This window comes from Vipera ursinii, assembly GCF_947247035.1.
Source record: "Vipera ursinii genome assembly, chromosome: 6".
Taxonomy (NCBI): Eukaryota; Metazoa; Chordata; class Lepidosauria; order Squamata; family Viperidae; genus Vipera; species Vipera ursinii.
The window spans coordinates 37,506,825-37,578,913 of record NC_139515.1 but is presented as its reverse complement, the minus strand read 5'-3'; the positions used below and the strand labels follow the sequence as shown (position 1 = coordinate 37,578,913).

Below are 72,089 nucleotides of genomic sequence, written 5' to 3'. Positions count from 1 at the left end.
AGACAAGCTTATGTGCTTTTTTCTAATGGACTTAAAGTAGTTGCCCTCAGACTGGGTGCAAACACCTCGTCATAATCCTCAGTAGTTTGGGCAAAACCTTGTGCAACCAAACGTGCCTTATGGGTTACAGTCCCGTCTACACCCTTCTTTATCTTATATATCCATTTGCAACCTATAGCTTGCTCACCAGGTGGCAGTTTAGCTTTCTCATAGACCTTAAGATCCTACAAAGACTTCAACTCCCTGTTCATTGCAGCTTTCCATGATGCCTGTTCCTTTTCAGGATACATCCTGATCTCATCATAGTTAGAAGGCTCTACACTAACTTGACATACTATACTAGCTTCATAGCGATCAGGTGGATGTCTGATGCACGTTGAACGCCAAGGAATTACAAGGTTTTGAATTTCTGACTCCTTTCCTTCCTCTGATTCCTTTTTTATCTCCCCTATCTCCTCTTCATCTTTTATATTTACAGGAGATGTATTATCATTACTAGTTACGTTATCATGGGAGTCCTCCAACACTAGAGGATCAGTATTAACAGTTTCTTGCTCTAACCTATCCCAACCAACGTGCTCAAGGAATTTTGCATTAGAACTGTTATATACATTAGTTGTGCCCTGTTCCCAGAAACGATAGGATCTGTGATTAGCTTCGTAACCTATGAAGTATAATTGCCTAGCCCTATGTTGGCCTTTACTCCTGAGTTGTGCAGGAATGTGGACCCAAGCTGGGGTGCCAAATGTGTGCAGATAATCAAGGTTTGGTCTTCTACCATGCCATATTGTATATGGTATTTTACCAGTAGAAGTATTAACAACTATATTCAGAACATGGTTTGCACATTTTGCTGCCTCCCCCCACAGTCTATCTGTTAAGCCAGAATCTCTTAACATGGTTCTCATCATGGCTTGTAACGTTTGCCCACGTCTCTCAACAAATGCATTATGTTGAGGCCTATAAGGGGCTGAATGTTTATGCTCAATGCCAGCTGATTCTAGCATATCAACAAAGCGCTTATTTGTAAATTCAGTACCATTGTCAGTAATTATGCACTGAACCTTTCTCTTTGTTTTTCTCTCCACGAATTTCAGCCAGTTTGCAAATTGTTGGAAAGTATCTGCCTTTGACTTAAGCAGATAACAAAATCCATAACGAGAGTAGTGGTCCAATATACTTAAAATAGAACATGACCCTCCTAAACTTGGTTTCATAGGTCCAATTAAATCAGCAAACACAACTTCCAAAGGTACAGTTGTTTTGAAGCTGTTTATCCTGTTTGCAGGAGTTGCCTTGCTCTTTTCCTGATTACAGGCATTGCAATTCAAATACTTACTACATGGCTTCAGTTTAATTCCTTCTACTAACTCAACTGTTTTACGTAGTGAGTTAAAGTTCACATGCCCTAACCGCCTATGCAATAAATGTATACACTCATCATGTGGCTTCTTGTTCTCACCTATCGAGTTAGCTTTTACTGTACTAACCTGGTTACTTGTGAGAACGAATAAACCATTTTTCAAATTAGCAGTTACACAGGTTCCATTCCTCTCAATAGTGCATTGCTTCCCTCTGAATGTTACCACAAACCCAACCTTAACCAATTCCCTTACAGATAACAGGTTGAATCTTAGTTTAGGTATATATAACATAGGTAACTGTTCATCAATGCATGGACAATAGGAATTACCTTCACCAGAGGCCTTCATCCTCCAACCGTTGGCTAGTGAAACATATTGGTTGCTGTTTTTCATATTAATAAACCTCTTTTTCTCTTTAGTAATGCATTGTGAAGCCCCACTATCAACAACCCACAATTCATTATTTCTGGATGTTGGTTCACCAGAAATAGCCAAACCAATGCCCTTCTTTGCCTTCCCACTGCTATTTACATTCTGTTTTCTTCCCTTTCTACAGAATTTGGCTATATGCCCTTTAGCCCCACAAGAATAACATTTCTTGATGTTGAAAGCAGTAGTAAATGGCTGCTCCTCTTGTAGCTGTGTCTCTCTCAGCTGGTCTCTGTCACGCCTCCTTCTGGACTCTTCCAGCAGTCTCCCAGTAATGTTAGTCAATGTCTGTTCCTCTCTGGTCAGGACTTCCAAAGAAGAAACATACCCATCATAACTCTCATCCAAAGATGACAGAATAATGTAGACCTGATGCAACTCTGAAAAAATCAGCTCCTTTTCATGAAGCTCTTGAAAAGTTGCCTTCATGTAATTTAAATGCATCAGCATATCTCCATTCTTCTGCAAACGAGCCCTAAACAGCTTACGTGTAAGGTGTATATGTGCACCCACACTGTCTCGAACATAAAGCCTTCGCAAAATGCCCCAACACCTAGCAGCAGACTCCTCACCACGAATATGGACAAGCTGCTGGTCATTCAGTGTTAGTCCAATAATGCAAAGAGCTTTCTCATTGTTTCTTTTAAAGTCGTCTATCTTCCTTGCATCCTCTTCGTCATCTGGATCCCAAGCAGTAGTATCTGGTGGGTTATCTACAACAGTCCATAGTCCTTCCTTGCGCAAAAGCAAGCAGCATTTCGTGGACCAGGAAACATAGTTTGTCCCATCCAACCGGGTTATCCAGGAGATGCCTGACAACAGTTCCTGTGCCATTTTACACCAAATAGCTAACACAAACTCAGCTAGGAAAACTGTGTGTACTAACTCTCAGTACAGGCCTGGGCCCATAACCAGTGTTAATGAATTTGATGTGCAGAGGTCTCCTTGTGCTACCAAAGAGTTGCACAGACAAGGAAGGGTACTGAGAGCAGTAAAAGTCACACAAGAATACACTGAGTTATAAAAACAAAAAGTATTTTACTTTGAGGTGGTGTAAGAACAAAAATGCACAGTCAAAAATAAACAGTCCAGGTCATAAACAATAGCAACAGTCCAAGTTACAAAGTCTTCTTACAGTTCAGATTTACAACAGTAGTAAACCAACAGCAGAGCAAAAACAGTAACAGTAGAGAGCAGTGAATTCAGAGAGAGAGAGAAGCTACGTTCCTAGCTTCCTCTTATGGCCATGAGAACACTTACACACCCATTGGCCAATTAACAACTTAAAGACATAGCATTATGGTTAATATATTTTCAACCCAACATTGTAGGCTAACACCATATGCCTAACAATACTACAAAGAGATAAAACAACGTCTCAATGAGCATGCCATACAGCAGTTAAATGTGCCCCCAATTTCTGTAGACAGTAGCAGATTGTCATAGTTACACATCACTTTATTTTACAATATAGTCTGTAAGATATGCTGGGGTTTTATGTGGTCTGGATGAGCGCCTAGGGGTTCCAGTCACTTTGTGGTCTACAAGCTTACCCAGTGGGCTGGGTAGACATATGTCCCCCTGAGCTCCTGTGTCTAGGGGAGTTGCATTGCTCTGGCTGGCCTCCTCCAGTGGGCCCTCCCCAGGGTCTGACTGTTTAGCAGAGTGTGCACAACGGTCGCTGAAATTTGGCTGGTTTGCCTGGTCAGGGGTTCCATGTTGCACTTCTGAGCTGCCATGCTCCTCTTCTGGATCAAGTTCCACTGAGGAAGGAAAACCCTGATGGTACTGGTGTGAGCTGGACTGGATGAAAACTTGAGGACTTCAGGAGGGACTTGTACCATAGTCCTCACTTAATGACTGCTCTGGGAATCTTTTTCTAAGTTGACCAATATGCCTTCTGACCAGTCGCCCTCCCTCCAACCCCACTTTGTAAGATAGGGGTCTGGATTCTTTGACCACCTGACCAGGAACCCACAAGTTTCCAGGCCCATAGTTCCTGGCCCAAATCCAATCACCCGTTTGCAGCCTCCTCGGGGGTTTCATATGTCACTCTGTCTGGATGCAACCTGTCCAGTTTAGTAATCAATCACCATCCCCATCGAAGCTCAGCAGGACTTTTTCCTGTAGCTGTGCAGGATGTAGTGTGTTGACAGAGCAAGAAATCTGCCAGTCTATGATGCCAGTCACCTGTGATGATGCGCTTGAGTGCCTTCTTCATTGTCTTCACCATGCGTTCGGCTTGTCCATTCGTAGAGGGGTGAAACATTGCAGATGTAGCATGTCTGATGAGGTTAGCTCTGAAAAAAGCCTGAAACTCAGCAGCAGTGAATTGAGCCCATCAGAAAACAAAACATCAGGCAACCCATGTGTTGCAAAGAGTTTTCTCAGCACCTGGATGGTCCTAGCAGTAGTCATATTAGGGACTGGAACTATTTCCAGCCATTTTGAGTGGCTATCCACTACTACCATAAAAAGCTGTCCTTGAAAAGGCTCAGAGTAGTCAATATGAACCCTGGACCAGGGGGTATGGGTTTCCTCCCACCTATGAACTGGGGCCTGAGGCATTTCAGGTCTAGACCTCTGACAGGTATAGCAACCATGAGCTTGATCCTCTACAGCCTTATCCAGGCCAGGCTACCACAGGTAGCTTCTAGCCAACGCTTTCATTTGTACAATGCCTGGATGGTCTTCATGTAAGGAATGTAAGACTCTGTCCCTCAAAGTTGTGGGAATAATAACTCTGTTGCCCCATAAAATGGAACCCTTATGTGCAGACAATTCATGTCTCCTGACAAAATAACTTTGGAACTCAGGGCCTGGACTTTTTCCAACCAGCCCATGTGTACCCATGACAATACTCTGCTCAGAAGTTTATCTGTAGCAGTCTCAGCAGCAATATCCCCAGCATGGAGGGGAATCTCAGGTAAATCCTGAATAGACAATATTTTAGCAGCGGGGGCTGGATCAGGATCCATTAGAGGCAGTGGTAATCTAATGAGGCCATCTGCATGGCCATTTCTTTTCCAGGTTTGTGAACTGCACAGGGCTAGTTTAATCTTTTTTAAATTGGTTTTAACTTTTGTATTGTGGTTTTTTAACTCCCTGTAAACCGCCCTGAGTCCTCAGGGAAAGGGCGGTATATAAATGTAATAAAATAAAAATAAATAAAATAAATAAACTAACTTAAATCTGTAAGCAGCCAAAAATATAGACCATCTCAGCATTCTTGGAGACAGTATGTGGGGAGTTTGCTTATCAGTAGTGAATAAGCCCAAAGGGGGTTTGTGATCAGTGAAGACAGTGAAATCCCTGCCAAATAAATAATAGTGAAATTTTTTGACTTGTGCCACAATGGCTAAGGCTTCTTTATCGATCTGTGCATAATTACGTTCAGCAGCAGATAAGGTTCTAGAATAGAATGCAATAGGAACTTGTTCCCCATTCTTCTCAATGTGGCTTAAGACTGCCCCCACCCCATAGGGAGATGCATCACATGCAAGACAAACAGGTTTAGACTCAATGTAATGAGTGACAGTGGACTTATCTGAAAGGAGGGCCTTCAGATTCTGGAAACTTTTTTCATGTAATTCAGTCCACTTCCAAGGGGCTTTTTTATCAAGTAACCTGTGGAAGGGCTCAGCTATTGCAGCCTTATGAGGTAGAAATGTGTGATAAAAATTCAGAAGGCCCAAAAATGTTTGCAGTTCTGCCTTTGATTGTGGCCTAGGACCCATTTTGATGGCCTTAACTTTTGACTCAGCGGGGTGAATTCCACTAGCATCAATACAGAAACCTAAGAATTCCATTGAAGAAACCCCAATACTACATTTGTTTTTCTTTAACTTGAGGCCCGCATCACGTAGCCTTTGTAGCACAGCCCTGAGCCTGTTGGCCAATACTTCTGGGGATTCCCCGGCAATGAGAACATCATCAAAATAAGGACAGACACCCTGAATTCCTTTAAGTGTACGCTCCATAATTCCTTGGAATATGCCCGGTGCAACGTTAACCCCAAACTGCAAACGTTTGACTTTGAATGCTCCTCTATGAGTCACTATTGTTTGAGCTGCGGCTGTGGCCTCATCTACCGGCAGCTGCTGATACGCCTGCGCTAAATTGAGTTTAGCAAAAATGGTGCCCCCTTGCAAAGAGGCTAGAATATGGCTGACTATCGGGACTGGGTATGCATGTTGCTTTAAAGCTTTATTTATCGTGCATTTGTAGTCTGCGCAAATGTGAATCTCTCCGTTGGGCTTTAGTGGGGTGACAATAGGAGTTTCCCACTCCCCCTCCCATCAACAGGCTGCAATACACCTTGCTCTACTAACTTATCGATTTCAGTATCGATTTTATGTTTTAAGGCGAAGGAACTCTGCGAGTTTTGACTCTTATTGGAACAACGTTACGATCTAACTTAAAAGAGATGGGTGGCCCCGTATAAGTTCCTAGTTTTGACTCGAACACATCCGCAAAATCCTCACAAACAGCCTTGAGATCTGCCATCTGTGTCCAGTTAATGCCCATTATTTGAATGCCCAAAGCCTCAAACCAATCAAGTCCTATAAGACTTGTTCTATGGCCCTCTACTACTATGACATCCAGGTGCCCCAAAAACCCTTTAAATTTCACCAATACCGTGTGTTCACCCTTAACTTTAACCCGAGCATTCTGGAAATCTGTTAATATAATGTCTGATGGTCTTAATGTAGCCCACTGGTTGCTGCATCTGCAAACAAGTTTGAATGTGTCCTGTGAAATAATTGAGACCACCAAGCCGGAGTCCAATTCCATTTTGCATGGAATTCCTTGTAGCTCTACTGAGAGCTTAAGTTTAGGCTTAAGGGGACGACAAGCCCCGGTGCGACAAACGCTTCTCCAGCTCCTGAAGAACCCCATACTGACTGGACCCAGGGCCCCAGTACCTTTCCTAGTCAGTTCCTCTGACTGGTGCTTGGGTGGCCTGACTCTCTGGTGAGCCCTGCATACAACCGTGATGTGCCTGGTCCTCCCGCAAGCCCTGCACATGGCCGAACAGAATCTGCAGTTTGTGTGGGAGTGGTTGCCTCCACACCCCTTACATCTCAGTAATAGAACTGCCTTGTAATTATTCTCTCTTTGTTGATTTCGGTGGTTTTGCTCTCTTGGCTGTCTCTGGAGTTTGTTGATTTCGGGTTCCTCTTCAGACGATTCTCTGGTGCCAATGGTGACCTCGTGGTGGATGGAAACTTCTGTCTTTGGGGTTTTGGTGGGCAGTACAGTTTGTACTGCACCTCCGGCTGCTTCGTCAGCCATGATCTCGTCTTGTGCTTCAGCAAACGTGAGGTTTGGTCTGGCAAATAGTCTCTGCTGCAAAGTTCTGTCTCTTAGTCCGCAGACGAGTCAGTCTCTCAAACGCTCCTCCAAATTCAAAAATTTGCAGAGACATGAGGCCTGTCTTAGGTCCACGATAAACTCAGATGCTGTCTCACTGGGAAGCTGCACTCATTGGTCAAATTTAAACCGCCAGGCCATCTCCGACATTTTTGGCTGGAAATGCCTTGTCATCTTCTTCTTCAGGTCAGCAAAAGATACTGCTCCAATGGGCTTTGGCACAAAGAGGTTCTCAGCTAAATCGAAAGTCGCTGGCCCACATACACACAGCAATGTCTCATCTTTTAGGCCTTCCTCTGCTATCTGGTTAGCTCGTAGGTAATTCTCTACCTGTGAGAGGTAAGACGGCCAATCTTCTGAATGTTTGATGTCGAATTCTCTGAGTTTGCCGACTTTTGGCATTTCCCCTTAATTCCTGCTCTGCTGTTGGATCCTGCTTCAAGTCTCAGGGAACGCTTCCTCTAAGCATGTGGCCGCTAGTATAGTTTACTAGCGGGCTAGAGGGGGGGAAGATGCCTCTTCCCTCCAGCGAGTAATGCTGTCCCCTCGTGACTTCAGCCCTCAGGTGGAGAAGCAGGATCCCACCTTCATCGCCACTATTATGTCATGGGCTCTGATGAGCAGGAATGAGAACACGCAGAGGAGTACAGATGAACACATACTTTATTTAAGCAGAAACTGTAGTGAGAGATTGGATTCACCCTGCCTCAATATATATAGCCAGACCCTATGGTATTAACCAATCAGATTGAAGCTATACTTGCTGCCCAAAGTTGACCAATAGCAGGACTGGCGCTGTCCTGTCTGAGATGCTGGAGAACCGTTGGTTCTCCAGCAGAGCACATGGTGATATTCCAAAAGCCCAGTACATAACACAAACTACAGCTAACGGGTAGTATCACTTCCATCTACTTAAAAATCTACTGACATAAAGAGATGCAAAGGCTTTCTAGATATAGCTATTCACAATATAATGTCATAACAATGAAGGTTTTTCCATATCACCACAGCCCAAACATTCTCTAGCAACATTTTTATTCTTCCATTCTCTGTGATGTTGTCCTCAACCCATTCATAAGGCAGCTTTCAATTGTACCAGTGTTGAAATTGTGTTTTCCTCTTTCATGGGCAACAAACTCATGGTTTCCTGAGCTTGTAACATGTAACCTTAGGACCACATCTGGCCCTATAATTTCTTACAGGTCTTGATCTCATTTAAAAACCCTTTGCAGGCAATCTATTTGTAGCTGTTCTATTTAGTGTGACTTTCCAAGCCGCCTCTGTAAGAAGAGTGTAGTGTATGCTGGGCTGGCATACATGTGTAGCAGCCGCATCAGGAAGCGCGGAGCTGGACAGCTCTGTGCAAGAACTATGTTTGGCAGGAAAGCCAGATTTAAAGGGATTGGCCACCTGGCCGGCAGGAAACCAGGGTTCAAACCTATTGGTCAGGCATTCACCTGGGCAGGTATAAAGCATGCCCAGGTAACCGTTGCCCAGCAGTTCAGACCACGCTACCACCAATAAAGATTATACACACACCTATGCCTGTGTCTCATCAATCCACGAACCTGACTTAACAATGGTAACAAAGGTGGGATCCTGTTTCGATTAGCGGTAAGATACCCGCAGTCAGCCGCATTGCCAGATAACTCGCCTGAAGTCGAAGCAGGACTGGTCGGATCAGACGCAATGGCTCAGGTCGGTCAGGCTCCCGTTTTTAACATTACTCAGCCAGAAGACTGGGAAGCATTCGTGGGGCAGCTGGAATTCTTCATGAAGGTTAACCGCATTACTGAGGACAGCATGAAAGTTGCTGCACTGCTCAGTACTTGTGGAAAGGACATTTACAACCTGGCAGTGCGGTTGTGCTCGCCGACAGCCATCGGTGCTGTGAGTTACGGCGACCTCATTGCCAAACTGAACCCGCACATGTTGGAAGTAGCATGGAGGTATCAGTTCGTAAAAAGAAACCAGCAGCAAGGTGAATTGGCATCCGCTTTCATAGCTGCAGTCCGGCAGGCAGCTCATCTATGCAACTTTGAAAATCTAGAGAATAGGCTGCGTGATCGAATCATTTTTGCACTCAGGGACCGGAGGTTGCGGCAGAAATTGTTCATCAAACTGAGCCTGACCCTCAAGATAGTCCAGGAAGAAGTACTGGCCTGGGAGCTAGCAGAGAAACCAGAGATGGGCGAAGCCAGCCACAGCAGCCCAAGCACCACCATTCATCAGACGAGTGGACCCAGAGGAAGCAGCGAGGATGGACTTGTGGCAGAGGTAGATCCACTACACCAGAAGGCAAACCAACCATTGGGGCAGCGTGATAGCCGGAAGGGTCAATGGTCGGCAGCCACCGCCACCTGCCAGGAAAAGAAATGCTCCAGATGTAAGTGTGGGGGGTCTAAACAAAGGTGTGCAGGGTGCGGAGGAAATCATAACCTAGCCACTTGCAAATTTAGGTCAGCCAAATGCAGAGCGTGTGGCAAGACAGGACACATCGCATCCATCTGCCGGAGCCGAAACCGCGACAATCTGCACGAGGTGGACGCCAAAATTCACCTGCCGACAGGTACTGGGGCTCCGAATCGTATCGCACCCATCAGCTGCACCAAGAGCAGATAGGCAGTTTGTAACACGGGGGCTCGCCAATAACTCACCCCCAAAATCAAGCTAGATGTGCATCTTCAAGGGGTTCCCTGTAAAATGGAGCTGGACTCCGGCTCATCAGTCTCTGTCATTTCTTTTGAGACTTATAAGTTAATTTGCAACCAGAGTGGCCAGCGGGTTCCCTTGAGGTCATCTAGCATCACCCTAACTGATTTTCAGAACACCCCAATACAAGTTCGGGGGGAGACTACCTTTTCTGTGTGGTACAGGGAGTTCCAGGGGCCCTTGGATGTCCTAGTGGTCAAGGGACAAAGGACCAGCCTGTTAGGGTTAAACTGGTTTCAAGCACTGGGAATCCGCATTATCGGAATCCACCAGACCCAGGTTCTCAGCATCGAGTCCGTGTGCAAGGCATTTGCAGATGTGTTCGATGAAACTCTGGGAAAATACACGTGACCACCAATCGCATTCAAATTAAACCCCAACATCCAGCCCATCCAAATCAAACCCCGGAGAGTACTGTTCACATTAAAACACAAAATTGAGCGGGAACTCGACAAGCTAGTTGCGCAGGGAGTTTTGCAGCCGGTCGAGGGAGCTGAGTGGGAAACCCCCATTGTGACCCCACTCAAAGCAAATGGCGAGGTGAGGATCTGCACTGATTATAAATGCACAATCAATAAAGCGTTAAACCCGCACGCGTACCTAGTGCCCACAGTCAGCAGCATCTTCGCATCGCTCCAGGGAGGCGCTATCTTCACCAAACTGGACATCGCTCAGGCTTATCTGCAACTCCCGGTCAACCCAGAGACCACCGATATAGTAACCCACAAGGGGGTGTTCCGGGTAGACCAGTTGCAGTTCGGAGTTAGCGTAGCTCCAGGCATCTTTCAGGAGGTGATGGAGCGAACACTGAAGGGTATACCGGGGGTATGCCCGTACTTCGATGATGTTCTCATTTCAGGGGACTCTGAGGAGATTCTGGCAGAATGACTGCAGGCTGTGTTAGGGAGATTTTGTGATGCTGGCCTCAAGCTCAAAAGAGAAAAGTGCAGCATTGGGGTGCCAGAAATGGAATTTTTGGGGTTTAGAATTGATGCTCAGGGGGTTCACCCCACAGCATCTAAGGTGCAAGCAATCAAGGAGGCTCCCACGTCTAAAAATAAGGTGGAGCTGCAAGCTTTTCTGGGGTTACTCAATTTCTATCATGCCTTTTTACCCCACAAAGCATCCATTACTGAACCTTTGCACAGACTACTGGACAAGCACAGCACATGGAACTGGACCAATATACATGACACCAGTTTACAGGCCCTAAAAGATCTGCTAACAAGCAATGCCACAATCACTCATTTCATAGAAAACAAACCAAATTTGCATTGCATGTGATGCATCCCCTTATGGGGTGGGGGCAGTGTTAAGCCACTTAGAGAGGGATGGCAAACAAGTCCCTATTGCATATTACTCCAGGACATTGTCTGGGGCCGAGCGTAACCATGCCCAAATAGACAAGGAAGCCCTGGCAATAGTTGCTGGAGTAAAGAAATTCCATGACTATTTGTATGGTAGGAATTTCACCATTTTCACAGACCATAAACCATTACTAGGCCTGTTTACAACAAACAAACAGACCCCGCAAATTCTGTCACCCAGAATGCTCCGATGGTCCATTTTTCTATCGGCTTACTCGTGCAAATTAGTGCACAAGCCGGGCAAGGAAATGGGCCATCCTGATGGTCTAAACAGACTTCTTTTAAACCACACAGAACCAGATCCTGCACCAGCAGCCCAAATATTAGCCATCCAAGATCTGCCAGAATGTCCCCTCAGTGCCAGGGACATTGCAGCCAAAACACCAACAGACAAGATCTTGAGTAGGGTCCAGACGTGGGTAAACACTGGGTGGCAAGACAAATCCCCAGGGCTGGAATTCACAGCATTCTTCACCAGGAGGCACGAGTTGTCCACACTCAAGGGTTGCCTGTTGTGCGGATGCCGGGTTATCATACCAGAGGAACTGAGAGATAGGGTCATTTACTCACTACACGAGGGTCACCCAGGGGTAGTACGAATGAAGGCACTGGCAAGGAGCTATCAGTGGTGGCCGAGCCTTGACAAAGACATTGAGGGACAGGTAGCTGGTTGCTACACCTGCCAAAGATCTCGGCCAGAACCGCCTCATGCCCCAGTCCACAAGTGGGAGGAAACCCACACACCCTGGTCCCAAGTCCACATTGACTATGCAGGTCCTGTTAATGGCCAATCATTCTTGGTAGTGGTGGACAGCCACTCCAAATGGTTGGAGGTGGTACCTGTGAGTAGCATGACCACAACAGGGACTGTCCAGGTGCTCAGGGGACTCTTTGCCACACATGGCCTCCCTGATGTATTGGTCTCTGATAATGGTTCACAATTTACTTCCTCGGAATTCCAGGCGTTCCTGAAGACCAATGGAATTAGACATGTCACATCTGCTCCATTTCACCCTTCGACTAATGGCTTGGCTGAATGCATGGTGTGCACCACTGAAGCGCATCATCCAAGGGGACTGGAAACAACGGTTGGCCAAGTTCTTACTACACCAACACACCACACCCTGCACCTCTACCGGAAAAAGCCCAGCAGAACTTCGGTGGGGCAGGCATCTTATAACCACTCTTGACAGATTACACCCAGACAGAGTGGCAGCGGATGCTGAATACCCAAAGGCCCTCAGAGAATTCTTTAAGGGGGACTCCATACGGGCAAGGGACTATGGTTCTGGTCATGTATGGGTGCAGGGGGAAGTGGTTGAGAGAACAGGCCCATTGTCATACATTGTAATGGTGGAGGGGGGCCTCCAATGGAGGAAACATGTTGACCAGCTCAGGTGACGGGCCCCTGAAAAAGTTGAAAAGGCCCCAGCCAGTAACAACCAGGAGGAGCTTCTCAGACCTGAACTCACTCAAAATGACAAAGGGGGCACTGAGGAAAGGGGAGTGGCTGCCAAATCTTGGTCGTGGGGACAATTCCTACCCCATCAACATCAGGACAATCATAATGGGGCCATGACACCTTCCACAGTACCAGGGAGCCCTCATAACTCCAGGTCCAACAAGGTCAGTTGCAATGTCACACCTGAAACATAATCACCGGTACCTGGGGCTCACCACAACCTCTGGCCTAACAACTCAAGTTGCAACACCTCTCCGGAAGGGGGGGAACCCCTGAGGCGATCTGGCCGGTCCCATAGGCCTCCTGCTTACCTCTCAGACTATGTGCAGACTTGAGAGGGGGCACAGGGGTTGGGGGGCAATTTGTACATAGTTATGTGGGGAAAGAATTTGGAAATTATGAACTCATGGGGCGTTGTCTATTCTTATGGGGGAATGGGTATAGTGTATGCTGGGCTGGCATACACGTGTAGCAGCTGCATCAGGAAGCGCGGAGCTGGACAGCTCTGTGCAAGAACTACGTTCGGCAGGAAAGCCAGATTTAAAGGGATTGGCCACCTGGCCGGCAGGAAACCAGGGTTCAAACCTATTGGTCAGGCATTCACCTGGGCAGGTATAAAGCATGCCCAGGTAACTGTTGCCTGGCAGTTCAGACCACGCTACCACCAATAAAGATTATACACACACCTACACCTGTGTCTCATCGATCCGCGAACCCGACTTAACAAAGAGGAAGAATGAGAGAAGTAGACAGTATCAGAAAATGAGTCAAGGGAGGGAGGGAAGAATTTGGAAATTATGAACTCATGGGGCGTTGTCTATTCTTATGGGGGAATGGGTATAGTGTATGCTGGGCTGGCATACACGTGTAGCAGCTGCATCAGGAAGCGCGGAGCTGGACAGCTCTGTGCAAGAACTACGTTCGGCAGGAAAGCCGGATTTAAAGGGATTGGCCACCTGGCCGGCAGGAAACCAGGGTTCAAACCTATTGGTCAGGCATTCACCTGGGCAGCTATAAAGCATGCCCAGGTAACTGTTGCCTTGCAGTTCAGACCACGCTACCACCAATAAAGATTATACACACACCTACACCTGTGTCTCATCGATCCGTGAACCCGACTTAACAAAGAGGAAGAATGAGAGAAGTAGACAGTATCAGAAAATGAGTCAAGGGAGGGAGGAAGAATATCAAAAATACCTTACCCTAGATAATGTCTTCCACTTCTTTCACCCCCACTGACTGCTGGCATTTGCTGCTTTCTCCAACAGAACATTCCTGTGGGAAAACAGCTCTTGACCGAAAACATTGGCACTTCCTGGTATAAAACATAATCCTGTTGTGATATTGCTCACAAAACAGAGATTGCCAGTGAAGGAATCTAGGGAAAGTTTGTTTAGGCATTAGCTGACTCATACAGTAGGCCTGATCAGTTCTGAAAACAGTGATTTGGTAGAATTCACTGAGCAATCTAATAATATGGCTCTTTTTTACCACTGAATATATTGCAATGAAAATAGTAAACAACCTTCTGCTCATTTGATATTTGTATTATAACAAAGATCCTGAATGTACACAGATGCTGCCACCATTGGCCTCCTAATTTTTTAATGATTTTTTAAAACAATAATGAAAAGCTTGTGCAAAAGCCAACTATCTCAATATTTATTTTCCTATATGTGTTCATAATATTTTGGCTATTTTGATTACTTGTTTCTCTTTTTAGTTTTTAGCATTTCTAGTATTGCACAAAATTGCAGATTGGTAATGCTTCTTAAAGAGTGCTGATCTATGTGCTATGCTAAAGTGACAAGAACAGAGATGCCGGCACGGGCTCAATTAAATACTTTTTTGGAAATTAAGCTCCAGATTTAATCAAAAAGCAAACATATCAAGAGGAGACAAAAACGATCTAGAGGATAGAAACAATCTTTGGAAGACAAGACTGCAACATTGGGCATTTCTGGAATTTCATTAACAAAAAAAAATCCCAATTCTGCTGCTAATACTTCACATTATGCATCTGGATATGAGATTCAGCATTTAAAATATCTCTTATCTTTTTTTTCTAATATTGCTTCAGCATTCTAGAAAATTTAAGGTGTGACCCACTATCATTAGTGAGGAACCACTGGCATAGGAAATGGCCAACCAGACAATAATTTCTCAAAGACCCCCTCATATGTAAAGTTAAGAGTCTAACAATGTCAGAATCAGTTGTTAGAAGTAGGCAGCAAAAAGGAGTTTGAACACTGGATCCCATGAGCTGCACAACTCTGCCTTAGGGTTCTCCAATTACTTTCAGAAATCAGTGATATGACTATTTTTAGTGTTGTCTTTATGGCTCCCATGCTTTTGCTCTGGCCATATTTTTATATAAAACTGAAGGGGCATTGGTGTTATGGGCTATGTAAAGCTACAGAGAAGAGATTCTTAAGTTGTGGGTTATGATTCTCGGTAATTATGACCAAATAACATAAAATTCTGGGAACTTGCAAACATAAAGCAGGATATGGAATGGTTGGTTCCTAGCCCCCTATGTAAACAGCCAACTTTAAGCTTCTATATTATCAGTAAAAAGACCTGCTTCCTCACTGGATCATAGGAAAATTATTAGAAACAATATAAAAACCCATCTTTATGTAGATATGGATAAACTGAGTCTAAACCAGAAATAGTTCAGTTGTTGGAGTTTTTGTACCTCCACCCTTTATCATCCTGATAATCCTTGATAAAGAAAACATTTTACTTGGCAAGAAACATGTTTGTTTTAGGCAGCAGCCTGACAGAATCACTGCCTGAACCTATTAGCCAACAATAGTTTACATATCCAAGCAAAGTTCAGGACATTGTCTGACACAACTCTACCTTGGAGTACAGAAGGTTCATGGTATGCACACCCAAAAGAGCAATGTTGACAAAATTCATTCCCACTCTAGCTGGATTAGTTGATAGTAACTTTAAAAACAATTGTTCTATATTGCTACTATAAAGAACAACTATCAGTCCAAAATAAATGCAGAATGAGAAATGAGAATGTGTATTTCAAAAAGAAAATTCAAATCTCAAGAATTATGCAAAACTAAGCATTAAATATCCTTAAAATACAAGTTTAAATTTGATGGGCTTTCAGGTCTTCCAAATGGGTGCTCACTGTCACTGTAGCTGAGACCTTTCTCCTTGCTGCTGGTCATCATCTTCTCTTTCCTTTCACTTTTCCCAGGAGTAGAGCATGCTCCAGAGAGGTAAGTCTTCATATATTGTGTCAAAGTGGATAATTTGATTACTGATCTTTATTCCTCAGATGAGAACTTTGAGTTGATTTGTTTGACGATACATTTTGTTTGTTTTCTTGGATGTCCATGGTATTCTCAGGAGTCTTCTCCAACACCAATTAAATGCTCAACAAATAATGTATTTGTATTTGTATTTGTATCTATTAAATTTGTATACCGCCCTTCTCCCGAGGGACTCAGGGCGGTGAACAGGGCACATATAAATAGAAAATACAAAAATAATCGCCCAGATAAAACAGTAACAACATAAAAACCCAATTAAAAACCCTAACTTCCCCCATCAGGCCAGGCCAGCTTGTTCAAATAAATGGGTCTTCAGACCGCGTCGGAAGGAGCGAAGGTCCGGTGCCATCTGGAGCTCAACCGGCAGCTGGTTCCATAAAGCCGGAGCGCCCACAGAGAAGGCCCTCCCCCTGGGGGCCACCAGCCGACATTCTCTGACCGGAGGCACCCTGAAGAGGCCCTCTCTGTGGGAGCGCACAGGGCGGAGGGAAGTAGACGCCGGCAGCAGGTGGTCCCTGAGGTACTCCGGACCCATGCCATGTAGGGACTTAAAGACCATTACCAGAACCTTGAATCTCACCCGGAAGACAACTGGTAACCAATGCAGCTCGTGGAGCAAAGGTGTAACATGGGAGTACTGGGAAACTCCCAAGACAACTCTCGCGGCTGCATTCTGTACCAGTTGGAGCCTCCGAGTGGTCTTCAAGGGAAGCCCCATGTAAAGAGCATTGCAGTAGTCCAGACGAGAGGTCACGAGCGCATGAGTGACCGTACACAGGGCATCCCGGTCCAGATAGGGCCGCAACTGGTGCACCAGGTGAACCTGTGCGAAAGCCCCCCTAGTCACGGCTACTATATGGTCTTCCAGAGTAAGCCATGAATCTAGGAGGACTCCCAAGTTGCGAGCCCTATCCACGGGGGGTAAAAGCTCACCCCCCATAGAAAGAGGTGGGATATTTTGAATATCCCGAGATGCCGGAATGCACAGCCACTCAGTCTTGTCAGGGTTGAGCTGAAGTCTGTTCCTCCCCATCCAGACCCGAACCGTCTCCAGGCAATGGGACATCACGTCGAGGGCATCACTTGGGTGGTTTGGGGTCAAAATGAAAAGCTGGGTATCATCGGCGTACTTATGATACCCAACTCCAAAACCACGAATGATCTCACCCAGCGGTTTCATGTAGATGTTGAACAGGAGAGGCAAGAGGACCGACCCCTGAGGAACTCCACAAACGAGAGCCCTCGGGGTTGACCTCTGCCCTCCTGCCAACACCGACTGCGAGCGTCCCAGGAGATAGGAGGAGAACCACCGAAGAACTGTGCCTCCCACTTCCAATCCCCTGAGACGCCGCAGCAGGATACCATGGTCGATGGTATTGAAAGCCGCCGAGAGGTCTAATAGGACTAGGACAGAGGAATGTCCCCTGTCCCGGGCCCTCCAGAGATCATTCACCAGAGCGACCAATGCTGTCTCCGTGCTGTACCCGGGCCTGAAACCCGATTGGGATGGGTCCAGATAATCCGCTTCATCCAGAACCAGGGGGAGCTGATGCGCCACCACACTCTCAACAACCTTCGCAAGAAAGCGAAGGTTGGAGACCGGACGAAAGTTATTCAACACAGCTGGGTCCAAGGCAGGCTTCTTGAGGAGAGGTCTCATCACCGCCTCCTTCAAGACAGCGGGGAAATTACCCTCACTCAAGGAAGCAGATATAACCGCCTGGAACCAGCCTCATGTCCCCTCCCGAGCTGCATAGACCAGCCAAGAAGGGCACGGGTCCAATAAACATGTGGTGGAGCTCAACCTCCCCATAATCCTGTCCACTTCCTCAGGGGTCACAGAATCAAACTCCTCCCAGATAACATCGACAAGACCGTCCATGTCCTGATCATCGGACTCTGCCCAGTTGGAGTCCAGACCGGTCCGAATCTGAGCGATTTTATCCAACAGATATTGACCAAACTCCTCGGCACGACCCTGCAAGGGTTCCTCCCTCACCTCCTGATTAAGGAGGGAGTGAGTCACTCTAAACAGGGCGGCCGGGCGATTATCTGTGGACGTGATGAGGGCAGAGAAGTAATTACACCTCGCCGCCCTCATTGCTGCGAGATAAGACCTAATGTAGGTTCTTAGTCGCAACCGGTCGGATTCGGATCGGCTGGACATCCAACAGCTCTCTAGGCCCCGTTTCCGACGCTTCATCTCCCAGAGCTCCGCGGAGAACCATGGAGCTCGTTGGGATCTGCACCGGGTCAGGGGCTGCAAGGGTACAACTCGGTCAAGTGCCTCAGTGGCCGCCCTTTCCCAGGCTTCCACTAGGGCATCCGCCGTGTTGTGAGCAATGGAGGCAGGTGGGGACCCCAGCGCTGCCTGGAACCTGTCAGGGTCCATTAGGCACCTGGGGCGGTACCATCTAGTTGGCTCCATACCCCCACGGCAGGGGGTGGCAAGACGGAAGACCAGCCGCAGGAGGTAATGATCGGTCCATGACAGGGGCATAATAAATGGAGAGCCCCCACCAAGATCATCAAACCACCATCCAGATAAGAAAACCAGGTCAAGGGTGTGGCCTCCCTCATGAGTTGGTTCAGAAATTACTTGCGTCAGGTCCATGGCCGTCATGGAAGCCATGAACTCCCGAGCTACCTCAGATGAACCTCCTAGGGATGGTAGATTGAAGTCACCCAAGACTATAAATTTGGGGAACTCAATCACCAACCCAGAGAGGAGATCGAGTAGCTCAGGCAGGGCTGCCACTGTGCGACTAGGTGAAAAGTACACCAGCAGCAAACCCAACTGCGCCCCCGGACCAAATCTCAAAAAGAGAGACTCACACCTGACTATCTGGGGAACGGTGGTCTCCCGCGGACATAAGGTCTCCCTGATAGCTACCACCACTCCCCCGCCCCTACCTTGAGCCCGAGGCCGGTGTAGCACCCGGAAACCTGGTGGGCAAAGATCGACCAAAGGAACACCACCCTCCAGGCCCAACCAAGTCTCCGTGATGCAAGCCAGGTCCGCATGCTCACCCTCAACTAAATCCCGAACAAGGGGAGCTTTATTAACCACGGACCTGGCATTCAAGTACACCAGCCGGAGCTCAGGAGGCTGCACATCCTTGCTCCTGGGACCTCGGGGAAGAGATGTAATTAATAAAAGACAATATATGTAGCTCAGGTGTCACTGCACGGTTTTTTTGTTCGTCAGAAAGTTCTTTTCTAACTGTACATTTCCCCTGCTCTCTGCACCTGTTGTGATAACTTATCTGGTAACCATAGTGAATCCCATATGACTAGTTATGTTATGGTTTCAGTCTGTTTAGTGCGCATGTCTAGAAAAGGTTCTCACAGTGTTTATCTTTATTGTTCTATTCACTTTGCTGTTACTGTCTGTTAAGTTAGGATGTAGTCAGCTAGCTCTCTTTATAATATATATTTAGTTTTTATATTTTTGTAAGTAAAGGGTATTTAGTAAGATTATGCGTCATGTTTTTATTGCCTTCCTGCATGCATATCATGCATTCTCTGAAGCACGGTCCTTCGCCCTCTACAAAGGTGATTTTTACCTTGACATTTTGGTAGCAGAGGATGGTTTGATTTATGTTTTAGAGATGCATGTTTCTGCGGCTGATATCAGTTAGTTAGTGCTAGCGAGGCAGCGGTGATTAACTGCTGAAACATGTCAGGAAGGAAGCCACGGCTGAAAAGGAGTCTGTCTGTGGGGCATCTCCCTTCAACTTTAAGAACTCCGATCGCTTCAGCCACACGCCTTGGAGAAGACGCACCTGCTCCTGTCGACGATGCAAGGTCAGTCACTCCTTTTTCTACTTTTCCAAGCTCCCTGGCAGCTGTTTTTGAAAATGTTCACACTCCAGGGGCTCAAGATGAATGTCAAAGGCTTGGAGCGAAACTTAAAATTCAGCCGAAGAAAATTCCTTCTGCTCCTGCAAGCCCCAAGCAAACTATGCGAGATAGGGCTATGCAAGGCTACTGTGAACAAATTGGGGTTTTTGAAAGGCGTTTGCAGCAGGCAAAGGAATATGTGTCAATGGTTCAGCAATATGAGAGGAATTATGAGCATGAACCAGCCATATTGCCACACCCACAAGGAGAAGCCATATTGCCTCCTTCTTCCCCAAAGCCAAAGTCACGCCCATCATTGAGTGTCATGCAAGATGAATGGGAACCGGAGGCTCCTATGTCACATGATTATGGGCTGTCCCAAAGGCCATACAGAGCCACAGTGATGCCTGAAGCAAATGTTATAGCACCATCTACTGGTGAAGTTGCATTAAGACATGAATTGGAGCTCTCACTCTTGCAACTGTCCATGGAGGAGTTTTTGCTCAGAGATACAAGATTTCTGCCGTTATCTGAGGCTCCAGTCCCTGATGGTGCTAGGATTCCTGTTACTATTGCTTCTCCTGTTAATATTGCTTCTCTGCGAGCCCCTCTACCTGGCAGAACACAGCCATATTTAACCCACATGAAATTGCCACCGGGTTCTTATATGCGAAGGCCAGTGTCATCTGCAGGTTATGCTAATGCACCAGCCCCAGCGCCAGCGCCTCCTGCTGGCCAGGGTAGAATAGCAGCTCAAAGACAGTCACAGCCAGCACCAAGACTGTTGAACTGTGAAGTCCTTGGTGCTCTCTGAGCTTGGAGGTTTATCTGCAGACATTTCCTTACCTCACTAGCTTACAGCATCAGTGCTAGTAGGTATAGGATTTATTCCCTGTTTATATACTGAGGCTTAACCTGACAGTGTTATTGGGGGTGCGGTTTTCTCTTTAATAATTGATTAAAATATTACACTAGATTGTTTACAACAATCTTATGGAACAGAGTAATCCAGTAGAGCACAATTGTTTTCAGACCATTTTTTAAAAATATACATCAGACACTACATGAGAAAAGTAATCAAGTATTTTCTAATTGTATCATTTTTGATACAACTGAAGGACAAATTAATTTTAAAATTACTACTAAGAGAGAGAGATACTTTATTCTGGTTTTATATTATAAAATAATATAAATATAAATATATTATAAAATAATATAAAAGTATTATAAAATAAAGCATCTATACAAACATGAATGAGTGAAAGTCACATGAAGTTTTATATGCAGTCATCTGGAGCTAAGCATTTTTAAATCTTTAGAAATCAGTGATAGATAAAAAGTATCAATATAAAATAAAAAATATGTGTAATCTAAATAACTCTCCCTATAAAGCATATTAATGTAAGGTCCTGCCTCAGCTATCTTCTCATGAAAGCATGACTCTTGAAACAAGCATGAGAAAAAATGATTGCAGAGAAACAAGACAGAATGTGAAGTTCCTGCATGAAATGTTAAGCTAATTTCTCATTGTTCAAACCCCACCGTAAAGCCCTAGTACGTCAGGAGCCAATCCGTTGGCATTAAAGTGTTTTGAGAACTACAAGATGAGAAGATAATAAAAAGTCATTCTCTGGCACTGCAACCTTGGTAACAGGCAGGAACTGGCTGGAAAGGAGTTCATCCTGATGGCTCTGATGGCCCATTTCCCACTTCCTAATACCCAGACAGATACATCAAAGTGAAAGCAATAGCTTCTTCAACATGCAAGTAACCATCCCCCCTCCCCCCTGAATGGTAGCATTCCAACAGGGACCTGACAATCTATAAAAGTACAAAATAAAGAATCAGTTATTCTTGACTATTAAAACTAACATAGTAAGATACCCCAAAATATAGCATATAAATTATAATTTTTAATAATACAATACCTGATGGTAAAAAACCCCAAGATTCTGATACTATACTGGATTGTGAAAGTTATGTGCTTGCTAGAGATATTATATAACAGGGATCTCCAACCTGTGGGCCGCGGCCCAGTACCAGTCCATGGTCTGTTGGCCACTGGGCTGCGGGAATGGCTGGCAAGCGAGTGCATATGTGCACGCACTCCCCCCACTCGTGCTAGCACAGCCACGAAGGGGCTAGCCACCATGTGAACACTAGTGGCCCCATTTGCCCATGCGTGCAGACTCTAGCGGCTCCGTTTGCCCATGCGCATGGGTGCTAGCAGCTCTGTTTGCACATGCACATGCATGTGGGCACTAGCACCACTGCAATGCATGCAGCTACATTTTTACATGTACACCAGCACTAGCACTGTGATGTGCATGGCTGTTTATGTACAGTATGTGCATGCATGCAAATTTGCCTGATCCTCCCTTTCCCTCCGGGCCACCAAACTGGAAAGGTTGGAGACCTCTGTTATATAAGGTAGATGCCATATAAGCTCTGTAAATACTCTTGCACACAATTAAGCAGGTGTCCTTTTTTTTAATACCTGCTATGTAGAAGTATCTAGGAAGGATTTATTATTTCTATCAGACAGTAGAGAGCAAAGATCAAAATAATCTGGGTGCTCTGGATAGTTGGCTATTGGATATGTTAAACCGCAGTGCATAAATGACCCTGTAAAAGAGACAGTACAGTAAAACAAATGCCTATAAAATCAAATGATTGTCCCTCTATTCAGCCTTCTGGTTCATAAGTGATATCGGTAAGCTGAATGGATAAACATGGTGAGAGCTCAAATGCTTACGCAGCAAACCTGCTATCAACAAATTTAAAATGATAGGTTAGATTTCAAATTAAATAAATGACTAAAATCAGTAAATCTGCTCTGAGCCTGATTCATTTGGATCCAAATTAATATTTCCATGGAAGAAAAACAGTTTTGTGATTATAGTAATAAGAAATGGTCAAGAAAAACAGAACTCTTTCTATCTTCTCCCAGTACCACATAGTCACCTTAGCATTTTAGACTTTTAAGCTATAATTCCATGTCTACTAACTTAAGAGTCAGCTCCAATTGTGCTAAAGGTATTCTTAGTGTTTTTAAAATGAAAATTTATCAAACAGTGACATTTGCTTCTGGGAAATGTATTTAAGTATGGAATAATAGTTAGGAATAAGTCTCAATGAAGAATATATTGAATCAAATTTTTAAAAATGAAACATCAGAAGGCTATTGTTCATTGCTTACATTGTTTCCAGGGTAGCAAAAGCAATGGATCTGGAGCAGAAGGAACAGCTGCAGATCAAGCATTTTGTGTGAATGTGTGTGCATTATAGAAACATATTCATCACATACTGTTAGCATACTAACAGACAATTTTGGACTGTCTATCTACTTAACCAAGCAAAGAAAAATTATCTGATTTCTATATGTAGAATGAATTACAAATTACAATGTCCCCTGAGCTAAGTACCAATATATACAAGATTGAGATAGAACCAGTGCTTTTTTTCTTTAAAAAAAGGTGCTGGAACTCAGAGATGCTGTCACTGGGAGCGATGCTGGTGTCTTGCTACAGTGTTGCTGCCTGTCCTTTTGCACCCCCGCCCCTGCGGCTTGGAGCCACATGCCGCAGGGATTCCCCTCCCCACAGCTGCTGTGGGGATTCCCCTCCCCCCAGTTGCCATGCCACAGCCCGTGCTGAGCCCCCACCCAGAGCTGCTCCGAACCATGACCCAGAGCTGTATTCCTCGTGGCAGTGGTCTCCAGTGCCAAACAGCCTCTTTCCAACCACATCCAGAAAAATTTGTAACAAACATTGGAATTCTCAAGGCCATGTTTGGTATTTCCCAGCAATTTGTTACCGGAACGAAAAAGCAATCCCTGCTGCGTTACTGATCCCAGAGAAGCATTTGCATGTATGCAGGTATCCTTAGGGTGCCATAGTTATGGATGAGAAATATTGGTTGCAAAGTTGGCATTTCTGGATGTAATACAGATATTTTGGACTTATTTTTGTTTCTTTGCATGTTTAATATTTTTAAAAAGGCATATGCTACTGACTACACTTATCCACATATGTAACATCTTTTGCTAGGATACATGACCACTGCTTGTCCAGAATGTGAAAAGTGAAAGATTGTGACTAAACAAAATTTTAATGTACAGATAATACCACCAGAAATTATTTTAGCCTTTTTAATAAATGTTGTTATTGATGTTAAGCTCACCATGGAAAACATCATATATTGTTATGTATATACTAGGTTAATTATTTAAAGACTGAAGTGCAACATAACTAGATTCTAAATAATCTATTTTTCAAAACACACAACAGTCCAAACAGTAAAAGTAAAGTCCAAATTAAGAATATTTCATTCTTAAGAATTGTTTAATTTAAAGTGGTTTAATTGTAATAGATGGTTATAGATTCAAAATAGTTTTCAAAAGTGTACAAAAGATACTATTTTTTTCTAGCATCAGCTAAATTAGACATATTACATTGAGAAAAATGTTTCTCATTTCTTTTCTGTTACCTTTATTGATTTCATTGCAGAGATGTTAACATAGGAAATAGATTATTTTGTTATCTAATTTTACCTTCCAAAAGACAGAAGCAGGTGAAAAACGTGAGGTTCTTTCCTGTTGGCTTTTTTGAATTAGCTATTTTAGATTCTAAAAGTTTAGCTCCTAAAGAAGTAACCCTGTAAATAATTTTAATGTCCTCCTCTAGTGCAGGATAGGCAACCTTGGCTCTTTTATGACTCAAGGAGTTCAACTCCCAGAATTCCTGAGCCAGCGTGGCTCAGCTTGAAAACCTCTCTCTTTCCCCCCAGCATGACTGGCTCAGGATTTCTGGGAGTTGAAGTCCACGAGTCATAAAAAAGAGCCAAGATTGCCTACTCCTAAAGCCAATAGAGGGAGCGCTTTTTTTTTTGCAAAAAAAATGGTGCCAGAACGCTGTTCTGAGTGTTCTATGAGGAAAAAAAGCCCTGGATAGAACCAAACATTTGGGCAGACCATAACCCAATCAAGTTGATCTGGAAAGAGATAAAGAAGAAATCACAATGGACTTTGAATCAATCTTTGTTAAAAGAGAAACAATGTATAAAACTAGCAATAAAGGAAATGGGGGTTTTCTTTAAAGAAAACAAAAAGGAAGAGACATCAATTCAGAATGTATGGGGCACAGCAAAACATATTTTAGAGGGTTAGCTATAAAATATATGGCCAAAAGGAATAAAGAAACAAAACCAATTTATAACATTAAGAGAAGAACTCAAGAAATTGGAACTAGAATTACAAATATATCTGCAAAAGAAAATTGTGAAGAGACAAATGGAGACAATAAAACATACATTAAATCTAATAGAGTCAGAAGAACGGGCCCAACAAATAAAAAGGGCATTTTTATTTTTTCAAAAATGCAAACAACCTGGGAAGATGGTTGGCGCATAAATTGAAAAAAGAAAGACAGAAGAAGTTGATAAATAAACTACAAGATGAGAAGGGTGACTTACAATTTCAAACTGATGCAATAAAAAAGGTGAAAGAATTCTATGAAAAACTATATGATATAGAAGGAATTTCTCAGGGAAAAAATGATAGAATACAAAATGCAAACCTACCAAAAGTACAAAAAATATATTAAATGAAAAAATTACAGTGATGGAAGTAACAGAAACTATAAAAAACCAGAAAAATAGTAAAACCCCTGGACCGGATGGACTATCCGCAGAGGCATATAAGTGTCTATAAGATACTTTAAGCCTACCAATGAAGGAAGTGTGTAATGAGGTATTATTAGAGGCCAAACTACCAAATACAGTACATGGAGGGAAGCAAATATTACTTTAATACCAAAAGAAGATTCAGAAAAAAAGTTATAAACCAATATCAGTATTAAATGTGGACTACAAAATCTTTGCGTCAATAATAGCAGCGAGACTGAAAATATTTTTGATTGAATTTATCCATCCAGACCAAAATGCATTTTGACCAAAAAGACAAATAAAATGCAATCTGAAGATTATTTTAGATACACTGGAATACTATGAAATGCATCAAGGAAAATAAATGACTTTAATTTTTCTAGATGCTCAAAAAGATTTTGATAATGTAAACTGGCAATTTATGATACAACAATTAAACTACTTTAATAAAAAAGAGCATATTCATCAAGGCGATCCATGCGGGGAAAAGAAATGGTGTCAGCGGTGACAAGATGATCCAGGCGGTGGGGGGGGAACAGCGGTGGTGGCATGGTGATTCGTGCGGGGGAAATGGTGGTGGGGGAAAGGAGATCCATGTGGCAGGTGGGGGGAACAGTGGCAGCACGGAAATCTGTGCAGCAGCTTGGGACAACAATATTCCCTCCCCCTGCTATGGCAGGTGGCTACTCACCGTGGTGTGGGCCATGCCTGGAACCCCTGGATGGCCACCGGGTGGTGGTGAGGAGACAGCCCAGCTTCCCCTTGTCACTACTGACCATCCAGACTCTGTGGCCAAGCGCTCACCCTCCCCCTGTAGCTTGTAATGCCAGGGTCGCAGCTGTAGCGGGGGCATGGCCAGAACTGCTCAGCCCTCTGGCTGCCTTCTCCCAGCCATGCGGTGGACCCAGCAGCGCCGCCTGCCACTTTAAAGCGAGCGGCCATGAGGGAGGTGCCCACCGCAGGACTTCAGCCAAACAAAGGGTGGCCTGCCAGGGAGGGACCATATCTGCACCTGCCCAACCACTCTTCTTCCCAACCACAAGTTCTGCTCACTTTTTTCAGAGCCAGCCTGGCTGCAACAGCTGATTCAGAGCTGCCAAAGTGCCAGCCGCCTTGCCCGGAGCTGCCCCTGGCTTTCCCCAGAGGCAAAGATCCACGCCATGCTGAAGGCTGGTTTCGTTGTTAGGACTTTGGGAAGGTGAGCAAGGGAAGTAGTGGGAGTTTGGACTTTGGAGAAATGGCAAGAGAAGTGTGAATGAAGGGAGCAGAAAGAGCTTGGAGCAAATAGGGGAATGTGTGAATGTACAGAGCAGAAAGAGCTTGGAGGGAGTGGCAGAAAGAGCTTGGAACGAATGGGGAAATGTGTGAATGAACAGAGCAGAAAGTGTTCATTCACACTTCCCATCCTTCCCGCCCCCCCTTGCTCCAAGCTCTTTCTGCTCCCTTCATTTACACTTCCTGGGCACAGAGGGAGAGGGAAGGAAGGAAGGAAGGAAGGAAGGAAGGAAGGAAGGAAGGAAGGAAGGAAGGAAGGAAGGAAGGAAGGCACAATGGGAGGGAGAAAGGAAGGAAGGGAGGAAGAAAGGAAGGGACAATGGGAGGGAGGAAAGAAGGAAGGAAGATACAATGAGAAGGAAGAAGATGGGAATGAGAAAGGATGGCAGGCAAGGAAGGAGGGGAGGGGGAAGGAAGGAAGGAGATGGGAATGAGAAGGAGAGAGGCATGTGACCCCTAGAGATGCTGCAATGGTCATAAGTGAAAAATGGTCATAAGCCACTTTATTCAGTGCCTTTGTAACTTCAAACAGTCACTGTTGTAAGTCAAGGACTACTGTACTTTATCACTTTATTCTTTTTTGGGGGGGTCATCAAATTTTTGACACCTCACTAGGCGACTGGAAAAGCCCTGAGTTAGAGTACGTGGATTGCAGCTGCTTTCTTGCAGGTATGTGGAATGGCGTGGGACCCACAGGTTTTGCAAAGTTAAGTGAGGAACCTGATTACAACTTATTATCAAAGATAAAATAGACAACCAAGAATGCTTTATTGACCATTCTTTGTCCAGATTTTATATCAGTTGTATCTGCTAGTACAGGCATTCTGCTTCAGATTTCTGTTATTTTCAGCATCTGGTAAAATGAATGAGTACTTTTCCAACAACCTGTAAAATCCAAGAGACTGTGATTTCATTGTTTAATTCCCCCCTCATACAGTAGTGGCCAAAATTGTGGAAACCTTTTGAGAAAAGTGTACAGTAGAAATGCCACCTTTGGTTAAGTTTCCACCAATTTTTCTTGTAATTTCTTTATAACTGTAGCCTTGTTTACTTAATAATACTATTTTACATCCCTTTCTGGGCAACCAGTCAACTCTTTGCACCGTTACTTTATTTTTTACATTTTACAAACTCAATGAAAGAACACAATAAAACACAACCAACTTGATAGTGATCACATAGCACACTGACAAATGTCCTCCTCTCAGCTTCCATACATGACAACAATAATTGAATCCTACTGTGATCTGATTGGCTTATTGCCAAAACAAGATGACGAGCCTCCTGCCCACTGTCCCACCCGCCAGAGACCCCCCCTGGATCTCCCCCAACCCTGCCCGGCCCCACCGGCATCCCTCGTCAGGAGTCACATTGAGGTGGCCACACCCACCCATGTTGCCATGACTACCATAGCCATGCCCACCCGGCACCGGGCAATGCATAAGTGGGTTTTGGGTTGCAGTTTGGGCACTTGGTCTCTAAAAGGTTCGCCACCACTGGCCTAAGTATTGCTATCTCGCTTCTCTAATCAGCATTTGCATCAGTGAAAAATTTCATGCAAGCATGGGAAACATGTACATAGAGGGGATATATTGAGGGAAGGAATAAGGTAGTGTACAGGAATGATTGATGTTTTTCTTATAATGTAATGACTTTGTTGTCTGATTTTTATTGGCTAAAAAAGTTTATAAAGCAATGCTACTAACTTTCTAAGGTGTGGCAACCACTGCCAGTGTTCAGATTGTGTTCCCACCCAGGACTTATTTTGATTGAAAATAAAGTGCTGTACCTTTAAGAAGCCTCTGCTTGAGTTTTCATGATTGGATTTTTAAAAATGATTTTTCAAGTTTTGTCAATGGCCAGTGACCTTACATTATTTGGTGCCTGAATAAGGACATGAAGGTTTTTTTCTTCAAGGTGGTTCCTCCATTAGGACCCCCTGTGAATGAGTCCTGATGTGACTCACAACCTTCAGCTATGACATCCAGGAAAACTGGTGCAGGTCAGCTATAATGTCAAGAGCGCTCCCAGACCCTTTGTGTCTGGTAACTTTTGAACTGGCTAGCTGCCAGTAGACCTGAGTTTGTTTAGACCCAAATGTTGAAAGAGGCTTCCATCTTGTCCCAGTAAGGACAAGAGGAGACGAGAATACAGGAGGAATTTGGTAAGTAGAAACAAAGATTCTGGAATGAGGAGGAAGTTGGGGGGAGTGTGTGTGTTGTGTGAAATGTCTGAAATGCAGGGACTCAGTTGCCTGCAATGTGATAGAAATGAATGACTGTTAAGGAAACCCCCTGTAAGGGATTCCCATATAAGAGAGGGCATGGCCAGCCCTAATTCCAAAGGAAAGGTATCGAGAAATCTCTTGGGAATCATTCATTTGCATTGAGCAAATGTACTGGTGTTTAGGGAAGAGGAGGAGCTGTGTTTTCAGTAGGCTGCGTGTTAGCCCATTGGAAAGCATTGAAATTGTGGTAGTAAAAATAATCTTCAAGAAAGCACAGTTGAAAAACTTTGTGCACCACAGTTTGGCCAGCTTATCTTTTTAACAACTTCAGCTAGGGAAGGAAAGAAAAGAAAAAAAATCAAATAACTGTTTGTAAGGGGGTTTTTTCTTCTAATCTGGCTCTTTGGAGGATGTTCAATTATTTCCTGTTAGACAGTGGCACCATTTACTGTCCTTGGAAACTATCACTATTCTTGTACAGGAAGAGAGGAGGCTGCTCTCTGCAGTTTTCCCCTACTCATTCAGGCCGGCAAAGGGCCCCAAATCCAACATTCTTTTTTGGCCCTTATACAATGTCTTTTGAATTTGCTAAATTAAAAAGGGAAGCCTGCTTTGGTCTCAAACCCCAAATTGATGTGTTTCTTAAAAACGTGGGCATCCTGGTTGCTGCTCCTGCTGCATGCTGAGGTGAGAGGACTGTGCCAATGCCAGTAGCAGAGCAGAGCCGCTCCAGGGTTTTGGATCCAGCTGTGGGACTGGCTCTTCTCCACAAACCTCTAGGCTGCTAAATTTATTTATTTTTTAAATTAGTTTTCCAATATTACAATAGTATCTTTAAAAAGCAACATGGTGTCTGGGTTATAATAGTTCCATTTCAGACAAATAAATATTATTACAAATCTCCAAATTGTTGTAACCAATACTTCCTCTCTCTTTTTTCCTTTAATACATATTATCTCTTATCTAAATTAACATACTTCTCATTGCTATCCATCAGTCATTTAATAGTTTTCTTATATTTATCAATACTTTAATATAGTTTATATTTTAACATTCCATCTTTAAAACATCAAACCCCTTATATATTTTTCTAGCTTTAATTTTACATTGATATTAAAATTAAACGTTTAAAATTTCTCATTTTCATATTGCTAAATAACCTCCTTTCCCTTTACACAATTTTCTCCAATAACTAGTAATGTAATACACTTCTTATTTATCTCATTTCCATATCAATATTAGTAGTACAATATTAGAATAGTAGTCATTAGGATACCAATTGCAAGGAGGAGAAAAAGGAGGACAATATAATATTCTTATTTCTCATTTATAGTATTAAAAATTAACCAAAATTTCTTCTGTTTCAACATTTAATACATCCTCTCATGTCACTACATCCAAGTATATTAGTTACATTCTATCATTCTTAACATATATACATCTTAATCCATATCATTTAAAGAACTCAATATTTCAATATTCATACAATATTCATACATCTGTGTTTTATTTTTATTTTTTTTTAATTAGTCAGTATTTTTATGTACTCATCAAAACAATCTCTCGTAATCCAAGTACAATCCTGTCTATTTTGGTATTATCTATTTCAGGCCTCTTAAGAATGTCCATATTTCTTCAATCTTATTCTTGCTTTCTTCCTTTGCCATGTCATTTTTCGCTTCTTTGCCTCAGGGTCATCAGAGCGTTCTTGTGTTGTTATATCATATTGAAGTGGCCCTCCAGTCTCCACTTTTGAAGGACTGAGGAGTCTGTTAACAGCACCAAATCTTCTCATTATTTTCACCTCTTGATATAATTGTCCTGGTCTGAATAATTTTTTTTCCACCTGTTTCCCATTATAATCTTCAAAAGTCTGTATTTGTTGAGTATTTAATTCTTCTGCCAATGTATTTGTTCAATTTCTTCTGTTAAGTTCTGTCCCAATAAAATATTAGTTGTAGTCACAGATTGAGTTTGTTTCTTCGAGATGCTTTCTAATTCTTTTCCAAAAGCTCTTATTTCATCGCTAGCTGTAGAAAGGAACTGATAAGTTTGGTAAGATATTTCCCACATAGAATAGATTTGTTTTTGAAACTCTTCCATAGTGAAGTTTCACATCTGGTTTTCAAGGTTAATCTTATCTTGTTTTTCTTAAATATTTTCTTGATTTTTTAAAAGAGAAAGTCAGATTGCAATTTCAGGTTTAGCCACTGGGTGTCCCCCAAGTACTTTGAAAATTCTTTTCTTTTAGTCCATTTCCTTTTTCAACATTTTTTTAAACACCCCTGGGCTTGCTCACTGCTTATTTGGAAGGGAGGGTTGACTTCCCCCCTCCCTCTCCACAGGGGGGAAGGTACTTAGCAGCTTATTTAGGTGAAAAGAAGAAGATTAAGGTATAAGAGAGGAATCTTACCCCCGTCTCTTCCATGCTGCTTTAATGTTTCCTGATGGTAAGTTTGACTTCGGCTGTCTGCAGCCTAGTAACTGGCCATATTACTATGGCCAGTCTTTCATCCGCTGGTACAAAGGGAATGCAGGCACTAATGGGGGGGTTGCTGCTCCCCTGAGTTTCTGCAAAAGCCCCTTCTATCTGGTCACCCCTCCAAGGCAGCTCTTCGGCCCTTTTAGGAACCCCCCCCCCAGCGATGTGAAACTGGACGTGCTCACGTCCAGTTTCATCTATGTCGGCTGGCTTGGCAAACCAAAAGTCTAGGCTGCTACATTTCTGCTTCAGCTGCTCCACTGACTGGGCAGGTAGCACTCTTTGGGGCCATCCACTCCGAAGCTCCTTGCTCTCACCACTCCAGCTCTCTACCCCACTGGGGTTGAGGGCAGTAGATCATGAACTCAGCTGCCACTGTTCTCCATAACTCCTCTCACCACTTCTCCAACTTGAGCTGGTTGAATGTTCCTGCCCCACCAGTCCATTCGAGGGCTAGGGTCGCCTCTTCACATTCAACTCGCTCCTTAGGACAGGTTGAGGCTGATGGGATTACGAAGGTGCTTTCAGCCCCAGCTGGAGTCCCGCTGGTTGATTCTGACCCAGCTCCTGCTGGCTTCTCCATTTCAGGCATCTTCTCCTGAATCTTCACCACCCCTCTCTGACAGTTCAGGTCACATTGTCCAATACATCTTCTACTAATTGTTATGAGAAGAAACTTTAGTTCACCAAAACAACTCTTCAGCTATCACAGTGATAAGAAGCACCTGTGGATTCAAATGGTTCCCCTCTCCCCCTCTCACAGTGTTGGCATGTTAGAAGCATGCAGCGGTCCTAAAGATATTATGATTTGCAGCTTGACAGTCACGATGCCAAGCAAGCAGGCCACTTTGGATCCCTAAAGACATTACATCTACATTGCTAATCATCAGTTCTGATGGCCAAAGATGAAAAAGACATTGAGAGCTATGTGAAATGCTGTGTGGTTTGTGTGTGCAGCCAAAGTGTATCTGTCTACTAAGTATCTTAAGTTCAAACAAACTTGCAAGAAGTTAGGGCCGAAGTACATAGGTCCTTTCCCCATCATACAAGTCATCACTCTGGTGACAATACCCAAGGATATTGGGTAAAGTGCACCCAGTATTCCAATGCAGCTTACTGAACCCATACTGTGGATCCACAATGAGACTAGTAGGGAAGGCAGCCCCAGCCCCAATAATGATAGAGGGGGAAACGCATTATGAGGTCAAATGAATCCTCAATTTCAGAATCCACAGAGGGAAATTGCAGTGCTTGATCCAATAGGAAGCTTATCTGCTGTCAGAAACCAGATGGGTAAAAGTTAATCACGTAAAAGTGGATCATTTGATAGAGCAATTCCACACTAAGTACACCCAGAAGCCAGGGCCAGTATAAAAGAAAGGTTAATGAGCAATAATGTATATTCCTTTTTGTTTTCCAGGTTCTCACTCCTCTATGGGGACCAGCCTGTCAAGCTACAAAGATTTATTGTTATTAGGACTGCCATATTGCTTCTAGCTTGTCTACAGTTGTGAGGGGGGAAGGAAAAGCTTGGGATCCACAGGTGTTCCTTATCAATGTGATAGCCAAAGCTGCTCAAGAGATGTTTTGGTGAGCCAAAGGTTTCTTCTCATAACAATTGCTGGCAGATTAATTGGACAATGTGACCTGAACTGTCAGAGAGGGAGGGAAAGTTTTATTCTTTTAATTATCTGTTTCCTGCCATATTGCTTGAACTAGCTTTCCTTCTATCTGCTGGCATGTTGTGACTAATAAAGATTACATTAGAGATTGCTATGTCTCAGTGTTGGGCTTTTCAGCTAGGATTTGACAAAAAGTTCTTTTGATTAAACTCAATTGAGTCAAGAGTTTTACTTTCCTGAGGGACCAGCTAGGGCAGGTCCTTACAGCTTGTTTATTTTCGAATATTAATATCTCTATCTATCCTCCATTCTGCATCCTTTAGGTGTCCTATGCCACTGTTTTTACTTCCTATGTGTTACTCAAAACAATATTGTTGTATGCATGTGCCAGTGCTTGTTTTGGTAAAAGTTCACATCCTGTAAGTAGTCTGAGGACAGAAAGTTCTTCTTATTTTCACTTGAAATACATTCTTCATGTAAAGCATTGCTCATTGAATAGATCTTTTGTTTTAACAATATTTTTATAAGAGGTGCTGAAAGCTAACAATGGAGAATGAAGAGAATGTGATCTTCTTTTAGAGAGGCAAGTAGATAATTGATGAGTTGCTGTCAAACAAGAACCAGGAATGAATTCAAAGGGTGGAGAACTAATTGAACATATCAAGTTTACATCTCAAGTTCTGTTAATCAGGAATGATTAAAATCATGGGCCATGATACAGAGGTTCATTGTAGGACACAAACCATAGTGACTAGGTTATTTAATGCTAAATATAAATCACAGTTTATAAGCTCAAACTCTTAATTTTACACAGCATACTAAATCTAAGTCAAAAGGTCAAACATTATACCTTGACCCCTGTATGAACTCAACCACTAAGCATTATTTAGCCACTCTAAGTAATGATGCATAAAGAATTAATGCTATCACATAGCGGGATTACTAAGGTATGTTTAAAGTCAATGGCTCATCAGGGTTCTCCCAGAAGTAGTAGATGCAGAAATGGCGTGCAGGGTTTCAAGCAATTATTTCAAAGAGTATACTTATTTTTTTACCTTCTCTCTTAAGGTTAGACATATGACATATATTTGAATTTGCATTTACTTTAGACATGGTTGGAGTCCAGTTTAGATAGATTCATGACAGATATCTTGCACATCACCAGGTTACTTGCTCTCTTATCCATATCTATGGGTCTTCCAAAGATTTTCCAGCTCCAAACATCTACTTTTTTTACACTTTTTGTCTAGACCAGGGGTAGGCAACCTTGACTCTTTTATGACTAGTGGACTTCAACTCCCAGAATTCCTGAGCCAGCATGAATGTCTCAGGAATTCTGAGAGTTGAAGTCCATGAGTCATAAAAGAACCAAGGTTGCCTACCCCGGTCTGGACTCTCCTGGAAAACAAAACAAAAAAAACAGAAGTAAACAAATACCGCAGGAAAAAAAACTAAAAAAGGAGAGAAGCTAATAAATTTGCTAAGTTTCAGACACCATTGGGCAGGCTTGAGCTAATAAAATGAAGCCCAGTTTCACTAATGCCCAATTGCTTCTGCTGACTTCCTAGAATATTTTGGAATGTGCAAATTAGCAAAGTAATCCTCCATTTCCAACCATTTGTTTAGTTACCATTCAAAATAGATTGGTAGTAAAAAAAACTGACTTATGACTTATTCTCACACCTACAACTGTCATAGTGTCTCTGTGGTCACATGATCAGACTTAAATCCTTCCCAATTGCCAAGGTCCCTATGATTGTTGTAGTGTCCCAGAGCCACATGATTGCCATTTGCAACTTTCCCAGCCAGGTCTTGATAAGCAAAGTCAATGGGGGAAGCTAGATTTGCTTAACAATTGTGTGCTTCACTTAATGACCATGGTAATTTGCTTCATGGTGAAAAAGGCAAAAAAATTGGGTGTGACTCACTTAACAATTACCTTGGTTAGCAATGGAAATTCCAGTCCAAATTGTAGTCATAAGTCTGGGACTATCTGTATAGATCTCCCTCCCTTCTGCAGGTACTGTGTGCATATTTCCTGACAGAACAATTAACCATTGGAACAAACTTGCCTTCAGTAGTTAAGGATGGTCCATCACTGAAGGTTTTTAAGAAGAGGTTGGACAACCATTTCTCTGAAATGGTATAGGGTCTCCTGCTTGAGCAGGGGGTTGAACTACAAGACCTCCAAAATCGTTTCCAACTCTGTTATATCCCAATGAGTTGGCTGTCTCACAAGTAAGTGCCATTAGGTTTGGTGAGATTCAGACCCAGGTAACTATCTATAGAAGCTTTTGAAATCTGGAAACCTATAGATATTTTGAGACTAGAAATAGCAGAATCCCAGGATTCAGGAAATGACCGAAAGTTCCATACATTATCTAGGCCAGATGTACAGGCCAATAGTTCTGGGTCCTTAAAAAATTATGCTAAGGTGAGTCAAGCAATTTTTTGTCTAATTGCCTGATAAGTGTAATTCCTTGGAAGCATAACTTGGCTCTCACAGGTGAATATAAATTAAACCATTCTAACAAACATTCTCCTTGCCTATCGAAATTAAACTGTTTCCATGACCTGAGAGCTATGGATATCTTGGGCATGCAAGTGTTGTCATAGCACATGGTCCACGGGCACAGAACGGCAGTGCAAGCCAAAATTAGCTTACTCCATTACTCAAGTAACATGGCAATAGCCAAACACCACAATCCTTCAAGGGTGTTCTTGTTATAGTAGGAGGAAAGCAAACTAACTAATGCTTTTCTTGAGTTCGTAAAAACTGTCAAGAGAGTGAACTCTGCCAAATTAAATGCCTTTGGACCCATCTACGGAATACTGAATAAACTTCATAATAACATACAACACTATTAGATCTGGGCTTCAAAAATCTGAAAAGCTATTAATTGACAGCAAAAGGTAAATAAACCTACCCAAAAATCAAGATATCACTGGTAGTATCTTTTCTGATTAAGGCATTTTGTTAATAGGCTTTCATGAACCACAGCTCACTTCATCAGCTTCATTGTCTTAAATTTGGGTGAGGCAGAAGGAAGAGAAGACAGAATGTTTATAAAGATATATGAGGGCAATTTGGAAATAAACCTCCATTTGATTATCAATGACAGACACTCACAGATACAGAACTTTCATTTAAAAACTACATTACTTTTCAACATAATCGGCATTCAAATCGAGGCACTTATCATAATGTCTTACAAGGTTTGAAACTGCTTAGTAGTAATTGCTTGGCGCCAAATCTGGGCTATGGGGCAGGTGATCAAAAAATCTCAATGGAAGTACTTCAAAAGTTCTTGGGTGTGTCTAGTGATGTGCAGGTGTGCATTATTTCCGAACTGCCCTTGTAGATTACATGTGAGACAAATTACTAGCACTTTATCAATTCAAAATTGTAATGTATAAAAACCCATTGTGTTTGTTGAAACATTTGGAGAAAGCTTGAAAACTTTTGATGTATTTCAGTAAAGCAATCTTTAACTCAAGAGCGCTTTCAGAGTCCTGTTTTTCCAAATTAGTCTCTCTGAAGTCTGGGTGATTGAAATCCTCAAATATTATGATACCATATTTGTGTCCATTAATTCTTTTGCACAGTTTGTCCCATGTCTTCTACTGTCAGAACCCACTTCAGCCCACATCTTAAGAAAGAAGGGCTCTTGGATACAACATTTTCCAAGCAGGAACTTTTACTAAGAAATAGGAGATAGCAGGCATAATAGACAGGATCTGAGGAATCCCCTCACAGATCAATATTTTTAAAGTGTCCCCAAGCAAACCCCACCCCACAGTTCATTCATTCAGTTCCAGATCAGCCAAGCTCCAGGTGATAAGCCCATCATGGGAGAGGAGAGATAACATCCATTTGCAGTAGGATCATTTCCATCCCCCTCATACTTCATTCGGAGAAACAAACCAGATTCTGGAGAGTTTCATTCCTCCCTTTTCCACCCCCTTTCTTAGTTGCCCATAAGATGAGAGGGGATACCTAGTGAGAAAGCAATTGATTATATTGTGATGGATAGCAAGCAGGCGAAATAAACAAAGGTTACATTTAAGGGAGGAAGTGAAAGCCATAAAACTCCATGCCTGTTCCCTCTCCCCCTTGGGATGGCAGAATCCAGGGGGAGATGAGATTTGGGGTTAGCTCAGAGGAGATAGTTAGAAATGAAATATAAATGGATTCTGACATCCTGCACCCCTTTAAAAATAGAAGAGATCCACCTGTAGAGGAAACAAAAATATAGATGTTAGCCTGGTTTGCTGGGATATTCTGTATGAAGCCTTTTTACCAACTTAGGTGGTCTGATGTGACATTTATGGACCCACTCATTTTCTGAAGAGGGAAGATGTTTCCAAGCTACTAGGTATTGAATTGCTCCATGGTACTTTCTAGAATCTAGGATTTCTTTTACTTCGAAGTGTTGTTCTCCTTCAACCATGTTAGGTGGTGGGGGGGTTGGCCATAAAGGTGATTGTTGTTCCCTTTTTAGCAAACTGCAGTGAAAGATTGAGTGTATTTGCCTAAGATTTTTGGGTAATTCTAATTCTACTGTTACTGGGTTTATGATTCTTTTAATTGGAAAAGGTCCTATATATATTGGTCCAAGTTTTCTACAGGGCTGTAGGGATTTTAGGGATTTTGTAGGTAAATATACCATCACTCCTACCCTGAATGGTGTGGGTTCAACTCTCTTTTTGTCTGCCTGTGCTTTGTATGCTTGCCTAGCTTCATCTAAATTTTTCCTAACGATTTACAATTGTGCAATCCATTCTTTCAATGATGGGATTTCTGGTTCGTTTGGAATTAGTTCTGGCAGGGTTGAAACTTTGACCGGTGGCTATTTGAAAAGGAATGTAGCCTGTGCTGGAGTGGACTGTGTTATTGTAAGCAACTTCTGTGAAGGTGAGTAGGTACATCCAATTTGTTTGCTGGAAATTAATAAAGCATCTTAAGTTTTGCTCAAGTACTGAGTTCCCGCGTTCCCGATTGGCCGTTCCCTTGAGGATGATGACTAGATATCAGTCCCTGAGTAGTTCCTAAGAAGGATAAAAACTCTTTCCAGAATTCTGATGTAAATTGCATTCCTCTTTCAGATATGATGCATTGGGGTGCTCCATGAAGTCTGTATATATGCTGCACAAATAATTTCACTAAGGTTTTTGCAGTGAAAATCTTTTGGCAAGGGATAAAGTACACTTGTTTGGAAAACAAATCCGTAAACCCCCCAGATGACAGTGTTCCCGTTGCTTTCTGGTAATTCCACTATAAAATCCACGGCTATTTCTTTACAGGGGGCTGAGCGGTTCGCCACTGGTTGTAACAGTCCGGGCGACTTCTCCTGCAGCCTCTTAGCCATTACACAAGTTTGGCAGCTGGCCACGTAGCTTTCTATGTCCTTTTTCATGGATAGCCACCAAAATTGCCTTTTACTTAAATGTAAAGTTTTTACAAACCCAAAATGTCCTGCTGATTTTGTATCATGGCACAACTGCATGAAATTGATCCTCTGGGTGGCAGGCATATATAACTTCTCCCCCACCCAGGGTAGTCTGTCTTTGATTGTGCACACATGTCTGTTTTTCTGGAACCATTCATCTGTTTCCAAAGACTTTTGGAATTTGATTCCAGTTTGGCTACCCAGCTGCTGCTTCATTTTAGCTTGGGCCCTGGTGGATACTGGTGCTGCCAGTTGTTGTTTGAGCATAAGTGGTTTAGAATCAGTGGCCCATATGCTGTTATATTGGGGCATGCAAGACAGTGCATCTGCCAGGAAATTCTTTTCCCCCAGTAAGTGTTTAAGTGTGAAACGGAATTGGTGAATGTGTTAAGACCAGCGGGCTTGCTTAGGAGTGAGTTTCCTGGGTGTTTTTAGTGCTTCCAAATTTTTGTGGTCTGTCCAGACCTGGAAGGGGATTTTATTTCCTTCAAGGAAATGACGCCACACAAGTAATGACCACCTAAGAGCGTACACCTCCTTTTCCCACACAGCCCGTCGTGTCTCTGTGAGTTTCCTGGATGTACATGCACACGGTTGCAATGCCCCCTCATCATTTTTTTGTAATAATACAGCTCAGAACCACCACATTGCTTGCATCTGCCTGTATTACAAAGGGTTTATCAGGGTCCGGGTGTCTCAGTACGGGTTCAGCAGAAAAAAGTCTCTTTAGTCTCTTGAATGCCGCTTGACATTACATTGTCCACTTCAGGGGCTGGCTGGGTTTCACTGGGGGTCCCCCCTCATTTTCAACAAGTTCGTGATGGGTAGGGCTATTTGGGCAAATGAAGGGATGAATTGCCAGTAGAGGTTTGCAAAACCCAGGAAACTTTGCAATTGCTTCCGTGTGCAGGGTGGTGCCCATTCTAATACTGCCCTGACATTTTTGGGGTTCATTTTGATGTCCTGTGGGGATATGCGATACCCCAGGTAGTTTTTTTTCCTAGTGGAATTCACATTTCGATAATTTTGCATATAGGTGGGTGGCCTGCAATTTTTTTAGAACTGCTCTGACTAGATTAATATGCTCCTCTTTGGTCTTAGTGAAGATAAGGATGTCATCTAAGTAAACCAGGACCCCCTTAAATAGGTGGTCTCTTAGCACTTCATTGATTAATTACATAAAAACTGTGGGGGGCCCTTGTAGTCCAAATGGCAGAACACTGAACTGGTAGCAACCCATTGGACAATTGAATGCGGTCTTCCATTCATCCCCTTCCTTGATCCTAATGTGGTAGTATGCTTCTCTTAGGTCTAGTTTGGTAAAAATCCTTCCTTTTGATACGTGGGAAAGCATATCCTTCATGAGGGGTAGGGGATACAGATTACTTTCATTAATTGCATTCAGGGCATGGTAATCTATGCACAAACGCATAGTGCTGTTCTTCTTCTCCCTAAATAGGATTGGAGCGGCCACTTTGGGTTTGGCAGGTTCAATAAATCCCCTTTCTAAGTTTTTATTTATGAATCTTTCTATTTCCTATGTCTCTTTAGGGCTCATGGAGTACAGCCTGGGCTTTGGGAGTTTTGCCCCGTGTTTGATTTCTATAGCACAGTCTGTGGGTCAGTGAGGAGAGAGCTCATCTGCCCATTCCTCACTGAAAACTTCAGCAAGGTCCCAGTATTCTTCTGATATTTCTAGTAACCCCTTCTCTTTTCCCACTGATGCTGTCTCCGCTCCTCAGGTTTGGAGGGATTTTTGGGGTTTTAAGTACACATGCTCCCCCTCTGGGAAGTTGAGTTCTGCTGTCCTCCAATTTACCCAGGGGTTCCATTTCTTTAACCATTCCAGCCCTAAAATCATTGGGCATTCCATGCCTGGGATCACTACAAATGTTATATCTTCCTCATGGGAACCCAGGGAAAGGTGAACTGGTAAGGTGGCTAGGGTAGCTGGTACCCGCCCCCCCTACTGTGGACCCATCTAACTGGGTCCTTTAATCTCCTCACCAGAATGCCCAAATTCCCCACTAGCGTCAGGCTAATGAGGCAGTGGGTGCAGCCAGAGTCTATTAAGACTTTCACTTTGACAGCTTCAGGCATGGAGGGAGCAAATATAGTCACTGTCTTGAGGATGGGTGGAATGCATCCACTTACCAGGGTTTTGCCCTCCAAGCTGTCCTCCGAGGAGTCCACCACCCCTGTGATGTAGGCCTGAGTTCCCTCCCATTCCTTGGCAGGGGTTGGGGACTCTACAGACTCTATCCCCTTCATGGTGGGCTCTTTTGGCTTGGCTGGGGACTTTCCTGATTTCCTGATGGGTCTGATTTGCACTGAGGGGCTTTTGAGTAGCATTCTGTGATGCCATGGCCCTCTCTCCCACGTTTGAAACAGCCCGTTGATTTCTAAGCCATAGCCGGTGGTTTTGCTGGCTTGCACGTCTGCTTGGGAGGCAGGTGGCCCCGTGATTTTCCTCGGTGGTGCCTCTTCAGTAGGCCTATCTCTGCCTACTCTTCAGTAGGTCTATCTCTGCCAGGTCATACTAGTCATTAAGGTGGTTTGGTCCCCTCAAGGCAGGCAAGCATCATACAGGTTACACTTTAGCCCATCTTTGAAATGGCTAAGGAGGATATCTTCTGGCCAGTTCAGCAATGGCCCGGAATTCTTGGGTATATTCAGCCACCAGCCGTCTGCCCTGCCTCACCATTTTGATTCTCTGGGTTCAGCAGATGGCCCTGGTGCTACAGGTTCTGGATCCCCCACTGTCTCTCCAGCTGCAGCTCCAGGCGCTGGTGTGGCTGTGGGACTCAGGTTTCTCCTCCCTTAGAGAGCCAAGGGTTTTTTCATCAGGTCAATAGCTTTCTCTAGGATCCAGTCTGAGTGTGGTGCATAACTCCTGTCCTTCCCGCTGACGTGCAGGGAATTCTCCATCGCTTGCTTCCATTCAGGTTGGTGGCTGCCCCATCTCATGGTCACTTTCCTTGATACCTTTTCCCACTCGCTTTTCCTTCTAACACCCATCGACCACCGCAGTTTGTGGTCGTGCATCTCCATCACCTCTTCCCCGGAGGAATATGACGCTTCAGCTCCTGATAGTTGGTAGAACTTAGGTCGGGGGGAGGCTCCCTTTCCATGGGGCTTCCCTTCTTCCCTGCCTTGTTGTTAGACATTGTATTTTTTACAATGTCTAACGGTAAGTTTCTTCCTTCTAGGTTGACTCTTAATGCAGATCCTGTCTAATGTCCGAACCCACTTCAGTCCACATCTTAAGAAAGCAGGACTCTAGGAGGCAAGATTTTCCAACAGGAACTTTTACTAAGAAATAGGAGATAGCAGGCATAATAGACAGGATCTGAGGAATCCCCTCACAGATCAATATTTTTAAAGTGCCCCCAAGCAAACCCCACCCCACAGTTCATTCAGTCAGTTCAGATCAACCAGGCTCCAGGTGATAAGCCCATCGTGGGAGAGGAGAGATAAGAGTCCATTCACAGCAGGATCATTTCCACCCCCTCATACTTCATCCAGAGAAGCAGACCAGATGTCAGAGGGTTTCATTCTTCCCCTTTCCACCCCCTTTTCTAGCTGCCCATAAGATGAGAGGGAATGCCTAGTGAGAAAGCAATTGATTATATTGTGATGGATAGCAAGCAGGCAGAATAAACAAAGGTTACATTTAAGGGAGGAAGTGAAAGCCACAAAACTCCATGCCTGTTCCCTCTCCCCCTTGGGATGGCAGAATCCAGGGGGAGATGAGATTTGGGGTTAGCTCAGAGGAGATAGTTAGAAATGAAATATACTGCTCAAAAAATAAAGGGAACACTTAAACAACACAATGTACTTTATTTAATAGTAGGATGTCTTATCTTGTGTTGCCTTTATTTTTTGAGCAGTATATAAATGGATTCTGACACCTACATACAAGGGAATTGCTGGCAGATGTGGCATGTATCATATTACAGGAAGAACATGTAATCTATTGGGCCTATGATAGTGTTATTAATGTAGGGACAAAATAGACATCTTAGTTTGTTTCAAGATCTGATTCCAATGTTAGCATATTTGCCCTATTTTTCCTTTTGCTTGAGAATCTGCTTCAGGTTATGGTTTTCTAATTTTTTTCAGTCCCATAGTCTGACATACTATCTAGGCTGCAACATATACAATTCTTTGCAGGATAAGTGGGATATATTATTGAAACATACAGATTCAGGGATATACAACAGGTTGATGTATTTACATATTAATTGAAGCCATAAATGGTTTGTCTGCTTTTGACTGATAAGAACCCAGGCACAATGGTTTGTAGAATTGGCTATATATATATTGTTTTTGGCTAATTTAATGCAACTCAAACATCAATTATGAATATTAAATCTGATTTTTAAACCTTGGTCAGAGATTAGGCATATTAGTGAACATCACTGCCAAAGAAAGTGACACTTGTAAGCGTAGTTGCCAACAATAAATGAATTACTGTAGAATTAAGGCATGGACAAAGCAGTGGGAGGAGCAAAGAAAGACATTAAGAGGATTTTTGGATCCAGATCATTGTCAGTTACTGAAGTTTAAAAAGATTAAAGTTCATTTTTTTCAAAACTATTTCCATAACATACGTTGCTAATATATCTTCCCTTGCAATATTATAAAGAAATATCAAGCAGTGATGTAGGTTACTGGATGGATAATTGTTACTGGTTGACAGTGCAGGATTGACTTTTCTGCATTTTAAAATATACTTGGGAAAAGTCCTATCTTGCAAACATTTCATATTTCTAAATCAAGACTCTTGTATTATATTAATTAAATATAATTCTTAGTTGTCTTTCAAACCAACATCTTCCACAGGTGATTTATAAACAAAGATAAAAAAACTAGAATGTATTGGTTCTAAAATAAGCTAGTTATAATGGTATAAAATATAAAATAGCTGCTTCCTAATACTGTGGTTTCCAGACAATCAGTAGATGGCAGCAAAGTGATACAGAAAACTCTATCTCTGCCACCATCTGGTGTTCATCTAGAGTTTTGCAGCAATTGAACTATATACTATTTGGTCAGATCTAGCAGCATATTTTTTCATGTGATCCTTTCCACTGTATAATAATACCTGATTAATATAAATACTTCAGTAATATTATAAACCTATTGCTATAGAGTATATAACTTTGTTTTGTTTTGTTTTTTACAAATAATTTAGAGGAAAGTCCTATGCAGGTGAAGCATCATATGAAAATCTTAGTTTACTTAATTATGTCACTTTTGTTCAATTGTGAATAAAAAATAAGAGAATATATAACTGAATGCTGCAATATGGTTAGCGGCCTGAATATGCTCAGCAGGAATGCATGTGCTCTAATTTTATGACTGATTCCTCTCATTTATGAAGCAATACAAGAGTGCTTTTGAACTTTGAATATTTAATACTTATCACCAGCTACCCATGATCAGCTTTATAAATTTGTCATGAACTGATATCTGTTTTTCACAAAAAAAAACCTGGAAGCCATATTTCTCTGGTTAAATTAAGTACTAATTATGAATAAGTAAAGAAAGTAAACAATCCTTTCTATCTCAATGGGCTGATCAATTGCAAATAAGCTGAATTTGTAATAATGCCGCTGGGGGGGGGGCGGCGAAAGCCCTAATAAGCAGGCATATACATAGAATGAAGGCTATTGCTAAGCACATTAATTTGTGCTTAGATTGTAAGCCACCCTGAGTCTTCAGAGAAGGGCAGGATATAAATGGGATTAAAAAAAATAGATCAAGGCAGTACAGCATACTTCATTTATATATTATTAACTTACATTTTCCTTTCCAGAGACATTTGTGTCTATGTAATTTCATCACCCAGGCTATTGCAAAATACAATCCAGATGAAAAGATATACTCATCAACTGTATTGTAAACCTGTTCAACTTTCACTTTTATTACACAACTGGGCAAACCTTCTCTGCTGTTTCTTTCCCATGTTCAAAAAATGAACAAACAGCCAAATGTTAAAAACAAAATGCAGAGAAGGGTACAATTGCACACAATTGTTTCAAGGTGCTACTGGAGAATTTGCTCATTCAAATGAGTCTTACCCCTCTAGAAATTGGCCTGTGATGGCACTGATTGTTATTGTAATTAAATTACTTGTTTGGAATAAAGCAAAAAAATAATAATCAGTACATTCTCAAATCTGATGTAATACCCCAATATGTAAAATGCTAAACCCCTAACTTTTTCCTATAATTTTTAAATAATAGAAAATACTTGTACCTTAGGTTTTAGATTTGGCAGTGGTTGGCTCTCCAAGTTAGTTTCAATATAATTTCTGAACATTTTGCTACAAACTAAGTAACATCATCAACAAGAATTTCTTGTCCTATTCTCCTTTGCTTATACATGTCTTGAGTACCAGTATAGTTAGTTGGTCGTGCAATTGGGTGTTCATTTGGAGCTATATTTAAATTTCATAATACGATGCTTATCATCCAAATCCCGACAAAATACACAGCCAGTCGCAACACAAAAACAAGTCCTGCCATACATCAAAGGAACATCTGAAATGGCTGTCAGAATACTGCAACCCCTAGGAATAGTGATAGCTCACAAAGCCACATTTACACTCAGAAAAGAGCGATCTAAAGTCAAAGAAAAAATACAGAAGTAAGACAACAGCAACATAGTATACAAAATCAATTGCAATAATTGTAACCAATTCTATGTGAGACAAACAGGAAGGCATTTGAAAACAAGGATTCATGAACATCAACTAGCAGTTAAACAGCATGAGCAAAAATCCCTGATCTCAAACCACATTGATAATAAATAACACCAATTTGATTGGATAGGAACAAAAATCATTGGGCATGCCAACATCCACCACACATGTGAATTTATTAAGGCCTGGTATTCTACCAAAGGAGCAATTAACAAGCATATTGATCTAGATCCATGTGAATATGTAAGAAACCAGACCATTCGAACTACCAATCAACAAGAGAACCAATTAGCTGCTCAGAAATTAAATATAGCTCCAAATGAACAACCAATGCACAACCAACTGACCACACTGGCACACAAGACATTTATAAGTTAAGGAGAATAGGACAAGAAAATTCTGCTGCTGATGTTACTTAATTTGGTAATGAAATGTTCAGAAATTATACTGAAACAAGTCTTTTCCTATAATATTTATTACCTCTCCAGAGTCCACTGGAATGGGGCAGTGAATAAATAGAAATATAATAAATATTTTATTTATTTATTTATTTATTTATTTATTTATTTATTTATTTATTTATTTATTTATATTTATATACCACCCTTTCCCAAAGGACTCAGGGCGGTTTACAGGGTGATTAAAACAAAAAATACAAAAGTTAAAAACAGTTAAAAAATTATATCCGTCCCTGAACAAATAAAACCCCAGGTAAAATTAAAATTAAAATTAAAATTCTCAGCCTGGGCCAGAGAGTTCGAAGAGCCAGGTCTTCATGTCCCGGTGGAATGAACGGAGGTCGGGGACAGTCCTAAGCTCCACTGGCAGCTAATTCCAAAGGGCAAGCACACCCACTGAGAAGGCCCTATCCCTGGGTGTTGTCCGCCGGCAATCTCTTACCGGCGGTACCCTGAGAAGACCCTCCCTGTGGGAGCGCACTGGACGAAGGGAGCTTGATGCCGGCAGCAGGTGTTTCCTCAGATAACCTGTACCCAAGCCATTTAGGGCTTTATAGGTCATCACCAGTACCTTGAATCTCACGCGGAGGGCAACCGGGAGCCAATGCAGCTCGCGGAATAGAGGTGTTACATGGGAGTATCGGGAAACCCCCATTGTCGGGCCTCGGGAGCCCGACACTCGAGGGGGGGGTCCCTCCGCCTCCCCGGCAACCCCCGCCTACCGCCCGCTGGACCAGCCTGCCTCCTCGGGGGACTGCGGCTCTATAGCGGCCTGGGAGACTCCAGGGGCTGCGTCGCCGCTTCAGCCGCCCTTGCCTGATGCCGCGCAACAGCTGACAACGCCTGGCGGCGCGTCGGCGGCCCGGAAGGCTCGGGAGGCCGCGCCGCCGCTTCAGCCATCCTCCTCCCCCGCCGCACAACAGCTGACTGTGCTTGGCGGCGCGGCGGCGGCTCGGAAGGTTCGGGAGGCTGCGCCGTCGCTTCAGCTGTCCTCCTTCTCCGCCGCGCAACAGCTGACTTTGACTGGCGGCGCGTCGGCGGCTCGGAGGGCTCGGGAGGCCGCGCCGCCGCCCCGGTCGTCCTCCTCCGCACGGCTGACCGGCGGAGGCTCGGGCCCACTCACGGCGGCCGGGGGGGTTCGGGACCTACGGCGGATTCGTTGGGAGACAAGCTCTTTCCCGCCGCGGTGCCTGGGTGGCTAGGAGCTTCGGGTGTAAATGACCACAGGGGGTTTCGGAGTTGGGCACGGCAGGGAGTTGGTGAGGGGGTGGAGCACGGTGACGGCGACGCACGAGAGGAGGCTTACCTGGTTGGGCGACGGGCAAAGGGATTTGTAGGGGTGGGGTGGGGCAGTTATAGGGAATGGGAGGGCGTGGGCGTGTTTGGGTGGAGTATGGGTGGGGGTTTTGAGTGTGTATATAATAGCGTTGGCTGCAGATAGCGGCCAACGCTGGCTTTGTTTCTTGTTGAGGCTGTTGCCTTGAAGAATAAAGTGCTTGCAGATCGCATCGGAAGTCTCTCGTTCCTGTATTCGGCACTCTGCCCTGCTTGCTGCAGGACGAGCTTTGCATTCCAGGTGGGCCCCTGGTAGGGGTGGGGTGGGGCAGTTATAGGGAATGGGAGGGCGTGGGCGTGTTTGGGTGGAGTATGGGTGGGGGTTTTGAGTGTGTATATAATAGCGTTGGCTGCAGATAGCGGCCAACGCTGGCTTTGTTTCTTGTTGCGGCTGTTGCCTTGAAGAATAAAGTGCTTGCAGATCGCATCGGAAGTCTCTCGTTCCTGTATTCGGCACTCTGCCCTGCTTGCTGCAGGACGAGCTTTGACAGAAAGCCAGCGTTTCACCTTAGCATTGTGGCCTGACTGCCTTTCTGCTGTGTTCCGTTTGTGCGCCATGGCAGAGGGCTCGCAAGGGGCTGCTTTGGAGACTGCATCGGAGGAGGCTGGCGTGGCCGGGGCGGAGGCGACAACCCCTGTGGAGAGGGACGTGGAGGACGTCCAGCCTGCTGTGAGGCCTAAAGTGCGGGAAGTACCACCAGCAGACCCTGCGGTGGAGTCCCAGGGTGCTAGTAGCCAGACCCAGGGGGGGGAGTGGTGGCTGAGCTCGATCCTGGGGCGCACAGGGGTCGAGCAAGGACGAACGGGCCGGCCCAGTGGGGCTCCACTGGGTTAGAGGGAGCGTCGGCTGACTGATGACGACGGCGAGGAATACAGTTATTCAACCGCACCCGGGAGCCAGACTATGGACGTGCTGCGCGATAGGTTCTGAGAAGTCGGGGCACGTGATGGCGGTTCCTGGGTGGCCATGGGCCCTGACGACGACACGGGACAGTGGTCTCTTGGGGGGGCTCCCAGTCAGCCAGCAGCGTCCCGTTTCCGACTGGCCAGCCCAAAGTTCAAGGTGCCTGGGGAGGGTGGCGTTCGGGCCCCATCCACACGAGCACAAGGAGGGCGTGATGCCTGGCCAACGCCTGATCGAGGCCCTGGACGTCCGGCACCCAGATCGGTGGGGGTGTCCCAGGCTCAGACCCGTCCACCTGTTGGACATTGGGGTCCGGGTGTGGTGTGGGGACCCCCACCGCTCACCACGACCTATGATAGGCATCCCGACCGCCTGGCCATGTTCCTAGGGCAGGTGATTAACCATCTGGACGGGTATGCTCATGCCTATCCATCACAGTGGGCGATGGTGGTGGCGGTCACCGCGTGCCTTCAGGGAGAGGCTGCAACCTGGGCAGCGGACCTTTACAGTGACCACGCCCGCGAACTCGGGGACGTGGGGCTGTTCTTGGAAGCCCTGCGCGTCCGCTTCGAAGATGTGTCCCGCTTACATCGCGCGGAGGCTGAAGTGTTAGCCATCAGGCAGCGAGGACGACCGGCAGAGGAGTATGTGCTCGAGTTCCGAAGGGTTGGGGGCAGGTTACGCTCGTGGCCCGAGCGCTTGTTGGTGCACCACTTCCGGGCCGGTCTCAATGGGGCTCTCCGACGGGCATGTGTGGTGCGGGGGGTTCCTGCACGGCTTCAGGATTGGTTCCGGGTGGCGGTGGAGCTAGATATTGGGTTGCAGGACACCCGGGGCAGGCCAGTAGTGGGTCCTGGAGCCTGGAGGGCCCCGGAGGGGCCGAAGACCGAGAGCCGGAAGCCCGAGCCGGCGGCGACACAACCCGGCCCCCAACCAGCACCGCGTCCAACAATCCGCTGCTTCCGCTGCGACCAACCGGGCCATCGGGCAGTGGACTACCCGTTACCTCCGCTACGACCGGGGCCCAACCCTCCGGTGGCGCGGGTCCCGACCCCCAGGAGAGCTGTGGAACGCTCCAGAACAGCGTACCAGGTGGCCGACAAGACACCCCGAACATCAACACCGGTGCGTCCAGTGGGCCCGGCGGATGGACGGACTGACACATCCGATGGGTCTGAGGATCACGAGTACAAAGAGGACCCGATGGTAAGCGCTCCGGTGTGCCCTTTTGTGCTGCCTGTGGTGTTGATAAGCCCACGAACAGGTGAGAGAAGGGAGTGTAAGGCTTTGATTGATACAGGCAGCACGCGCTGCCTCATTAGCCTGGTGATGGCAAGGGAGGCCGGTATCCCCCTTCAACGGCTCCCCAAACCTATCCGATTTCAGCAGGTAGACGGGTCCCTTTTGGGTGGAGCACCTATTACGCATGTAACGGCACCGGTGAGAATGGAATTGGGTACACACTGGGAGACTCTGCGGTTTGTCGTGGTGCCGTCTATGACGGAGGCGGTTATCCTGGGGCTTACGTGGTTGGACAGGTGGGGCCCCACGGTTTGGTGGGAGGGGGGATGCCGACACCTCCGTCTCGGGACAGGGCCCCAGCCTCCTGCAAAGCATTCCTTCATGGGTCCGGAGGGGATTGGTGGGCCAGAGGGGGCCGCTGGGGTGGGAACTGAGTTTGAGACACAGGTGCCACGGGAGTACAGCGATCTCGCAGATGTCTTCGATGAGAAGGAGTGTGATGCCTTGCCACCCCACCGCCCGACGGACTGCGCTATTGAACTGGAGCCGGGGGCAAAACTGCCGAAACCCCGCATGTACGCAATGGCACCCCGGGAGATGCAGGAGCTTCGTCAATACATAGACAAGAACCTGCGGAGGGGGTTCATCCAGCCCGCTCGGTCTAAGATGGCGGCCCCTGTCTTGTTCAGAGAGAAGAAAGACGGGACCCTAAGACTGTGCGTTGATTATCGGGGGGTTAACGCGGTATGTGTAGAGCACTTGTACCCCCTCCCTTTGGTGAAGGACCTTTTAGCTCATTTGGCTACGGGCCGGGTGTTCACCAAGTTAGATCTCAGGGAGGCGTACTACCGTGTCCGGATTAAAGCTGGTGATGAATGGAAGACGGCTTTTAACTGCCCGTTGGGGAGCTTTCATTTTAGGGTAATGCCGTCTGGACTGCAAGGAGCCCCCGCGGTCTTCATGCAGTTGATCAACCAAGTCCTGCATGACCATTTGTACCGGGGGGTCCTAGTCTATCTTGATGACATCCTCATATATACGTCAACGCTGGAGGAGCATGTCGCCTTAGTCCGGAGTGTGCTGACCAAGCTGAGGGACGCCCAGTTATATGTGAAGCTCTCTAAATGTGAGTTTCACAAGCCCCGGCTGGACTATTTGGGATATCGGGTGTCCTCCAACGGGGTGGAGATGGACCCGGGGAAGGTGGAGGCTATCCAACAGTGGCAGGCCCCACGGACCCGGAAACAATTGCAGAGCTTTCTAGGCTTTGCTAACTTTTATCGACAATTTATTCCACACTTCGCTTCCATTGCCCTGCCGCTCACGGATCTACTGCGGACTAAACAGTTGGCAACATTGCCGCGGCCAGGGCAGAAGCTTGCATGGACCACTACATGCCAGCGGGCTTTTGAGGCGCTTAAGGCGCAATTTGCTAAGGAGCCCATCCTACAACACCCGAACCCTGACCTGCCCTACGTAGTACAGGCTGACGCAAGCGACGTGGCTGTTGGAGCTGTCCTTCTGCAACGGCATGCAATGGGAGGATTACGGCCCTGCGCTTACGCCTCCAAGAAGCTATCGACCGCGGAGAGGGCTTGGGCTATCTGGGAGAAAGAGGCCTTCGCGGTCCGCTGGGCCTTGGGGACTTGGAGACATCTTCTGGAGGGGGCTAGCCAGGAGTTCGAGGTTTGGACGGACCATAAAAACTTGGAAGCCCTGCAGACACCCCGCCGACTGTCTCCGAAACACGTACGGTGGGCCCAATATTTTCAACGCTTCCGGTTTCGCCTCAAGTATGTGCCCGGGGGTAGAAATTTCCTGGCGGATGCCTTATCTCAGCTACCACAGTACGATTGTCGGAAAGAGGAGGTAGTACAGGCACTGGTACCACCGTCCCGCCCGGTAGAGGAGACGGAGCACAAGGCCAACGTTGTGACAGACGGTTTCCTGCGGACCTGTAAGGGGGCTTTGGCGACTGATGAATGGGCACAGGCACACCCCGACACCCTCTCGTTGCGGGATGGCTTAGCTTGGCACGGGGCCAGGCTGTATGTGCCTGCAGTGGCACGGAATCAAGCGCTCTATCAATGCCATGATGCCAGGCAGGCAGGTCATTACGGGTTCGTGAAGACCCTGCATCTGGCCCGCCGCCAGTTTTGGTGGCCGACCATGAGACGAGATATTGAAAGTTACGTGCGGAGGTGCCGCATTTGCGCAACCACGAAGCCCTCTACTAACAAACCGGCGGGTCTTCTGCAACAGGTGGCAGACCCTATACGACCCTGGCAGGACATTGCCATGGACTTTGTGGTCGAGCTACCGGAAAGCAGGGGATATAACGTTTTGTGGACAGTAATAGACTTGTTCTCGAAACAAGCCCACTTCATCCCCTGCAAGGGGTTGCCTTCAGCCTGTCGACTGGCCTGGCTGTTTGTCCAACATATATATCGTCTCCACGGGGTGCCACGACGTCTCATCTCTGACCGTGGGGTACAGTTCACGGCCCGGTTCTGGAGGGATTTCGTGTGTTATATTGGAGCAACACAGGGCCTGAGCTCGGCGTATCACCCAAGCGCAAATGGAGCTGCAGAACGTGCAAACGCGGCGGTGGAGCGATACCTGCGTTGCTACGTCTCATATCAGCAGTCTGAATGGGCGGATCTGCTAACCTTTGCGGAAGTAGCCTACAACAACGCAGTGCATAGCAGCACTGGCTTCTCCCCCTTTAAAGTAGTCTCAGGTTATGAATTCGTCCCCATTGCAGGTTGTGAACAGGGTGCCCCGGCATCCTGCACACCTGGGGAGTGGATGCACCAGTTGGAAGAAGTGTGGGGGGTGGCAAAGAAGGCGTTAGAGCGGGTTACAGGAACGTATAAAGAGCAGGCAGACAAAAAGAGACGGCCATTTGCATTCCCTAAAGTAGGTGATCTTGTGTACCTCTCTACGAAGTACCTGCGGCTACAGGTGCCCTGCAAAAAGTTAGGCCCCAAATATCTCGGCCCATTCCGAGTTATACAAGTGGTAAACCCTGTCACCGTCAGGTTGCGGCTACCCCCCCTCCTTGGGAAGATACACCCCGTCCTCCACAGTAGCCTGCTGAAACCTGCTACAACTGCCTCTGTGGCAGTGGGGGAGGGCAGCCCTGGGCCTGTATACGGCGACCACTATGAGGTACAAGAGATCCTGGACTCCCGGAAACGGAGGGGACGAGTGCAGTACTTAGTGCTCTGGAAGGGATACCCCATGGAGGAGGCCACCTGGGTGCGGGATGGGGATGTGTACGCACCACGCCTTCTCCGCGCGTTCCACCAAAAACATCCAGGGAAGCCGAGAGGGATCCAGGGGGGGACAGCAGGTCACATAACGGAGCACTCACCTCTCTCGTCTTGCATTCCAGGTGGTTACATGGGAGTATCGGGAAACCCCCATCACAACTCGTGCGGCTGCATTCTGCACCGCATTCTGCACCAGTGGTCCTCAAGGACAGCCCCATGTAGAGAGCGTTGCAGTAGTCTAACCGGGAGGTCACGAGCGCATGAGTGACTGTGCGTAGGGCATCTCGGTCCAGATAGGGTCACAACTCGTGCACCAGGTGAACCTGGGCAAAAGCCCCCCTGGTCACGGCTCCTATATGGTCTTCAAAATTGAGTCGCGAATCCAGGAGGATGCCAAAGTTGCAAGCCCTATCAACAGGGGGTAACACCTCACCCCCCATCGTTACAGGTGGAATAGTCTGGTTAGCCCGAGATGCTGATATGCACAGCCACTCAGTCTTGGCGGGATTGAGACGAAGCCTGTTTCTCCCCATCCAGACCTGGACCGCCTCCAGGCAACGGGACATCACGGCGAGGGCATCACTGGGTTGGTTCGGGGTGGAAAGAAAAAGTTGGGTATCATCAGCGTACTGATGATACCCCACCCCAAACCCACGAATGATCTCACCCAGTGGCTTCATATAGATGTTGAACAGGAGGGGCTAGAGAACCAACCCCTGAGGAACTCCACAAGCAAGAGGCCTCGGGGTGGATCTCTGCCCTCCAGTCAACACTGACTGCGAGCGGCCCAGGAGATAGGAGGAGAACCACCGTAAAACGGTGCCTCCCACTCCCAACCCCCTGAGATGCCGCAGTAGGATACCATGGTCGATGGTATCAAAAGCCGCTGAGAGATCTAATAGGACCAGGACAGAGGAACAACTCCTGTCCCGAGCCCGCCAGAGATCATTCACCAGCGTGACCAATGCCGTCTCCATGCTGTATCCGGGCCTGAAACCCGATTGGTATGGGTCCAGATAATCAATTTTCTCCAGGAACAGAGGAAGCTGATGCGCCACCACACTCTCAACAACCTTCACCAAAAAGTGAAGGTTGGAGACTGGACGATAGTTATTTAAAACAACCGGGTCCAGGACAGGCTTTTTGAGGAGGGGTCTCACCACCGCCTCCTTCAAGGCAGCAGGAAAGACACCCTCCTTCAAAGAAGCAGTTATTACTGCCTGGAACCAGCCTCGTGTCTCCTCCCGGGCCACATAAACCAGCCAGGAGGGGCACGGATCCAACAAACAGGTGGTGGTGCTCAGCCTCTCCATGATCCTGTCCACATCATCAGGGGAAACAGGATCGAACTCAGTCCAGATAACATGCTCAGGACTGTCCGATTCCTTCACATCAGACTCTGCCCAGTCAGAGTCCAGACCGGCCGTGATCTGAGCGATTTTGTCCACCAGATGATGACTGAACTCCTTAACTCCTGCAAGGGATCCTCCCTCACCTCCTGGTTAAGGAGGGAGCGAGTCACCCTAAACAGGGCAGCCGGGCGATTATCTGCGGACACGATGAGGGCAGTGAAGTAATTAGACTTCGCCGTCCTCATCGCCACAAGATAAGACCTTATAAAGGTTCTTAACTGCAATCGTTCAGATTCGGATCTGCTGTACCTCCAACCGCTCTCTAGACCCCGTCTCTGACGCTTCATCTCCCGGAGCTCTGCAGAGAACCATGGAGCCCAACGGGATCTGCGCCGGGTCAGAGGTCGCAAGGGTACAACACAGTCAAGTGCCCCGGCAGCCGCCGTTTCCCAGGCATCCACCAAGGCATCAACTGGGCTGTGGGTGAGGGCAATGGGTATAGACCCAAGCGCCATCTGGAACCGTTCAGGGTCCATTATGCACCTGGGGCGGAACCACCTGGTCGGTTCTGCAGCCCAGCGGTGGGGGGTGGCATAACGGAAGACCAGGCATAGGAGATAGTGATCTGACCATGACAGGGGAACAATGGTTGGTGAACCCTTTCCCAGATCATCCAACCACTGTCCAGACAGTAACACCAGGTCGAGAGTGTGACCCCCCCCACATGAGTCGGGCCCTGAATCACTTGAATCAGGCCCATGGCCGTCATGGAAGCCATGAACTCCCGAGCTAACTCAGACGACCCTCCCAGTGAAGGCAAATTGAAGAACTATAAGCCTGGGGAATTCCACTGCCAACCCTGAGAGGGTGTTGAGCAGCTTGGGCAGGGCTGTTGCCACACAGCTGGGCGCCAGGTATGTGAGCAACAAGCCCAACTGAGCCCAAGGGCCACATCTCAGGAGGAGGGACTCACTCCCGGCCATCTGGACAATGGTGGTCTCCCGCAGGCATAAAGTCTCCCGAACAACCACCGCCACCCCTCCACCCCTACCCTGAGCCCATGGCTGGTGTAGCACACGGAAACCTGGAGGGCATAACTCGGTCAGAGGAGCCCCTCCCTCAGAGCCCAACCAAGTCTCCGTGATGCATGCCAGATCTGCACATTCCTCCTCAATCAAATCCTGAATGAGGGGAGCCTTGTTAACAACGGATCTGGCGTTAAAATAAACCAGCCTAAGCTCAGGGGCCTGATCACCCTCATCCCCGGGGAAAAGGGTGCTAACTGGAGGGTCGGAGCGCGCCACCGCACGCAGACAGTGGGGGCGCGATCCCAGATGTTGATACGGCCCTCTGTGCAACCACCTGTTGCCATTCCCTATCGTCGTGGGGATTTGAAGCCCCACCCCAACATTCACAGAACCAGCAACCACCTCCCCCAACCCCGTCTTGTCGGGACCCCTAACAGGCCCAGACTGAGTGCCGGTTAATAATTCCCTCCCCACTCTACTATCCCTCCCCCTCCCTAACCTTTTAAAATAACTGGCTAAAATATGTATCAGGGGCCTCTTAACGTGTCTCAATACCAGGTCCCTGTCTAAGCCCAGCCATAAATGTATAAATGTGAATGTGAATGTGAATGTAAACATAAATATAAACATAATTATGCTTAGTATAGGGGTCAAATGACTTATCCATCAATCCCAATGCAGCCTATGCTGTCTTCTTGGCGGTCAATCTCTAGAACACAGGTATCAAACTCGTGATGTCACGTGACCTATCATGATGTATCGTGACTTTTTTCCCATTGCCGGCAATGGGGTGGGTGCGGTTTTGGTGTGACACATCTGGCCCACGGGGTGGCAGTTTGACACCCCTGCTCTAGAAGTTCTGGTGGGGTGGCTCCATAGCCTTTACCTGGAAATGATAGAGCTTGAAGCCCAGGGAGGTGTTCAGCCACTGGCCTCTGATGCCAACTAAAGAAATCAAGTTACTAGAAATCAAGTTCAATTCAAATAAGTGAGGTTGGTGTCAGCTGTTTTCAAAAATAGCTGCAGCCATACAGGCAAGAATCTCTCTCCCCCCTACTTCCTTCAGGCATTCAACCATTCCCTCAGAACTGCAATCATACATATTCAAACTGGTATTCCAGCTGCCTGGCTAATTGAGATACACCCTGGTGTTTTCAAGGACATGCTGACATCCAGAGGCAGCTTCACTGCACCCAGTTTTCTGAGCTTACAAAAGCAAAGGGTAACACAGAGTGGGAAGAAAGGGGGTGTAGCAGGAAAATGATGAGCAAATGGCCTACAGACAGGAAAGTAGAGGTGACATCTGGAGATTGGCAGCTATTACAAAGAGACAAGATGTCTTTCATTTGACTGTCAGTGTTATGTATCCAGGTGCAGGCATCTGCATAGCAGCGGCCACTAGGGGGCGTTGGCCTGGACGGTTTTGGCGGGAAACCTAGTTTCGGCAGGAAACCTAGGGCGAACCCCATTGGCTAGCCGCCTACCTGGCCAGGTATATAAGGAGACCAGGTAGCCCTTGTTCGGCAGTACGAAACCCCCCACAATAAAGAGCTGAACACGTACTCCGGCTGGCGTCTCTTCCTTGCGTTGGACCCACTACATTACAGTGGCGACGAAGGTGGGATACTGCCGACAGAAAAGCTGAAGTCACTGGGGGAATGCACCGCGTGCTGAAGGAAAAGAGGCATCTTTTCTTTCCTCCCAACGCGACCGCCAGCCACTGCGACCCGGCCACCACGAGTGACCTGAAATCTGCTCTGGCCACCACAACCGCGACTTGAACCAGACACCACAGCAGCCGATGGAAGATCGATGGCACGAACAGGACAACCCCATGAATTCAACACCCGCCACCTGGAGAAATGGGCCCGATATCTATCGCACGCTGAGCTGTACATGAGATTTAACCAGATCTCGGAGGACAGCTCGAAAGCGGCAGCACTCCTCAAGGTCACTGCAAACCTGTTCTCCCTGGATCCCATAGAATCCATCTCTTACCGGGACCTTGTAGCCAAGCTCAATGCAAACGTCTGGCCCTGCATGTCCGCACTGGCCTTGAGGTCACAGTTCGAGAAGAGGGACCAGTGTCCCGACGAGTCCGGAGCCGACTACATCACCACCCTGTGAGAAGCAGCCGTCGCCTGCAAATTTTCGAACTTGGAGGAGCGGCTACATGACAGGCTGGTGTGCGGCCTATGAGACATGAGGCTGCAGGAGTGCCTGTTCGTGAAAGTTGAGGTCTCACTCCAGGAAGCCCAGGATGCCATCCTGGCCCACGAAGCAGCCTGCGGGGCTGTCCAGGCTGTCCAGGAGTCCAGGACCGGCGGCCAGATGGGCAGCATCCACCAGCAGCTCACCATGGCTGAGGACGAGGAGGACGAACAAAGGATCGACCTCCTCCGGCGGACGTCAACCCCCGACTAATGAAAAAGATGCCTGGACAAGCCCAAGCCGGCCAACAACTCGCAGAAGTGCGCAGGCTGCGGCGGAAACCACGTGTGCAGCCTCTGCAAGTTCTGGTCGGCCATGTGTCAGGCCTGCAAGAAGACAAGCCACATAGCTGCGATCTGTCGTAGCCGCCGCCCCCGAGAAGAGATCCACGAGCTGCACCCAGATGAATCGCCTTTGAGAGGTACTGGGGCCCCGATCCGATTACGAATTGGCTATGTTGAGAGTTGGCTGGCCATCCACCACACTGGTAGCCACCGGCTGCTGAAATCAAAAATTAAACTAACAATCTGCTTGCAGGGCATTCCCTGCAACAAGGAGCTTGACTCCGGCTCAGCGGTCTCTGTCATTTCTGACGAGACCTTTAATTACATTAACAGCTGGAGCAAGCAGCGGATTTAATTACAGCCCTCAAATTTAGCACTGACTGACTTCAAAAACTTGCCAGTCACGGTAAAGGGGGAGGCCACCCTTTTTGTGGTGTTTAAGAGTCATGAGGAGCACCTGGAGGTAGTGGTGGTAGAGGGACGGAGAGCCAGTCTAGTCGGCCTAGACTTTTTTGAGGCCCTGGGAATCCTGGTCACGGGGATCCACCAGATCCAGTGAGAATCTATTGAGGCTGTCTGCAAGGAGTTTGCAGACATCTTCGATGGAAAGCTGGGGAAGAACACAGGGCCCCCCATCTCATTCAAATTGAACCCGAGCATCGCCCCCATTAGGGTCAGGCCGCGGCGAGTACCCTTCGCGCTCAAGCATAAAATCGAGCACAAACTGGACAAGCTGGTGGCCCAGGGAATCTTAGAGCCCATAGATGGGGGAGAGTGGGAGACCTCGATAGTCACCCCACTTAAACCCAATGGAGAGGTGAGGATCTGTGCCGACTACAAATGCTCAGTGAACCACGCCCTAAACCCACACGCTTACCCCATGGTCAGCCACGTTCTCGCTTCCCTCCAAGGCGGCGCCATCTTTGCAAAGGTTGATCTTCCACAGGCGTACCAACAGCTCACTGTTACCAGGGCAACGGCTGACACTCAGATGATAGTAACTCACAGGGGAGCCTTCAAGGTAGCTCCTGGCATTTTCCAGGAGATCAGGGAAAAAACCCTCAAGGGCATCCCAGGAGTCTGCCCCTATTTTGATGATGTCCTGATTGCAGGAGCATCAGCTGAAGAACTGGCAGGTAGGCTTAGGGAGGTTCTAACAAGGCTGCACACTGCTGGCCTCAAACTGAAGAAGGAAAAATGCAGCATTGGGGTTCCTTCCACGGAATTTTTGGGGTTCAGGATAGATGCCAAGGGAATTCATCCCACAGAGTCCAAGGTAAGGGCAATCAATCTGGCACCCACACCTAGGAACAAAGCAGAGCTACAGGCATTCCTGGGTCTGCTCAATTTCTACCACACCTTCCTTCCTCACAAGGCAGCAATAGCAGAACCATTACACAGGTTATTGGACAAGAAGGCAGCATGGACCTGGACCCCCATCCACGACCAGAGTTTCAGAGCCTTAAAGGCACTCCTGTCTGACAAATCCACAGTAACACTTTTCATAGAGTCCAAGCCCATTTGCATCGCATGCGATGCGTCCCCTTATGGTGTGGGCGCTGTCCTGAGCCACCTGGAACCTTCAGGGCCCAAATTCCAATCGCCTACTATTCCAGAACACTGTCTGGAGCAGAGAAGAACTACGCCCAAATAGATAAGGAGGCCCTGGCAATAGTGGCAGGGGTAAAAAAGTTCTATACGGCAGGGAGTTCACAATTTACACAGATCACAAACCACTGCTTGGCCTGTTCACAACAGACAAGCAAACCCCCCCAATTCTATCTCTCAGAATGCTCCGGTGGTCTATCTTCCTTGCAGCATACAATTGCAAGCTGGTGCACAAGCCAGGGAAGGAGATGGGCCATGTAGACGGCCTAAGTAGGCTACCCATAAACATCATGGAACCAGACCCGGCCCCAGCAACACAGATCCTAGCCATGCAGGAACTACCAGAATGCCCAGTACATGCCAAGGACATTGCAGCCAAGACAGCCTCAGACAACATCATGAGCAGGGTACACTCATGGGTTTGCACAGGCTGGCAGGACAAGTCCCCGGGACCTGAATTCCAGGCATATTTCACCAGGCAACATGAGCTATCCACACACAGGGGTTGCCTCCTTTGGGGTAGCAGGGTCATCATCCCCACAGCATTCCAGGGCAGAGTGTTGGAATCCCTACACGAGGGGCATCCGGGGGTGGTCAGGATGAAGGCACTGGCCAGGAGTTACCTCTGGGGGCCAGGGTTGGACAAGGACATTGAGGAACGGGTCAAGGGCTGTTACACATGCCAGAGATCCAGGCCAGAGATGCCACATGCACCCGTGCACAGGTGGGAGGCCACACGCACACCCTGGTCCCATATTCACATTGACTATGCGGGGCCCTTCCAGGGCCAACTGTTCCTAGTGGTAGTGGATAGCCACTCTAAGTGGTTGGAGGTAGCTCCTGTCCCCAACATGACCTCAGCAAGGACAATCCAGGTGCTCAGAGCCCTCTTTGCCACACACGGCCTCCCCGATGTAATTGTGTGTGATAACGGGCCTCAGTTTACCGCTAATGATTTCCAGGCATTCTTAAAGGCGAACTGGATTAGACACGTCACCTCCACACCCTTCCACCCATCGACTAACGGGCAAGCTGAATGGATGGTAAGGACGACCAAGGACGCACTCCGGTGCATCATCAGCAGGGACTGGCATCACAGGTTTGCAAAATTTTTGCTCACACACCACACCACACCATGCGTTGCCACCGGAAAGAGCCCAGCAGAACTATGATGGGGACGGCGCCTCATCACCAAGCTTGACCAGCTGCACCCTGACCGGGTGGCGGCACACACTGAGAAGCCACCTACACACAGGGTGCTCAACGTGGGGGACCCGGTTTGGGTAAGGAACTACGGGGCAGGTCACACATGGATTCCGGGGACAGTGGTTGACAAAACAGGGCCTCTATCCTACATCGTAGGGGTGGAGGGGGATCGACACATCAGGCGACATATTGACCAGCTCAGAGGAAGTGTCCCTGAGTGCACCACACACGCCCAACCTGACAATCACACACCAGAAGAGGCCAGACCAAGAGGCCAGACCACAGACCCTGAACTAGCGGAAGATGGCCTCCTGCAGCCAGCCCTGCCGCAGCAGCAGGGCATCATCGGTGGCACGAACCCAGTAGCCGGACTTAACCAAGCGCAGGAGCACCGTGAACCAGATGTGCCGGGCCAGGGAGAAGCCACACCCATACGGTCCACCAGACCCCACAGGACACCTGCATACCTAGCAGACTATGTGTGCAAGTGATCTCAACTCGTTGTTATGTAATATGTATGCATTGTATATAGTTATGTGTGTTATAGTTATAAGGGAGGTTCTTCTCTAAGGGGGGAGGGTGCTATGTATCCAGATGCAGGCATCTGCATAGCAGTGGTCACTAGGGGGCGTTGGCCTGGACGGTTTTGGTGGGAAACCTAGTTTCGGCGGGAAACCTAGGGCCAACCCCATTGGCTAGCCGCCTACCTGGCCAGGTATATAAGGAGACCAGGTAGCCCTTGTTTGCCAGTACGAAACCCCCCACAATAAAGAGCTGAACACGTACTCCAGCTGGCGTCTCTTCCTTGCATCAGACCCACTACATTACAGTCAGGATCACAAGTTATGGTGAGCAGCTACCCTGGTGCAATATTTACTTAACAATATTATCTTGCAAAGTCATAGAAGAGTGGAGTTAACTCAAAGCAATAGCCTGCTGTTGGGGAAGTGCGTGTTGCCAGAAAAAGCCATTTGTACAGGCTTGTTACTTTATGGTGTGTCCAGTTCTTGAACAGCAAAGAATCTTCATAATATGTATAAATTTTATTCATAGTAGAAAGTGATATATAGATTTTTCCCCATGTATGCATGTTGCTATTGCTTATTTTGTGAGTAAAGAGATATATTTACAGTAATTATTTCAGTTATATACAGAAAGCCCCATTGGCTGATCATTTCAGAGATATTTCCATACCTAAACAGTAAAATAGGATGACCACAAGTGGGCAAAAATGCAGGAGCAACTTCCAATTTCCTGCTGGCTTCCCCATTAAGTATTCTTGTGGGAAACTGGCTGGGAGCATCAAAAATCTTCCTTCCTTTCATCACTCCCTTCCTTCATCCCATTCACCTTTCCCTCCTTCCCATCCTTTCCTCTCTCCTGCTCTCTCTCCCTAGAATTCCTACTGTCTTCCCCATTTGCTTTGCTTGTGGGAAGTTTGTAGGGAGAAAATCATGGGGAAACCAGAAGGAAGTGACAAGTCAAAGGCCACCAGGCATTTAAGTAGCTGCTGCAGGGTGTGGGGGAGAAGCAAGGGGTTTTGCAGAGGTGCAGGGTATGTACATGATCGGCATGGGTGGGCAGGATGGATGAGAAAGAGCACGCAGGGGTGTGTGATAGGTGGGACCAAGGGCTGGGAAGGATGTCTTGGACTGCTTGGGAGTGCACAAGAGGTGTGTGTGGATTAGGGAGGGTGCAGAGAAAACACAGGTCAGGGAGGGCAAACTGGGATATGCAGGGAGTGTCACATGGGTCAGAGAAGGCATTGGGGCTGTACAAGAAGCGCCACATGGATTGGAGAAGATGTACTGGGGTTCCTTCTTCCTTCCCTTCCTTTCTTTCCTCTCTCTCCCTTCCCTTCTTTTTCTTTCCCAGCAGGCAGGTAAGTGGTTGTTGCTGGGTGGAGGAAGGAGCAAAGGAGTGCATAAGTAGCCAGGAAACTGTCATGGAATATTGAAAATGAGGATCATGTGACCAGAGCAACACAACAGCACTAAAATAGCCAAAACTTTCCTAAATTTCATTCCCCCAGGAGTCATGGATTCTGGCATTTTGTAACTTAGCCCATTTGGAGGTACCTTTGTTGACAAAGTTTTTCACTAGGATGCACTATTTCACTCAGTTAAAGGGGAAAGACATGAGAGTTTTAGCAATAGATAGATCATGACTGGCATCCTGAAACCTTGTTGTTGCCTTGATTGTGACTTTGGGTCCACTTGCATGAACTGACATTATTGTGTCCTCTGAGTAAACAAAACAAGACTTGGACCAAGAGTCCAAGGTCTGAGTCAGGAGATTAAGGAGGAGAACTCTCAAATGCAGCAGGATTGACCTCAGACATTGTGACTATTTAAGTAGAAGATTCATATAGAACCCTTAATTCCAGGAATTGAAATTATCACAATGTTTTCTCCAAAGAATGATGTAGGGCAAGCATAGGTCTAGTGTCTTCAAATGTTTGAAATTCACATCAGCCATAGCCAGCACACCAATAGCAAGGAACTGCAAAAATTGTAACTCAGAATTTCTGGAGAATGTTTCCTTTAGTCTCACTGATCCTTCTTAAAACACAAATTTGTAGAGATAGTGTGCAAATTTGCTAAAACCAAAGTTATGGCTGTGAAGCTTGTCATTAGAACTGAACATACTTGAGCACTTGTTTCAGAAATAATTCTGTCCAGACATGTCCAAACTTGTCTGATTCCAAAGTCCTGTCATCTCATGACTTGGCATGAAGAGGTGATACAGAGGTAAAGGAGTCCATACAAATTCCAGAATTATGAATCTTAATCAGATGATTTTATCAGACAATTCTTATAATTACATTTTTTTAAAAATAGAATGTGAAGACTCTTTAGTTCTATTTAATTTAGTACCACATACTGAGGCATGATTCTCTTAAAATTACAAAGTATAATAAAAAATTGAACATTTAATAGTTAAAAGCTCAATGAGAGAAATATTCAGACTTTTGTTTATCTACAATGATAGATTATATTGATTTATATATCAGACATACCACAATTGATGGTGAGCAATTGATGGTGAGGACCACCCGGAAGCTCCAACTGGTACAGAATGCAGCCGCGAGAGTTGTGTTGGGAGTTTCCCGATACTCCCACGTTACACCGCTGCTCCGTGAGCTGCATTGGTTGCCAGTTGTCTTCCGGGTGAGATTCAAGGTACTGGTAACAGTGTTTAAAGCCCTTCATGGCATGGGGCCGGAGTACCTTGGGGAACATCTGCTGCCGGCATCAAGCTCCCTGCGCCCTGTGCGTTCCCACAGAGAGGGCCTCCTCAGGGTGCCACCGATCAGAGAATGTCGATTGGTGGTCCCCAGGGGGAGATCCTTCTCTGTGGGCGCTCCGGAGCTGTGGAACCAGCTACCGGTAGAGCTCCGGATGGCGCCCGATCTTCGCTCCTTTCGTCGCGATCTCAAGACGTTTCTGTTTGTTCAAGCCGGCCTAGCCTGATGGGGATTGGTGGGGTTTTTATTCTTGTGTTTTAATTTTAACTTTGCGTTTTAGAACTTGATTCCAACTGTTTTAATATGGGCAATTATTTAATCTTGTTTTAACGTTTGTATTTAGTATTTTATTCTGCCCTGTGAACCGCCCTGAGTCCTCAGGGAGAAGGGCGGTATATAAATATTATTAAATTAAATTAAATTAAATTAAAACAAAAACAAAAACAATAAAAAGCAATACCCTGTGTCATTTTCAAAGGTAAACATCGTTTAAATCATCTGCAGATGACTGCAAAAAAAAATCAGGAATCTGATGGTATCTTTTCCAAATAACAAATTTTATTAAACAGCACAAGCTTTTGTGATCTGAGGAAGTGTATAGCAGTTCATGAAAAGTTATGCTATTTAATAAAATGTGTTTGTCAAGGTCCTTCTGATTTTTTCCCCACTACTGTAAAATGTCTTTTGATGGTTGGTGTCTCTGATAAGAGAAAACATCCTGTTCTTTTTCTGCACTTAACTGTAGAAAATGAATCTGTGGTAAATTGTAGGATTGCTCAAGCATAAATGCAATCTATCAGTGTGATGTAATATTTGCCAACACATTGGAGCTCTCTGTGAACTAAAGCTATTTAAAACTGTACTGCAATCACAGAGCAGCAGTGCTTTTTTTCTAAAAAAAAAAAAAGGTGCCGGAACTCTCATCTTGTTAATCTTTTATTTATATAATTTTATTTATATATTTATTTATATAACTAAACAATTATATATTCAATTCTTGACATATATTTAATTTATTGTGTTTAAGGCAAATGTTCATAGTAAATTCCAAAGTTTTGTCCAATTCTCGTTCAGCAAATCTTCTTGACTCCTTTCCTTGCTCTTAGTATCTATGGTCAAATGTCATCCTCTGAGTAACCACAGATCAACATACTTTGAAGGATCGAAAAGTCTCAGAGGTGGTCCAACAAGTTTGATGAACAAAAGTGCTGAAATTGTCTTAGTCTTTAACAAAGGTCTTGTTGGGGTAGCAATTAAATTCATCTGTGAAAACCCACGGTCACATTCACTTGAAGTAATGGGAATGGTATTCAGAGTCCATATCAAATGCAACAGTTTTTCTGGATATGTCTTTTTGAGAATGTATTCACAGAATCCACAAATCATTTCTCTTTCATTTAGTTGCAGTCTGATTGACAAGTTTCTAATTTCCACTTCTCCAAATGTCAGTTGAGTGTTAATATCTTCAGGCCAATGTTTTTGATCAAGTACGCGAGACCAATACACCAACTCATCATCTTTGCTATCAAGCAATCTTTTTTCAATTGATTCTTTTAATTTTGTATAAAATATACATGGGTCAATGGGAGGATCCTTTCTTGAATCTTTTTCGTGAAGTAAAACTCCATGAAAGCGAAGATCATGTACAGCAGTAACAGCACATTTATAATAGGGCCCAAAGTTCTGTCTTCTTTTTTAAAAAAACTTGTACCAGTATTTTTATTTTCTTATTTGCCTTATACAGGTCCATGTTGTGGTCCTGTAAATCCAAACTTAAATCTGACAATTCTTGGAGAGCATCACACATCAATCCTAGGTCCAATAAAAATTCTGTAGATGTTATTTTTCTTTTTAAACCATCATAAGTGCATTTATCATTTTTATCTCTTGTAGGATCATGCATTGCTTGTACAAAATGATACACAAGGGATTCAAAATTATTCCATACAGTCAAAACTGTACACATACTAGATGACACCCATCGGGTACTTAAAATTCTTCCAATTTTCAGCAGCTCAGCCACCAGTAATTCTGCACATGAATGCAACTGTCTACTATTCTTTGCTGAAGCATAGTATATATGACATACAGTTTATCAATAAATGATTGGAATCTATTTATTCCTGAAGTTTCCTTGACAGCATCATCTACTGATAATTATAGTCTGTGATTAGCACAATGCCAAACTATAATAGAAGGAAAATGTTCTGACAGCAATTTTTTCACTCCACTTTTACATCCCATCATTACAGTGGTACCATCGCATGCCAGAGAAATCAAATATTTTTTCAAACAATCTTTTGTCATCCCATAAGAGTGAAGACATTGGAGTAAGGAATCAAATATTCCTTCTGCTGTTACTTTTTCAAGTTCTACCAAGTCTAAAAACAAATTTACCGGTGAATTCATTCCCACACCTTCAATACAGCAACGAACAAATACTATGAGGGTAGTTTTTTTGCTTATTGTGGTTCATCAATTATCAATGAAATTTTATTATTGGATTGAACAATTTCTTTACCCACAATTTTCCTCATTTCTTCGCTTATATGATTAACAATGTTAATACACGCATTTGTAGAATGAAGAATACAACCCAATTCAACTCCGTTCTGTTCTTGCACATCAATTTCAGTTTCAAAATGATGAAATGATTGATTTTCCTTTGCTACTTTATATGTAGTTTGAAAAAAATTCCAGTTATTATTTTTTCATGAGATAATGACGTTAAAAAAACATTCTCATTTTTCGCTTTCAGCAACTATTTTTAATGCTGCTTTATGTGCAGCAGATTCTCTGTGATCAAAAAAAAATTTCAAAGTGAGGTCAACTGTTGCATCCTATCTGTGCTAGAATAGGTTAACTCATTGTTAATCCATTCTTTGGAAAGTTTCATACCCATTTTTGACTCAACACCTAGATTTCCAACTTTTTTACAAGGCATACAGCCAAGTTTCATGTTACAAACACAGAGCCATTCATTCTTCTAGCAAAAATCTTTTTTTGCTCATAGGTCCAGCAGTCTGGCCAGTCATTTGTGGTTTGGCTCTGCTTCTTAAGATCAGATACAGAAATATTAACAGGGGTTATTTCTGTGTGTTCTGTCATTCTGCCTGTTAATATTCTGGCCTTTTTGTTAGCAGGAAAGGTGGTTGAGAAGTAATTAGTGATTTTTTTCATCTTTACATTTGGGGTCACACTTTTACACTAAAAGTAAAAAAAAAAGTAAAAAATTAGTTAGTCCTGCAATTATGGTTTTTTAAAAGTTTCCTAGTTTATTTAGTAGTGTAAATTGAAATTGAAGGAATGCATGAAAGCTGACATTCATTTTTTTTTACACATAACTTAAGTTATATTTCCAGTGCCTCTGACAAGGGTTCCATTGTTTCTTTGAAAATATAATCTTAAAGGGCTTGCCATTGTGATAGAAGATTGCTACCACTGCTCCAGGGTTTGGCTAACATGCATAGTATAATTAGATTTATTATTGCTGCTAAAGCTATTCACATTTCCTATGGATTGTCTTCTGTCCATGGGAGGGAAGCTTGGTAGATTCTAAATTACATAATTTTAGTTATTCCTTTGGCAGGAATAACTATTTTTAATGCTGCTTTATGTGCAGCAGATTCTCTGTGATCAAAAAAAAATTTCAAAGTGAGGTCAACTGTTGCATCCTATCTGTGCTAGAATAGGTTAACTCATTGTTAATCCATTCTTTGGAAAGTTTCATACCCATTTTTGACTCAACACCTAGATTTCCAACTTTTTTACAAGGCATACAGCCAAGTTTCATGTTACAAACACAGAGCCATTCATTCTTCTAGCAAAAATCTTTGCTATGAGAACAAGCGGCAAAGGTCTTTAAAAACATGTTTCTCACACATTTATATTTTTGAATCATAAATATTAAATCTTTGTTCTTTCAATGATCCATACTCATGCTTTAGAAATATAATTTCCAGTTTTAGCTACAGTAAGCAAGCAAATTACACTAAATTACATTTAACCTTACTTGTTAAAGATATTTACTATATGTCAGAATTAGTATTCTTTCAGTCACAATCTTATTCCTATTCAATTTAGCTGATTTTAAAATCCGATGTAAAATCATAAGCACATAAAAAGAAAACATCAGAAACAGCTGCAAATTTACTCAACAGTTCTATGCTTAGCAACATTTCCATTTAATCAAAGTCCTTGCTCTTTCCAAATCTATTTCAGGGTTTACTTTCTATATATACACAAACAATGGGAAATGAGTTTCTGGGCTGGTTCAAATTTTTTACACATTCCAAAAATTATTTCACGAGTGATGTATTTATTATAGGTATATAATTGACAGTACAATTGGCAGTGCAGACATATCAAATGCTTCTAAAGTCAGAACCAAAATACATATATACACAATTTTTTCTCCCCTAAATTTTCAGGTAATATATCTGTTCCATATAAATATAAAAGCATGATAGACTCCGTATTTGTACAAATGGCCGGTTATCTCAGTGTGCAAGAAGATGGATAACTACAACCAGAAGTTGCAAGCCCTCACTTTTTCACTGCATGAGAATTCAGACCCGAGATGAACATTTTGGTCAATCTCTGCGACTCACTTGCTGCCAGCTGCTCCAGCCAAGGGACCTCTCAAGGCTCTCTAGTCGGGCCCTCCCTGACAGGCGGATGGATGTTTGTGGGATTCTACACACCAGAGGTGCCTGCCAGTGGCTGGGCGGCAGTCCCAGCTGGCCCCAGCCCTGCAACCACCCTCAACAGCCCAGCCAGAGAAGGCGAAGCAGCCCATGAATGCCTTCATGGTCTGGTCATGTGCACAGTGGCAGTGGATCACACAGGAGCAGCCCTGGCTGTACAACTCGGAGATCTCCAAGCAGCTGGGCGCCACCTGGCAATGCCTCGATGCTGCCCAGAAGCGGTCTTTCATCCATGAGTCCAAGCAGCTCCGGGAGTGCCACATGCTCATCTACCCAGACTACAAGTACTGGCCAAGGTGGAGGACCTGGGCCAGCCGGGAGCCCAGCGGACTCTCCCCCACTTGCCTGCCAGGGCCATCAGTGCCCCTTGGATGGATGCCCACCTGCGCCGGCTTGCCCTATGTGCTCTGCGGGACTGCCGGCCGGGCCAATCTGCCCCAGGTGGCAGCTACATGATGGGGGCTGTGGCGGCACCCTGCAACAGCCTGGTCTACAGCACGCCAAGCCCCCTGCCTTCGCCACCATGCCAAGGAAGCTGGACACTGGTCTTCAGCACCCGCTGGGGAACTTCCCAGACATTGTGGATATTTATGGGCTGCAGGGCTGCAATGTGTCTGATGCAGCCACCCTAGGCTGCCTCCCAAAGCCCCCTCCCCAGCCCCTGGGTTTCAGCCGCACTGCCCACTTGGCCCCCCTCTAGCAACGATGCCATCTGCAGCTCCGTGTCTCAGTTTGATCACGCAAGGAAGGCACAGCTGGGAAAGACCAACATGGACATAGTTCGGAGACGCACACTAACCCCCCCCCCAGGTCCGGCATCGGGTAGGCCACCAGCCTGGCTGACATGGGTGAGCAAAAGGAAGGAGTGCACATGCACTCCACAGAACCCACCTCCCACTCCTTGCCCTCTCTTACTTACCTAGTTGAGATGGTGTAGTTGGGCAACAGATAGAGGTGCAAAGTTCCTGACAACTCACCTTCGCTGCAGACAACTTGCCTGTCCAACATTTGCTGACTGGGTCTTTTGGCACGCTCAGCAGCAATTCCTATTGGCTTTCAAAAGCCAATAGGCTTTCGAAAGCCAATAGAGGGAGTAGCACAGCTTGTGCAAAAGCTTTTTGTGTGTGTGAAAAAAAAGGTGCCAGAACGCCGTTCTGAGCGTTCTATGAGAAAAAAAGCCCTGCAAAGCAGTACATTTGAATTTAAGCTCCTGAATCTGAATCTGCCAGCCACAGATGGAGAAGTTGTGGCTCTCCTGATGTTGTAGAACTTTCCACATACTTCACCATTGTCTGCATTGCCTAGGCTGCCAAAAGCTGCAATTAGCACAGAATCACCAAATTATGAGATTGGAAGGAACCACAAGGATAATCTAATCTACCCCTCTGAATTGTGCAGGAAAATCAATTAAACTTCTGGTGAGAAGTGCTGTCAATCAGGCTTTTCTTTTAAATTTTCAAAAATGAAGAGTCCAGAATTTCCAGTTAGGTTGCTCACTGTTGTACAGATCTTACAATCAGGAAATTCAAATAAAATCTAGGTTGCTGCAGCTTATATCCATTATTTTCGATGCTGATGTCTATATTAATAGTTCATGAACATCCTCTCTCTCTTTTATTCACCTGAACTTTGATGTAATGTCTCTCATCATAATGGGAATTAATTCCTGATTATATTTCTTATGGCATCTTTTATGCTCCTAAGCACTGATGTAATGTCTCTTCTCAGAGTTTTCAAGTTCCTTCTGCCTGTCCTTATATTGCATACTCTCAAATTGCTGTATTTATTTATTTATTTATTTATTTATTTATTTATTTATTTATTTATATTTATATACCGCCCCTCTCCAAGGACTCGGGGCGGTGTACAGGGCAATTAAAATGCTATAAACAACACACAATATATAAAAATTAAAATAAGATTAAATCAAATAGCCCTAAACAATAAATACATTCTAAAATTTAAACTCTAAAATCCAATCCCTCAGTCCAGGCCGGCCTGTTCAAACAACCAAGTCTGCAGGTCGTGGCGAAACGAGTGTAGGTCGGGAGCCATCTGGAGCTCAACTGGAAGCTAATTCCAGAGGGCAGGCGCGCCCACAGAGAATGCTCTTCCCCTGGGAGCCACCAGTTGACATTCCCTGACCGACAGCACCCTGAGGAGGCCCTCTCTGTGGGAGCGCACAGGGTGATGGGAAGTTAACGCCGGCAAGAGGTGCTCCCGTAAATAACCCGGACCCGTGCCATTTAGGGCTTTATAGGTCATCACCAGCACCTTGAATCTCACTCGGAAGACAACTGGAAGCCAATGCAGCTCACGGAGAAGAGGTGTTACATGGGAGTATCGGGAGACCCCCATCACAACTCGTGCGGCTGCATTCTGCACCAGCTGGAGCCTCCGAGTGGTATTCAAGGGCAGCCCCATGTAGAGAGCATTGCAGTAGTCTATCCGAGAGGTCACGAGCGCATGGGTGACTGTGCGTAGGACATCCCGGTCCAAATAGGGCTGCAACTGGCACACCAGTCACAGCTCCTATATGATCTTCAAAATTGAGCTGTGAATCAAGGAGGACACCCAAGTTGTGAGCCCTATCTACGGAGGGGTAACACCTCACCCCCTATAGATAAAGATGGAATAGAATGGACAACCCTAGATGCCGATATGCACAGCCACTTGGTCTTGTCGGGATTTAGACGAAGCCTGTTCCTCCCCATCCAGACCCTCACCGCCTCCAGGCAATGGGACATCACAGAGAGGGCATCACTGAGTTGATCTGGGGTGGAAATAAAAAGCTGGGTATCATTAGCGTACTGATGATACCTCACCCCAAAACCATGAATGATCTCGCCCAGCGGCTTCATATAGATGTTGAACAGGAGAGGTGAAAGGACCGACCCCTGAGGGACTCCACAAACGAGAGGCCTCGAGGCCGACCTCTGTCCCCCTGTCAACACTGACTGCGAATGACCCAGAAGGTAGGAGGAGAACCACTGTAAGATAGTGCCACCCACTCCCAACCCTCTGAGGTGCCGCAGTAAGATACCATGGTCGATGGTATCAAAAGCCACTGAGAGGTCTAATAGGACTAGGACAGAGGAGCAACCCCTGTCCCGAGATCGTTCACCAGTGCGACCAATGCCATCTCTGTGCTGTACCCGGGCCTAAAGCCTTATTGGTAGGGGTCCAGATAATCCACTTCCTCCAGGAACAGAGGAAGCTGATGAGCCACCACACTCAACAACCTTCGCTAAAAAGCGAACGTTGGAGACCAGATGATAGTTATTTAAAATAACCGGGTCCAGGGCAGGCTTCTTGAGGAGGGGCCTCACCACCGCCTCCTTCAAGGCAGCGGGGAAGCTGCCCTCTCTCAAAGAAGCAGTTATTACTGCCTGGAGCCAGCCTCGTGTTCCCTCCCGTGCTGCATAAACCAGCCAGGAGGGGCACGGGTCCAGTAAACAAGTGGTGGAACTCAGCCTCCCCATGATCCTGTCCACTTCTTCCGGAGCCACAGGATCGAATTCTTCCCAAATAATATTCCCAAGACCGCTCGATTCCCCATCGTCAGACTCTGCCAAGTCAGAGTCCAATCCGGCCCGAATCTGAGCGATTTTATCCACCAGATATTGACTAAATTCCTCGGCACGACCCTGCAGGGGCTCCTCCCTCACCTCCTGGTTCAGGAGGTAGCGAGTCACCCTAAACAGGGCAGCCGGGTGATTATCTGCAGATGCGATGAGGGCAGCGAAGAAATTGAACTTCGCTGTCTCCATCGCTGCGAGATAAGACCTCGTGAAGGTTCTTAGTTGCAATCGATCAGACTCAGACCAGCTGGACCTCCAACAGCTCTCTAGGCTCCGTCTCCGACGCTTCATCTCCTGAGGCTCCATGGAGAACCATGGTGCCCAACAGGATCTGCACCGGGTCAGGGGCCGCATGGGAACAACATGGTCGAGTGCCT

At 45.6% G+C, this 72,089-nt stretch overlaps 1 pseudogene across 1 annotated transcript; it reads left to right on the top strand.

Annotated features, from left to right (window-relative positions):
• The first annotated feature begins 57,395 nt into the window (after positions 1-57,395).
• LOC310641973 lies at positions 57,396-68,831 on the top strand (annotated as a pseudogene). Its single transcript has 3 exons — positions 57,396-57,501; positions 58,276-58,385; positions 68,099-68,831. The product of its transcript is annotated as an uncharacterized misc_RNA (transcript).
• The last annotated feature ends 3,258 nt before the right edge of the window (positions 68,832-72,089 follow it).